Source organism: Salvia miltiorrhiza, chromosome 8, assembly GCF_028751815.1.
Source record: "Salvia miltiorrhiza cultivar Shanhuang (shh) chromosome 8, IMPLAD_Smil_shh, whole genome shotgun sequence".
Taxonomy (NCBI): Eukaryota; Viridiplantae; Streptophyta; class Magnoliopsida; order Lamiales; family Lamiaceae; genus Salvia; species Salvia miltiorrhiza.
Genome location: NC_080394.1, coordinates 11427413 through 11498866, shown reverse-complemented (window position 1 = coordinate 11498866; position 71454 = coordinate 11427413). Strand labels below are relative to the sequence as shown.

Sequence of the window (71454 nt, the reverse complement as noted above, 5' to 3'; positions counted from 1 at the left end):
TAAAATAATTCACATCAAATACATGAGAAAGAAAATCTTAATTTTGAAAACGTAAGTTTTCAACTTTGTATAAAGCGAAATGATAATTATAGTTATTAAATAAATTTAAATTATTTAATAATAAAAATTAGCATTACACATATTATTGTTGAGTATTACATGTCATAATAAATAAATAAATATTTTCATACACAAACATAGATAAAATATTACTCCATAAAGTTGTAATGAGAAAGAATAATGCCATTTCTCTAGCCGCACAACTCGATCCGACAGCTTCCAATAGAAATACTCTAAGATATTGTAAAGGATGATTTTGGTTATTAATACCTTATCTTTTTTTATATAAAAAAAAACAAACAAATAAGAATATCTAATAATTTCTAGTGCAATTTGTTGTATAACCACATCGTTATTAAAACAATATTTAATGGGTTTGAAGAAGTAAAATTTGTGTGAAGCCATTTTTTTTTTAGAGTGAAGCCATTTCGATATCATATATCTCTAGTAAAATGGAGTAATTCTTAAGAAAAAAAAAATAATCGTCTATTCAATAGGGGGACAATTTGTCTTGCATAAGTTGGAGAAGAAAATGAAGATAAATTATAAGCCACTTGAGCTGGCTAATTTCGTAAAATGATAGAATAATCAATAATGTGTTTAGAATCATTCATTTTTCTCTAGTGCAACATACGGGAAAAATTTCCTTAAAAAATATAGTACTTCCCCCGTCCCATTAAATATGGTAGATATGATAATTAAGAAAAAATAATTAAAAGATAAAAATGATAAATAATGATCGAGTCTACAACTTTTTGTGAGAGAGAGTAAATTTTTTATTTATAAAAAAAGTCAATATTAATAGAACAAACAAAAAAGAAAGAAAGTCGTTATAAATGGAAGGGGAGGGAGTAATAATTTATAAAGATATTATTGCTTTTCCGAATAATGCCATTTCTCTATTTTTCTACAAAACTCCTATCCAAGTCGGCTACAAGCATACAGCCAAACAGCGCCTTCGTAACCTAACCACGGTTCCGTAACCTAACCTAACCAAACCACGGTTCCGTGACCTACGACAATAATGAACCCAGTGCGCACTGCGCACCCGGTTTATCTTAACCTCAACCACTCCCTAACCTAGCTGTATTAACCAATATAAATACCCATACACTCCATCGCCACAATCATCAGTTCAGCATTTCAGTCCCTTCTCCTTAATTCTCTTCTCTTTCTCTAAAAATCAATGGCGTCTGCCGACGTTGAGTATAGGTGTTTCGTTGGTGGTTTGGCATGGGCCACCACCGATCAGTCGCTCGGTCAGGCCTTCTCTCAATTTGGCGAGGTCATCGAATCGAAGGTCCGTTGTCGCAGAGATCGGATCCGACCCGATTCACTCTGATCTGTTAACGTTACTGTTACTGTTACTACTGTTACTCTCTCCGTTACTACTGTTACTCTTTCTGTTACTATTTTACCCCTGAAACGGTACGTTCTATCTTCCTCTCTCTTTATAGAGTTGAAGATCGGATAAAATCGCTTTTCAGTTTCATTTTCACCTTTTTTTTAGTTATCATTTTACGGGATCTGGTGTGAATTTGATTGGATCTAATAGATTCGTTTTGTTATTGTGATTTGTTTTTGCAGATTGTCAACGATCGCGAGACCGGTAGATCGAGAGGATTCGGTTTCGTGACATTCAAGGATGAGCAGTCCATGAGGGACGCGATCGAGGGGATGAACGGACAGGAATTGGACGGCCGTAATATCACCGTCAACGAGGCTCAGTCTCGCGGAAGCGGCGGTGGAGGCGGCGGAGGTTTCCGTGGCCCACGCCGCGAGGGTGGCGGAGGCTATGGCGGAAGCGGTGGTGGTGGTGGTGGTTACGGGCGCCGGGAGGGTGGCGGTGGCTATGGAGGCGGCGGTGGCGGCGGGTATGGCCGTCGTGAGGGCGGTTACGGTGGCGGTCGTGGAGGTGGTTATGGAGGTGACCGTAGCTACGGTGGTGCTTCTGAGGGAGACTGGAGGAGTTAGTTGTTATGCGGTTACTTTTTGTTACCGGTGTTGGTTGTTGGAGTATTTCGCTTGTTGTGGTTTGTGGTTTGTCGTGGGTGCTGTATTTTTGACCTCTCGGCTGTTGCTGAAGCTTTTAATTGTACGTTAGAAACCATATGTTTGCAGAGTTCTATGGAATGAAGTAGATTGAGGTTTTAACCCATCCTGAATTTTGATTGTTAACCGGAAGATGAATTAAATATTGTGTATTAATTTCTTATATAAAAACAACAATTGGTAAAGGAATATGAAATGCCAAGAAGCTGAATATAATCGTCATTCACTAAAGGATCAAAAATATGATCCGGCAATTAAAATTTGTTGTGCAACTTATGGGGCACTGATTTCAGAGTTATCAATTACCAATTTCACAACAAAATCAAAAAATAATTTACAATTTCACAACTTCATATAATTTGTTAATAAAAATGATTTAACTTCAAAATATTTTGATTAATTTTTGGACTATCTTATGGTCAAACACCCAATCTGTTATGAGTCTCTTAAAGGGATATTGGCTGTTGTGTATAACGAATGAGATGATGGAGGCGAAGTGCTTTCTGCGGGGAGAGAGAAATGGGGCTGTGGAGATTCTGGAGAATGATTTAAAACTAATTTTGGCAGCGCCTTTCAGATTTATGGTCATCAGAAACTGTCTTTTTAAGGAGATTAAACCTTTGAGATATTGTGCATACACAACGATGATCAGACGTAGATGAACAATTATTAATGTATTGTCATACCAAATTTAAGATATATACAATTAAAAAATTAGTTCAAAGTTTGTGTATTTATAAAAAAAAAGAATCTTTCTTTTCTCTTTAATTCTTTTTTTGTTATTACTAATTTAAAGTAATTGGAATGAATGAAAGTTATCTGTTGTATATGGGCCGAGTTATTACAACTTGATTCTTTACTATATAAATGAGTTTATAAATCATGAATAAATAAACTTGCAAGTCTTAGATATATTTTATCCCCTCTGATCTATATAGTTTTGAATATGTGATACTTAAAGCTTGTACCGTCTCATTCCAAATTATTTCGGCACGATCATTAAAGTTAGTAAGATTATAGTATAAAATAAAATAAAATATGTGGATTCATATTAAAGAGTGTTTGTAAATATAAACGATAAGAAAAAATGGAGAAAAAATGGCGGGTGATGTCTTAAAATGAAAAGTGTCATATTTTTCGTGGACACTCAAAATGACAAAAGTGTCATACTTTTTGTGGACAGAGGAATATTATATAATTTATAAATGAGTTAAGTATCAAATACACCCCTAACATAGATACTCATATCACTTCCAGCCCCCTATACTAGACATTAGATCAATTAAGCCCGCGATGTCCGAAATTCAATACAATTAACCTCTCCTATCAAATGGTTGTGTAACTCCGTTAAGTAATTTTTTTTTCGTAAGTGGTGAAACCCACCACCAATTTGGATACAATTAAGCCCCTTCCATCATTTTTTCTTCGCCAAGCTATATGGAAAATGCCCTGCGGCCACGCTCTGCCATCGAGAGTTTGGAGACGCTTGCTCAACCTCTTCATGAACCAGCTGCACGGCTCCATCCGGACTTCGTGGCCGAGTCATCCCACATATTCTTAGTAGATTTCTCATGTTACAAGTCTTCAGAAAGCAAAAAATGCAGCCAACAAACTTTACTGGATCGAGCCAAGGAACAAGGAATATTCTCAGACGACTCACTTAGTTTCATGGCTAAAACAATGCTCGCCAACGGCATCGGCGATTCAACCTATGTTCCCGATAATATACTAAGTGTTCCTCCTAATGTCGGCATTGAAGCAGCGAGAAATGAATCAGAAATGGTGATTTTTGAGCTATAGATTCAATGCTAGCGAGGGCGAAGGTAGGAATGGAATGAGATAGGAATATTGATAGTGAATTGTGTTGGAAATATGGTTTTATGCCATATCTGAAAATTATTATTTAATTAAATATTTATTATTTAATTAAAATAATGATTGTATGTTAATCTACATCTCGAGTAGATCAACGTGATATACTTGAAGTCTCAAAACCGATTTCCGATGAGTGAGATATTGTATGTCAAAGTTTGGATGTTGAAGAGGGAAAATAACATTTGTTATGTTATCCCACATTGGAAAACATAGAGATGTTTTTCATGTATAAGAATAGCAAAGCACATGGAGTTGATAAATTGACTTGTGGGCTTGCTAGTGGGCTTGATCTAAGTACTAGCCTCGCGCGCACACACACGCGCGCCGCCGCCGCCGACGACGATCGATCGGACGGACGTCGCCGCCGGACGGGCGGGCCGCGGCCAAGGACTTGGATCTTGGCAATTGGTGCTTTGGGGTGGTGTTTGGGGCCCAAACTATTTTTTGGACCAACTCCACTGGGCTTTTTATTTATTGGCCCAACAGAATTTATTATTGGCCCAACTGTAAGCCCAGCCCACATCAGCAGCAGCAGAAGAAGCAGGTAGCAGAAGCACGCCAGTACGACTTCTGCATGGCAACTTCAATTTTGCAGCTTAGTTTCTTCAATGACTGCGCCCACCGGCCATCATCTTCAACATTTACGGCTTCCAGCCGTCGGAGTAGAATTCAAGTTCTTGAATTCATACTTACCACATGCCTATAAATAGGCCTCTGGTGAGCTTGCAGAAACACACTAAGAAATACTGCATTCTGCCATTTCACTCTCTGCACAACACTTGTGCTCAGTTCTTGATCCTATTTAGTTCGCCGGAGCTCGCCGGATTGTGGTGCTACATCCGACGAGACGTAGTCGTTTTACCTTTGGGGAAGATACGCCAAACCGAAGAGCACTACCGGGGCGATAATCTTCTTGCGGGAAGAGATTCATCTCAACTCGACTTTGTTTATACGTATAATTTATTTATACAGTGTATTTTGAGTTGTAATTTCTCAAATTATTTACTTTGTAATATTTTCAATTATTTTGAGTCGTAATTTCTCAAAATAAATATTTTGTAATATCTCGATCGTGTACCCGGTTATAACAATCGCAAGAAGATTATTTCTCTGCCGTTGATACACGTTCGAAAAATGGCTCACACCGACGTCAATATGGATGGCTCCACCACCTCTGCAACCATCGGTTCAACCACGTCGTCAATATTTTCCTCGTTTGCATCAACGGGGGCTTCTTCGTCAACATCTAGTACTATTGGTCTTGCCGAGAAACCATCAACGTTCTCAGGCAAAAACTTCAAATATTGGCAAGAGAAGATGCTATTCTACCTCACAACCGTGGGGTTTGCCGGATTCTTAATGGAGGATAAACCTCCAACCCCGAGTGAAGGGGAAAGGGAGACGAGCCAAGAAATTCATGCCGGATATTTGAACTGGTGCCGCGGCGACTACTTGTGCCGTAACACCGTTCTCATGTCTCTGGACGAACGGCTCTACCGTGTTTTCAAGGTTCATGAAACCGCGAAACAATTGTGGGAGGCCCTTGATCTGAAATATCAAGTGGACAAGGCAAATACTACCAAGTATATTGTCGCCAAATGGTTGGAATATAAAATGGTCGACTCCCGGCCATTGATGGACCAAGTGGAAGAGTTCCAAAATCTTTCACATGAGGTTCAAGCCGAAGGGATGCCCTTGGCGGATGCATTGCTCGTTGCAATCATCATAGAGAAATTACCTCCTAGTTGGAGGAAATTTCAAAACCTTTTGAAGCATGAGCGCTCGGAGATGTCCGTGCCGATATTAATATCCAAGCTTCAAATGGAGGATCACGTGAGAAGTCGTGATCAAAAGGGAAAAGCTCCAATGGAGGCAAAGGCCAATCTCACCGAGAAAGGCGGTCCCTCCAACAAACGTGGTCGCCCTAACCCTAATAATAAGGGTAAAGGGAAGCAAGGCGGACATCAACCATCAAAGTTTGATGGTGTATGTTATAATTGTGACAAACAAGGTCACATGGCTAAGGATTGCCGCAAGCCAAAGCGGAAGAAGGCAAAGAGCAACGTGAACAACGTCGAGAAGGACTTCGACGATTGGAACCACGATGACTTTGCTGCCATGATATCCGAGGTGAATCATGTGGACAACCCGAACGCTTGGTTCGTGGACACCGGCGCTACCGTCCATATATGCATAAATCGTGAGTTGTTCCACAACTACAAAGAAGTGAAAAACAAAACGATAATGGAGGCTAGCGAACGGACATCCCAAGTCCTTGGCATGGGAGATGTGATTCTTCAACTCACGTCGGGCGTGGAGATCACATTGAAAGACGTATTACACGTTCCAACTGTCCGAAAGAATTTAATTTCGGGCTTTAGGCTTACGAATAAGGATTTTGAATTGTTTTTCAAATCTGACTATGTTGTAATACGCAAGTGGGGAAAGTTCCTAGGGAAAGGCTATGCCTCCGAAGGACTTTTCAAACTTGGTGTAAGAGCATGTAAGCCTGCCAAGGCTAAAATCAATAAAGATGCATCAACCTCTTCTGCTTACTTGATTGAGTGTTCTGATTTATGGCATTGTAGACTTGGACATGTTAATCTAAATGCTATAAAGAGATTAGTAAAAATGAATTTACTAAAAGTTGATGAATACAACTCACAAGTAAAATGTGAAGTTTGTGTTGAAGCCAAAATGGCTAAGTTACCGTTTAAATCGGTAGAAAGGAGCACTCAACCATTGGAACTTATTCACACCGATGTTTGTGATTTAAAGTTCGTGCAAATTAGAGGTGGCAAGAAGTACTTTATCACCTTTATAGACGATTGCACAAAGTATTGTTACCTTTACTTATTGAAAAGTAAAGATGAGGCTATTGAAGCTTTTAGAAACTTCAAAAATGAAGCCGAGAATCAACTTGGATGTCGAATTAAGATGGTTCGAAGTGATAGAGGTGGAGAATATGTAGCTCCGTTTGCTGAATTATGCAACGAAAGTGGTATAATCCATCAAACGACGGCTCCTTATTCACCACAATCTAACGGCGTTGCTGAACGCAAGAATCGAACTCTTAAGGAGATGATGAATGCCTTGTTGATTAGTTCAGGATTACCCCAGAACATGTGGGGGGAAGCTGTCTTAACGGCCAACTATATCTTGAACAAGATTCCACTCAAAGGGAAAGATGTAACTCCCTATGAGCTATGGAAAGAAAGGAAACCTTCGTATAAATACCTCAAAGTGTGGGGGTGTTTAGCCAAGGTAGAAGTGCCTTTACCAAAGCAAGTTACAATAGGACCTAAAACGGTGGATTGTATCTTCATTGGTCATGCACTTAATAGCAGTGCCTATCGTTTTATAGTGCACAGATCGGAGATACCTGATATACATGTTGGGACAACGATAGAATCAAGGAATGCTATATTCTTTGAAAATATCTATCCTAACAAGGATAACGGTACATCGAACTCTAATGATGGAGTTGATGGTGATGCTACAGGTTCTAAACCTATGGAAGTAGCTAGTAATTCTACTCAAGTAGATGATGCCACGGGTTCTAATCATGTACCACCTAATAGGAAAAGACCAAGGTCTAAACCTATGGATGTAGAACCGAGACGTGGGGAACGAGTTAGAAAAGCTAATGTCTATGGACCGGATTATGTTGTCTTGATGCTAGATGGCGAACCGGTGACGATTAAAGAAGCTATGTCTGGCTCAGATGCAGCTCTCTGGAAAGAGGCCATCGATATTGAGATTGATTCCATTATGCAGAATCATACTTGGGTGTTAGTGGATCTACCACCTGGAAGTAAAGCTTTAGGATGCAAATGGATCCTAAAGAAGAAGTACAAATCTGATGGTACTATAGATAAGTACAAAGCCCGACTTGTCGTTCAAGGTTTCAGGCAGAAAGAAGGGTACGATTTCTTCGATACCTATTCACCTGTGACCAGACTAACATCTATTCGGATGCTTCTCGCTATTGCTGCCTTGCACAATCTCGAGATTCACCAAATGGATGTGAAAACTGCGTTCTTGTATGGCGAGTTGGAAGATGAAATATATATGAAGCAACCTGAAGGGTTTGTAGTACCTGGGCAAGAGCACAAAGTATGCAAACTTCAAAGGTCTTTATATGGGTTGAAGCAAGCACCGCTTCAATGGCATTTAAAATTTGACAGTGTAATGTTGTCAAATGGATTCAGAATCAATGAGTGCGATAAATGTGTCTACATTAAGAATTCTAATAACGGATATGTTATTGTTTGTCTTTATGTAGATGACATGCTCATCATGGGAAGTAATTCCCGAGTGATTCAAGAAACCAAAGGCATGCTAAGTAAAAATTTTAGCATGAAAGATATGGGCTTAGCTGATGTTATCCTTGGAATTAAAATTCTAAGAAGACCTGATGGTATTACTATAACACAATCTCACTACGTTGAGAAAGTGTTAAAGAAATTCAACGCTTTTGACAAGCCAATAGCTAAGACACCATGGGAACCTAGTGTGCATTTGAGTGTACACAAGGGAGAACCTGTTGACGCGATAGAATATGCAAAGATTATTGGGAGCTTGTTGTATCTAACAAATTGCACTCGTCCCGATATAGCATGCTCGGTCAACAAGTTGGGCAGCTTTACAGCTAACCCTAGTAATGAACATTGGAAAGCTCTTGAAAGGGTTTTGAGATATTTGAAATATACTCAAAACTATGCGATTCATTATACTAGGGAACCCTCTGTACTTGAAGGGTACTGTGATGCAAATTGGATATCTGATGCCAAAGACTCGTTTTCAACGAGCGGTTATGTATTCACTGTGGGGGGTGGTGCTGTGCCTTGGAAATCCAAGAAGCAAACATGTATTGCTAGATCGACCATGGAATCAGAATTCATAGCTTTGGATAAAGCTGGTGAAGAAGCCGAGTGGCTTAAAAATTTCCTCGAGGATATTCCATGTTGGTCGAAACCTGTGTCGTCCGTGATAATTCATTGTGATAGTCAAGCTGCTATCGGACGAGCACAAAATCATTTGTATAATGGTAAGTCGAGACATATTCGTCGACGTCATAATACCGTGAGACATCTGATCACTAGTGGAGTTATCACAATTGATTATATAAGATCAATTGATAACATAGCGGATCCTTTGACAAAAAGTATCCATCGAGATCAGATGTATAAACTGTTAGGGGGAATGGGTTTGAAGTCCACAAATTAAGGATAATCATAGTGGCAACCCAACCATGATGACTGGAGGATCCCAAGAACTTGGTTCAATGGGACAACTAAGCTATGAAAATCCGTGTGTTGAACACTCGAATTGCCTATTCCTTGTAGAACAGTGAGTGTTCGGAAACCTGCACGTGGTGAGGTTAAGTCTTTGACTTTTAATGACTCTAGAACTCCTCGAAGAGGACAAGTATAGCAGGATACTTGAGTTAAGAGTCACCTATGTAAGTGTGAAGTGGGGCCGCTTCGATTGAAACACTTATGAATCCAAAGAGGTGTTCCAAGGTCTGTAATGGACACAAACGTGAGAACGAATAAGGATTGAAGCAATATTGTGTCAATATTGTTGACTTAGTATACACCGAGGAGGACTAGTTCAAGGAACACAATCCACTAGGCCGCCGGTATACTCGATAACATTGACTATGGCAGGTTCAAAGCCACAAGCTACCTTTCCAAATGCAATGTTGTTTCTTAAGAGGACTGAGCTAAGTGTTTGCATACTTTCGCATACTGTTTTCTCACTCATGTGGGGGATTGTTGGAAATATGGTTTTATGCCATATCTGAAAATTATTATTTAATTAAATATTTATTATTTAATTAAAATAATGATTGTATGTTAATCTACATCTCGAGTAGATCAACGTGATATACTTGAAGTCTCAAAACCGATTTCCGATGAGTGAGATATTGTATGTCAAAGTTTGGATGTTGAAGAGGGAAAATAACATTTGTTATGTTATCCCACATTGGAAAACATAGAGATGTTTTTCATGTATAAGAATAGCAAAGCACATGGAGTTGATAAATTGACTTGTGGGCTTGCTAGTGGGCTTGATCTAAGTACTAGCCTCGCGCGCACACACACACGCGCGCCGCCGCCGCCGCCGACGATTGATCGGACGGACGGACGGACGACGACGTCGCCGCCGCTGCCGCCGAACGGGCGGGCCGCGGCCAAGGACTTGGATCTTGGCAATTGGTGCTTTGGGGTGGTGTTTGGGGCCCAAACTATTTTTTGGACCAACTCCACTGGGCTTTTTATTTATTGGCCCAACAGAATTTATTATTGGCCCAACTGTAAGCCCAGCCCACACCACAGCTCCAGCCCACATCAGCAGCAGCAGAAGAAGCAGGTAGCAGAAGCACGCCAGTACGACTTCTGCATGGCAACTTCAATTTTGCAGCTTAGTTTCTTCAATGACTGCGCCCACCGGCCATCATCTTCAACATTTACGGCTTCCAGCCGTCGGAGTAGAATTCAAGTTCTTGAATTCATACTTACCACATGCCTATAAATAGGCCTCTGGAGAGCTTGCAGAAACACACTAAGAAATACTGCATTCTGCCATTTCACTCTCTGCACAACACTTGTGCTCAGTTCTTGATCCTATTTAGTTCGCCGGAGCTCGCCGGATTGTGGTGCTACATCCGACGAGACGTAGTCGTTTTACCTTTGGGGAAGATACGCCAAACCGAAGAGCACTACCGGGGCGATAATCTTCTTGCGGGAAGAGATTCATCTCAACTCGACTTTGTTTATACGTATAATTTATTTATACAGTGTATTTTGAGTTGTAATTTCTCAAATTATTTACTTTGTAATATTTTCAATTATTTTGAGTCGTAATTTCTCAAAATAAATATTTTGTAATATCTCGATCGTGTACCCGGTTATAACAAATTGCACAGTGTTTAATTCAATCCCTTGTGTCTCTACCATCATAGTAAATCACTATAAACAGAGACAAGATATTTGCAGCTATAATCTCACTGGCATGGAATGCAGTTCTAGTCTCCTTGCAAGTTAATTAAAATTTTAAAATGGTTACTGTAATTATTATGATGTTTTTAATTAACTCTGGGATGGAGCCGTGCAGCAGGTTCATGAAGAGGTTGAGCAAGCGTCTCCAAACTCTCGAGGGCAGAGCATGGCCACATGGCATTTTCTGGCAAATTTGATGTAGAATAAATGGTGAAAGAGATTAATTGCATCGAAAATGGTGGTGAGTCCCACTACTTTTAAAAAAAATACTTTATGGAATTGCACAGTCGTTTGGTGGGAGAGATTGATTGCATCGAATTTCGGACATGGAAGGTTTGATCATCTAATGTCTAATATAGAGAGTTGAATGTAATAAGAGTGTGTGTATTAAGGGTGTATTTAATATTTAATTCTTTGTAAATTGAAACATGCTTTTCATCAGTAGGAAAGTAGGAAGATAATACGAGTACCATTTAAAAATAGTTTTTGGTTGGCCCCGATCTATCCAGAACGGTTTATCCAAAAATTGAAAAACTGTTTTTTACAAAAAGAAAATTACAATTTTGTGTGCGCGCGCGTGTTTTACAATATTTTCTTATTCGTAAACTAGTGGGCTCAAAAAGCATCAGTGATGGACAATTTTAATGGGCTAACAAGAACACCAGCCCATATCCACCTCTGCTATTTTCTCACACCAATTAAAAAATATTTTATACCCCAGTATTTACACTTTTTTATAATTGTGATTTAATAAAACAAAATTATATTGTACTGTATTATCAGCACCCCAAAAATTCATAAAGTGGAAAATTCTTTTTGTTTTTGGCGGTTTTCACTTGAAGATCCCAACATATGGATAATTACGACACATTAATCCGTTTCATAATAATAATGCTATTTGGACAAAATATGTTCGAATAAGATATAATTAAATATTTTAAATTTAAAAAAAAAGATTGATTCAAAATAAAAAAGAATTTAGTTAATTTTATTATTTTCTCCACAATGCAATTTTTTGTAATTTTTTAACAACTTTTTTAATTTTTATTATTTTAAAATTATGAAAACTACAAAAAATAATAAAAAAATATTTTTTTTAAACTAAAAAAAATTGCAACGTGAAGAAAACAATAAAACCAACTAGATTCTTTTTAAATTTGAACCAAATTTATTAAATAAATTAATTTTTTTAAGTGTTTAACTTTTTTGTCTGGACAAATTTTATCCAAAGAGCACTACTCGATTCATAATTAGTAAAGATTTATCCAGTTGCAGCTGATTCCCACATTTATTAATAAAGATTTGTTTAGTTACAGGTTATTCCCAAATTCCACATAAACTCATCGAGGGTATAATATGAATATAAAAAGATTGTCTGAGTGAAGAAAAATCACGAAATGGTAATTTATGTCAAGAGTAGTAGAATAATCTTAATTTGATTCGTGTGCTATATATTTTGCTAACAACAAAGATGATTTCCATTTCCGCATGCCAAATATTTGGACATATTTCTCCATGGAAGTTGGAATCATGGACAAGACTCAAAAATCTCAGTGTATTAAATTATTGGACGTGACTTTTCCAAGAAATCATTAGCTACTTCAACTTGCTCAATTTTCTCAACATCATGGAGAAAATTAAGCCTTTAATTTACAGTTTACAAACTCATGGAATCAAACTGAAGTTCATTATACTAAAACAGCTGATACATGCAATATAGTAATATATATCTACCACAAAAAAATCAATATTTTTGGTCTTCACTTTTTTGGAGCACTTGTATCCACCACTCTATATATAGACCTTATCTTCGATAATCTCCTTTTCAGTATTGTATGGCAAGAATCAATTAAAAGAAGCATAAATCAGAGCAACTAGACAATTGTACTATGTATAAGATCCAAGTATTTTTCCTTGAAAGCAATACAAAGATTTCTGGTACATAGGTCCCTAAGATTTAGCATGATATGGTTATGTCAGCAAGAATATTTTGATGATATATATCTATACTAGTACTATAAAAAGAGCCGACATGCCTATTTTACCCATGTTATATATTTTATTTTAAGATTATTTTACAGATTATATATTTATAAGAATATATTAATTCATTAGATATATTACACTAAATCTATGTGATATATATCTATAACTATTGATAAGAGCTTATAAATAAATATATATCTATCCAATAAATTATACTACTAGTATTTAGTAAAAATAATGAATTAATAGATTTTCTAAAAAAATTATTGTAAGAGATAATAGAATTACATAGGCCAAATTATTAATTAAAAAGTTAAACATAATAAATATTGTATATTTTTATTTTTTATTTTATCAAATAAAATAACATTAATTATGCGTACAACGTACGCGCTCTTTCTGCTAGTTTAGTAAATAGAGAAAAATTAAACATATGTAATATATATGGGGTTCTTTATTAGTCTTGCATAAATTAACTTGAGGCTGAGATATATTGACTTGTTAATTATCAAACTAATTGTAAATATAATTATAGTATATATATTTATACTAGTTAAATTTTACAGAGAATTTCCAACCACAAAAGAAGTAAAGATAATTGTACTAGAAAGACGAAAAACCGATGGAAGTGGTAAAAGAGAGTGAAAATCTTTTGCAGGTAATAAAATCTTGATGAAATGGGAAGGGTCTGAACACACCAAAATCTTACAAAATGGAAGCATATCGAACAAAATGTCTTGTAGTTTATATGCCAAATAATCTTTTATTACAATGAGTGGAATGTAGAAAATGTAGAGTACAACTTTTTTGTCTGCAACAAAATTATTGTACTGTTTTAAATTGGACAGCTATGAATGTTGTGGACTATACAACAATGTAAGGATCATACACCAAAAAGGTGATAACACCACTACTTATTACTACCTTCTCCTCCATGCCGAATCTTTTCTCATATATCACAATACCATTTTCTTGAACTTTTTACAAATTAATTAATGTTAAAATTAATTGATGCAGAATAATTAATCTAATTAAGCATAATATGACGTTGTATTAATTAACTATATGCACCCTATAGCTCGATCAAACTGTCGCACGTCAAGATACTCCATAGAGAAAGATACTGTATTAATTTCAATTGTTTTTTATAAGGGTGTGGGGAAGATTCTTATTATTTATTCAAGGTTTTAATTAGTGGGGCAAAATTCATGTTCTTATTAAATTTATAGTCGTAACATGTGGAGAAGTTTTGGATATGGCGTGGGAACATTTATTGTTATATATATTTCGTCTTTCATTATCATTAATGCATATCAATATGATTTTGATATTCTCCAAATTAACTAGACCTTGATAAGGAAAATTTCTTTGACTCTTTTTGCTCATTTTCTTGATCATATGCAAATCTGATGCTAGAAGACAAAACATGTATAATGCAATAGAGGATTCAATTTGCCCAACCCATATGTTAATTAGTCAAATATTTAAAGGTAATTATTAAACTAAGGTGGACGATACCTAATCTCAGATATTTTGGATTAGATGTTTAGTTTAGTTAATTTTATAGATAGATGCTTGTATTTGAAGGAATAATAAGCCAATGAAAAAGGAAAGATCGAATCCCAAAATACCAACCCATGTGAGAAACAGCTGATTTGACGACTTAAATATACACCAAAGAAGTAAGCTTCAACACCTCAAAAACTCCCCTTTCATTTTTCACTCTCTACAATTAAACTTTCTTGTTAACCCTATATACCTTAATTTAGGAAAGTAATTCTTAAATTATGAATCCAACTAAACAATTAAACAAGATGATTCCAAAGGTCGATCTGTCAAATTAGTGAATTAATAAGCCTCATTTGAAATCGTAGGAATCGAAATTAATGAGATATAAAACGTGAAATTAATGAATCAATTGTAGAGCATGCAATGCAATAAATATTACCAATCTTGCTTTATAGAGGCCAGCTGGCAACACGACACCCCTTCCCTCCCCTCTATAAAACAAGAGCATTTCCACATGATCCCTAATCTTAAAAACAAAGTGTTGAGTAGAAAAATGGCATCCAGCTCCATGAAGTGGAGTGCTAAGGAGAATAAGGATTTCGAGAAGGCGTTGGCGGAGTTTGTGGAGGACACGCCGGAGCGGTGGGCCAACGTGGCGAGGGCGGTGGGCAGCCGCACGCCGGAGGAGGTGAAGGCCCACTATGAGATCCTCCTCGAGGATCTCAAACATATTGAGAGCGGTAGAGTGCCCTTTCCCAACTACAGGAATACCCCAACCCAGGTAAACTATCCAATTCCAATGCATGCTATTTTGAGTCTACTCATACTAATTTTCTTCCAAACTTCACTAGTGCATGTGCGAGGGAGGGACCCATAATTTGAGGTTTCATTTTCTTGTTTTAGTAGCTAAAGTTAGATGCAAATACCCAAACCTTCCTAATGCATGCATCATGCATGCATCCTCCTAAGTCCTACCTTTTATTTGGTGAAATTGTGTTACATAACTACCTATCAGATGATTCACATATCTAACCAAACTTTTAATTTTAACATGCATATTCTTTTAATTTCTACTTATTAACATACTGGATATTTACGTCCATGTTGATGCTCATCACTCTCTCTCGCACGCGCGCGCATATATATATATATATATATATATATATATATATATATATATATTGTATAGTGTACAACTTACAATGAAAATGATACATTATTAATTTGGCATGCAGGACGAAAAGCTGAAACTGCGTTGAATGGTGATTCCTGGTGGCATTGGCCAACTTGCATGTATTTATATATGTTCGAAGTTGTGTATGTTTAATCTGCGTTTCCCTTTTATTAATCTTATTCTGGATCTATGTTGTAACCCACCATTTCAACTTCTTGTCGTCTCACTTAAATTGCGCACCACTATATATGTATATTCAGTAGTTGGTGCGGTAGAAAATTAAAATAAAATTTGAGGGATCTATTTAACCGGCTGCCATTTTCAGGGGTGTAATTGTAATTTTAATTTTGAGATTCGAACCTTTTGTCCCAAAATATAAATTAGGGGGTATTTCTGAAACACTATGAACATTAAAACTGTATAGGGTGTTTAATTACTTTGGGTCTTAGTTTAGCAAATTTGATCCTCTATCTCATAATTTTTTTTATATCCCATCGTATTTGATCCTCTATCTCATAATTTGATCCACTATGAACATTAAAAGATTTTATATCCTCTATCTCATATTTTTTTTTATGATAAATTTATTAATCAAAGAAAATACATCCTTAGTCTATTTTAACATTACAGAGTATACGTTTCCAAATTATGTGAAAATCTTAAAAATGATAACAAAATCCGTGAAAAGATGAATGAATCCGTCGGGCCATGATATCGCAAACTCGTAATATATATATATATATATATATATATATATATATATATATATATATATATATATATATAGTAGGGTAGAGTTAATATAGAAACCCCCCTTAAGATGAAAACTAGGAACCTAATCCTAACCTTTAAAATTGAAGATCTAGTGGTTAGGATTGTTTCATTTAATAAAACATGCCTAATTAGATATTCTAATTAATAAGTGCCGTTTTTTTAGTTTGATATAATTTAAAGGTTAATTAAGTCATTTGTATTTTATTGAATTAACTATAGAATTGATTTTTATGGGATTCTTTATCAAGTTCTCTCATCTATATTTATTTTCGTTTGTGCAATTTTAGATACCAATTATGCATATGCAATTAAAATTAACACATTATGTATTTAATTAAAATTTTCATTTGTGCAACATAGTACACTACAACAACTATGCAGCTTTAGATACCAACTATGCAATTAAAATTATATGCAACACAACATCTATGCAACGAACATAAGTAGCTGTGCATTTGAAATATACTCAAAAATAAAACTGTGCTACATCAACACACATCTATGCAATTACAATACATATCTGTGCAAGTATATGCATTACAATATTCGTCCACGAAATTAATATACCGTGCAACTAAAATCTACATATAAATAAAATGAATTATAAAACGAAGTGCAACACAAAAATTAAACGTGCAACAATGGACATATAATAAAGCAACCTAAAAATATATTATAAATACAAAAAAAATATACAAAAATTGCTCTGCAAAAACACTTCTTAACTATGTACATAATATCAAGATGCACAGTTGCATAGATATTAAGAATTGCACAAGCAGATTTTATTGTTGCATAGATATTAAAAATTATTGCACAAATTCGTGAATAACACTATTGGAATGTTTATTTGCTTTAATTATTTAATTTAAGTGCATTTTACTAGTGAGTGGGTGCATAATAAATAATCTATTGCACAAAAGAATGTTTAGGTGCATAGCTTTAAAATATATAAATTATTAATTGTTAATTTAGTTGCAATTGTATATACATATATGTGGATTTTAATTGAAACAGTTGGGATTTAATTGCATTCGTATATACGAAACCAAAACTAATCAACTAAAACCAATTAAGAAAATAGTAAAAGACAAATATAACCTTTAACTAATCAAAAACACAAAAATACGGGAATGTATAACTAATGGAACCATTTTATGCTCATGTTTTCTCAAATTAATCCTAAGCACTAGATCTTCAATTTTAAAGGCTAAGATGTGGTTCCTAGTTCTCATTTTAAAAGAGGTTTTTATTATAACCTCTTCCTATATATATATATATATATATATATATAGGGGAGGGCTACAGTAAAAACACTTCTTAAAATATAAATATAAACGTTTTTTAATGTACGAATTTTATCCAACAGGGTTACGAATTCATCCAATATGGTTACGAATTGCGAAAAATAAATTTTTGTTACCTTTGGGATTCGAACCCAGGACCACGAATTCATCCAAAAGGGTTACGAATCAACCGTAAACGAATCAACCGTAGATCTTGATGATCTAAGGGCTGAAAATCATTTATATTTTATACACTTAAGAGTGGGGTTTGAACCTAGGACCTCACTATTCACACACAGGAGGTCGTACCGCTTGGTGTCCCATTGGGGACAACTCGTAATATTTTTAATTTGTACAATATCATCAATAATTGTAACTGGAAATTTCGCGAAACCTGGATTCAGGTAAGTAGGATACATAATGGTATTTTTGCACGTGGCCTACTTGCAAATATATGCACATAATTATTAGATAATAATTAATGAATTGCTCAATTAGATTATGTGGAATTAGATGAGTGACTTGAGGCAGCAAATGTGGGTTGACGATAAAATCAAATCATAGCTATTAGGTTAATTTGTTGAACAAACCTCAGCCTAGCTATAGCCAACGGAAATTAAACTCACACATGCACTGTAACTCCATTAATTATTGCCACTTTTTTGTTTAAAATAATTAATATATGTGTCATACTTGGAATTGGAATGTTATATAATATCACACTTTGTCTAATTATAAACGAATGAATCCATGCAAAGTTGCGGATGTGATCCTTTCTCCCACTATTTAGTGTGTACCACCGTGTACCACTCTTAATTTATAATCATTTTTATAAAAATAAAAAAATATTATTATATTATTAACTCTAATTAATATTTATCACTAAAAATTAAAATTTAAAAAAAGTATATACCCTAATTTTGAATTAATGAACCCAAATAATCAATTATTAATTCAAATAAATATAAAAAAATAATTATAAACCCTAATTATAAAAAATCAATTATTAATCAAATAAATTTTGAATTAATGAACCCATATAAATTAATTGATACCAACTCAATTATCATACTTATAATTGAATATGTTTGAGTTGAATATTAAAAAAACTAAAGAAGCATGCACAAATAATAAAAATTGATATTATGATTAGGCAAAAAAAAGTTAAATAATAAAAATACAAAAATGAAAATAAAAAATAATTGAAAAATAGATTTATTCAAAAAAAAGATGTGAAAGAAAAGATATTTTTTAAAATTTTAATCTTTACATAAATATAATTTTTATATTTTAAAACAAACAGTTTCATAAAATATATCAAATTAAAGATCACGATAGTATAATATTTTATAATTAGTCGAATTCCATAATTCTAAATAAAAATAAAACAAAAAAAAATAAAAAGATAAAGAAAGAGAAAATAAAAAGTATATATGTATATATAATTTATAAATAAACTTTTTATTTTATTATAACTAAAAAATTATCACTTAATTTTTTCAATTAATTTCAAATGAAAATTTACATTTTGAATATATAGATTATAGAAAATCAGGCAACACAATCAAGATAGCACATAATATTAGATAGAGAATCGAGGAAAAATAAAGTATTTATTGAAATTAATTAGCTCGTACTGACTCAGCGGCCAATCCCTTGACCGCCACAAGTAATCCCTGCCATCATCGTTGAAGCAATATCAAAACCTTCATCGCCGTCGACTGCCAAAAACTCAATGTGGATCCCTAATCTTTTTAATCTCCGCCCTTCTTCTATCCAATCCAACGGAGATCCAAATACTCACGAGCGTATTGCAAATCTCAAGCAACCATTTTTTCAGTTGCGCCCTTTCTGTTGTTGAAGCTGAGTTATTGCCAAATTCGAATTCCTTTTCTTCTTTTTTAATGTAAAACTCATAATTAAGTACAAGGTTTGCTTTAGATGTTACGTTTTGGCACTATCTATATTTTATCCGACTTTCTGTTGTTTTATTTTTCATTTTTAATTAATTTATCTATTTCATAGTTCTGGCATTTTAATTTAATTTTATAACTATTAATAAAATTGACTATACCTAATTAGAATAAATAAATAATTTAGGGCTCGTTATTCTATTATTTGAGTATATAATGTATAAGCTCTCAATATTTAGAATTATAAATATTAATTAGAGTTTATATTATAATAATTTTATTTTGTCATGCATATTAATTATTATAATATATCCTCCGTTCGCCAGTTTCATGCCCCTTTCGTCATTTTAATCCCCTCCCCCCCCCCCCCCCCCCCCCAATTTCATGTTCCTTTCTGTTTTTAGTAAAATTACTTCACAATCCTATAAAAAGTGGAACCATTATTACACTTTAATCATTTTAACACTCTCACAAAGATGAGACATTTATTTTACTCACAACACCTTCAATCATTTTATTAAAACTTATGACATTTTTAGAGGGACATGAAATTAGGTGACGAAAGGAGTAATGAATTTAATAATGAAACACGAATGACACAACAAAAATATTGAGAAAGAAGATCTAAACTGATATTCTTGAACATTTTAGAGCACCCACATGGGCTCTAAATGAGCATCCAGCCCACTCTTTCACTATATCCTTGCGCTGCCGCATCGGCTCGTGTCCTCGTGCTAGGTGCGTTGGCCAAAAGGTAAGGCGCGTGCTATGCAAGCGTCATATTAAAAAAATGTTATGAATTCAATAGCTCTTTTTTAGCTGAATTTTATTTATTTTTATTTTAAATTTACTCATTTGTAACAACTTTTTTTCCCTTTTTAATTCTAAAATTACTCTATAAATACTTTCATTCTTTTCATTTCTCGTATCAAATTCAATTCTCTCATTTTCCTCCTCTAACAATGCCTTCTTCTTCCCACTCCTCTTCCAAGTTCCAACTCTTCCTCTGATTCTAACGCTGATGAGGTTTCAATCGTCCCAATATTCAACGTTCCTCATGCCGTTCAATTTATACAACTTGTAAATGAATTTTTAAAAATAGCGAGTCATGTAGGTCCACCGGATAGCCCTTTGAAAAAAAGAGGGAAGAAGAAAGTATACATTCGTCACGATCATGAAGCCGGTGGTGAACGACTTTATCGAGATTTCTTCGCCCCGATTTGATCTTTGGCGAAGCATTTTTCAGGCGATGTTTTTGTATGTGTCGATACTTGTTCTTGCACATCATTAATGCGGTGGAGTCTGATCCTTACTTCCAACAATGCGGAGACGCTATTAGAAGACAAGGCTTCATACCGATTCAAAAATGTACGATGATAATTCGGCAACTCGCGAATGGAGGTGCCGCAGATTCTTACGACAAGTATCTGCGTATTGCCGAGTCGACGTCACTGCTGTGCTTGAGGAAATTCTATCGAGACCGCCAACTGCCAAAAACTACTTGCTATGCACGAGGCGTAGCACGAATTTCCGAAAATGCTAGGGAGCGTCGATTGCATGCATTAGACGTGGAAGAATTATCCAACGTGGCAAAGAGCATGTACCCTAGGTGATCATGGTGAGCCGACCATCATCCTCGATGTCGTCGCATCTTAAGATCTATTGATCTAGCATGTGTTTTTTGGGATGCCCAGCTCAAACAATGGACATGGAAGAATTGTCCAACAACGTGGCAAGGAGCATACACCGAGGTGATCACGGTGAGCCGACCATCATCCTCAATGCCGTCGCATCCAAAGATCTATTGATCTAGCATGCGTTTTTCGGGATGCCAACTGAAGCAATGACATCAATGTGCTAAACCAATCACCATTGTTTAACAATGTTCTTGAAGGAACAGCTCCGCTGGTGACATTCAAAGCCAACAACTCTTACTACACGATGTGATACTACTTGACTGACAACATCTACCCCGTTTGACCCACGGTCGTGCAGATCCTCTATTCCCGTCAGACGAGAAGAAGAGAAGGTTCAAATTGATGCAAATAGTAGCTTGGAGACATAGAATGAGCTTTTAGCATCCTTTAATCTCGTTGGGCTATTATCAAAGGACCTACAGAAGAATGAGCATCTGAGCGATATCATGTTTGCGTGCATTATTATGCATAACATGATAATCGAAGACAAATGAGAAAATGCGACGAAATGGGAGACAGGGGTAACGACGAGGTGCGAGTAGCGCTGCTCCATCAACTACTCCATTCGCGACTGACAAATGTACAACCAGTTCAAATCACGTACATTTGGGGCTCAATTTGGTCCGATCCAGCCATAATTAAATTATACCTAATTATATTTTAATTATTGTAATATTTTTATTATTATTGTATTTTATTTTAATTAATAATATTGAAATTTTAAATTTACAAAAATATTCGACTTTAAAATTGAAGAGGTTATTTTGAATTAAATAAAAATGTTAATTTTAGAGCCCATGAATGCGGAGATAGAGTTTTTAAATGGAATCCACCTTCTTAGAGCGCCTCGAAAAAACTCTCTTAAGTATGGATGCTCTAATTGCAGATATGTATCAGCATGAACCTATTTCGTTAGTTTTACATATGATAGTTATTTCATTTCTGCAGAGCACTGCATATATATGATAGACAAACACTTAATTAAATAAAAAGTAAATGTAGGGACATATTACATCATTAATTGTAGATTAAAATAGTGCATAAAATATATTAATCTCTGATGAAAAACTCCAAAAATGAAATTAGACCAAAATATAATATCAACATTATATATAGCTTCTGTTTTGCATGCATTCAATCCGGAAGCTGATCGTATTGATTCCTCCAAACATGCTGATCATCACATCTTGAGATACTTTAGAAGCCTGTCACGCATCAAAGACCGATATAAATTATTGCAAAAGGATATTTTAGTAAAATACAAAAGTATTCAAATTATAACTTGTAATGAGATGAAAATTTTATATGTCGAATTAATTAAAAATAGAAAATATTTTGTACTAGTCTGAATTCCCCCTACACAATTATATAGAGTCATAGGGTTTATTAGGACAATAACTTAGGTTGATTTGGAAATTTGAACAATAATTTTTGAACTTGTAAAAATAGAACACTAATTAATAAGTGGTACCCGCATGACATTTCTCGGTCAATTATCGAATTTTTGGACTTTCCCGCATGGACCAAGCACATGACATTCTATCTGCAGCCGTAAAAATGACGTGCTTGCCACATAATCAATCCCCTCCGTACGGGTTGTCAGGCTATTTTAGACCACATTTTGGTCCCAAAATGTAGCCTATAAATTGCTGAATCGGGCGAAAATGTGGCCCAAGAATATCAAACACTAAAATAATTGACCTAGTTTTAGTGGACTTAAACAATTTTAAACTCAAGAAAAATTCTCACATCCTTTTTTTTGTCATAAAGACTTGATTCTCTTGGTCCGAATAAATAATTGACGTATTTTTGCAAGACCAAAAAATATTGGCCTATTTTAGCAAACCATTCTAATAAATAATTGTCATATTTTTTGCAAGTCCGAAAAATATTAGTCTATTTTTGCAAATCGTTCTAACATTGGACTTAAATAATTTTAAACTCAAAAAAAATTCCCACATCTTTTTTTAGTCAAAAAGACTTGATCCTCTCTGTCCGAATAAATATGTTTTTCCCATGAAAAAGTTTTTTTGAATAAAAGAGTTCGCATTTAAGAACAAAAAATAAAATTAAATACGAAGCTTATATACGTGATATGATATGTATGCTGGGAGCAAAAATGCACCATATATGAAGCTAGGTAGTATAAAAATCAATTAGCTAGTAATATAAAACCTTTTAATATTTAAAAAAAAGAAGCAGAAAAAGAAAATAATGATAAAGCAAAACCTTTTTTCTTCTTCAGCAGTAGTAGTAGTGTTGCTGTAGTTGGGAATAGGCACGTGGCCGGACTCAATTCGGCGGAGATCCTCAATGAGAATGTCGTAGTGCATCTTGACTTCCTCCGCCGACTTTCCGCCGCCGACGGCCCTCGCGACGTTCTGCCACCGGTCGGGCGTGTCCCGGTCGAACCGGGCGAGCGCTTTCTCAAACAGTTTGTTCTCTTGCACGGTCCATGAAGCGGGCCTACGCGAACTCAGTGAAGTTGACGCCATTTCTTACAAATTAAAGCTGCACCTATTAATTAGTTTGATAGGATAAAGGATTTGTGCATGGATTGGCGGCTATATATAGTTGGGGTTGGGGGACTAAGCATATATGCATAAAACAAAGACACCCACCACATTCTTTCTTTTATTTTATCTTTAGTATAGTAATGTAGTATCACATTCTCTCTCATAATTTTATCTACTATCTCACTACTAATATTGTTGTATTAATATTATTTATTTTAAAGCTTAAATTTATCACTATTTTATTACTCCCTCCGTCCGCCAAAATTATGTAAAAAATTGCTTGGGCACGGGATTTAATAAAATTAGTGATGATTTTGATGTAGTGGAGAAAGGGTCCCACCACTTTATGAGATGTGTGGTTGAGATTGAGTTTTGAGTGGATTTTTTGTAAATAAAGAGTGTTAGTAAGGATAAAATATTAAAGAAGATGGTGGGACCATTGCCATAAAAGGAAAGTGACATAATCTTGGCGGACGCCAAATATAGTAATTTTTACATAATTTTGGCGGACGGAGACAATGAACTCTAATTAACATTTGTCACTTATTTTTTAAAAAAATTATTCTGATTATTGAAAAATCAATTCTTTCTAATAATAAAAAAATTACAGATTAAATGTAAATTAGATTTTTCATTAAACTGCAATACTAGATATCGAGATTGAAAATACAAGTTTTGTTTTTTCTTTCTTTTTTTTAGGTGGGTGGGCGGGGGATTTTTTTAAGGATATCAATACAGCATAAAATTCTCTTTTTAGATATATTCTCATCGCTTTTGGATTCTCTCGTGCGGTTCCAAATGTTCAGTCTGGATACTATACATATAGAGAGAGAGGATGTGGTCTATTAAAAATGGTAAATATGTTGAAAATTGAAAATAATGAATAAATAAATAAATTTTTTGAGCAAATTAATAAAATTGATGAACATGCATATCTATTTAAATATGATAAAAATCTCGCTCCTTCCAGGATTTGAACCCATACCAAAATACTTGTTTATAAAAATTATTGACTTGTTCATTAAAATTGTTGACTTATTCGACAGAGTTAAAACGCATTCTTAATTCTCAATACATTTTCAATGGAACCTTTTCCTATATACTCCCTCCCTGCACAAAAGATAGTCCCCTTTTGTCATTTTGGGATGTTCGCAAAAATTAGTCATTTTTCATTTTAGGAAACTATATATCACATGGTGGTCCCTACTCTCCACTCAAAATATAATTAATTATCATTATAAACACTATTTTTTAAGTGAGATCCTCTCTCCACTCAGAATACAACAATCATTTTTATTAAAACGCGCGTCGTCCACCTTTAGGACTATTTTTAATAGACAGATGGAGTGTGTGTGTGTGTGTGTGTATATATATAGGGTTGAGTTCAACAGAGAATTATTTTTTTATTCATTATGAACAGATCAACATAAGTAATGAACAGTCGTATTTAGTAAAAATAAAGTAAAACTCGCCACCAGCAGGATTCGAACCCTTGGCAAATTGTTGTTCATGTGGTATATTGATCTGTTCATTAAAATTATAGATCTGTTCGTTTTTATTTTACGAATTCTCTATTCTCCACAATATTTAGCTTATCTGTTGAACCCTTCTCTATATATATATATATATATTACGTGTGTGTGAATGCTTATACTTTATGGAATATTTTGACATACCATAAAGCATGTATGTGAGCCCGGATCAAATTTTATTCAGCTTGTTTTTATTCTAGCTAGGTTGGCCTTCAATCGTATAATTAAAAATTTGTGTCAGACCATCTTTTCGTGAAAATGTTCAAGATTTTAATCCAAATTCATATATTTTAATTGTGTATATTAATTTGATATTATTATAATCATAAATATGCTATTGAATATCAATCCAAAACAAAAACAAAAGATGCTAATAGCGATTAATCTCATTGCGAGATATATAAAATACTGCTGGATCCAGGATTTGAGGTTCGGGGGGCTGAATTTATTGATCTACAACGTATGTAGACATTTACACGAGGGTTCGGGGGCGGGAGCCCCCGAAGCAAATTTTTTTGAACATTCCGTACACTTTATTTTCATGCATTTTTTTAACAATCACTTAATATAATAGATATATGTTTGCAATTCAATTAATTCAACATCAAGTAGATTGAAAGTATACAAAACAATACTTTTATGCATTCTTTTAAAAAAATATATTTCATTTTCTAAACAAATAAACTAACTTTCATTGTTAATAATTAGTAATTTTACTTTTAACTTTAGAATGGACTCAAATTCAACATTAAAAATTAATTAAGAAAAAAATAGGATAAAAATAACATAAATGTAACAAATCAATGTACAATTTCAAAGAATTAATAAGGATAGTTGGATATACTAGAAATAATTTTTTCTTTTATTTCTTATTTATATACATACATATATATTGATATATTAAGTTAAATAAATTTCTATATTTAAAAAAAAAACTCAAAAATTGGGATGGGGCTTCAGCCCCCCCTAGCACCCCCCCCCCCCCCCCGAATCCGCCACTGGGTGGAACATGGGAAAAGAAAATTATACTTACTTCGTCCCAATTCAATATATATATACCATGTTTTCTTTTTTGGACATTGATTCTAGCTATTTCAATATGTCACTTTATAGAATAAAAAATCAATATATAACAAATAAACTCATATATAACTCATTATGTACCATTTGTCAATCCTCACATAACTATCTTTCTTCTCATTTAAAAGGAAAATTTTCATTTCTCTTCTCAGATAAATATATCCTCAAAAGAATTACTTTATCTTTCCAATTTTATTATTAATTATTTGTTTTTTAGCATCTATATATATATGCCTAGGTCTTGTACGTGGTTTATTGAGTTGAAACAGATGAAGTATATGGCAGTTAAATAAATAAAGTTTTATTTAAAAATAATCATGAATCTTGGTTTTAACCGTGCATGCATGAAGAAAGTAGACAAGATCATAAAGTGGTCGAGTCTCTTCTATTCCTGAGAGATATTAATTAATTAATATATGATGTCTGTCAGGGTTGAATTAGAAAATCGAATTACGTGACACAGGTGATGTTTTGAATGTGGAAGTGTTTATGAATGCTACAGATTCTTGGGATTAGGGTTTCGGACTTTATGATCTCTATATTAACAAAATTCCAAATATCATAGAGCTGCCTCCACCCCACCACCCTCCATAAAACCGCCCAAAACCATCAATCTCAATTTCCCTACTTCTATTCTAAAATACTACTCATATTTGGTTGCATCAATAATTATCATTTATCAATATGACTTATACGAATGAATGTCACCTAGTATAACAACTACATATGAACTATAATTAAAGAATTGCACATGCATTTCTTTTTATATATTAAGGTTTCTATGAACAACTCATAGGTAGTTAAGCTCGTCATGTTAGGATTTCTAGTCTGATTTTTTTTTTTTTAAATTAATGTATGATTTGTAAGTTATTGTATGAGCGAATTTTACCTATAAGCTAGCTTATACATTTTGTATTGAACTGGTCATACGTATGGCTTGGATGCCTAAGATCCTATGTCTTTCGCGTACGGTTTGCAAACTAATGCACATAAACAGATTTGATCCCTAATACATCTTTAATTTATTGGTTACTAGCAGTCCACTCGTGCGATGCACGTGAGCTTCGTGTACGGTTTGCAAACTGATGCACATAAACAGATTTAATCCCTAATGCACCTTTATTGATTACTTGCAGTCCCACCCATGCGATGCATGGAGGCTTCGTGACGTCGTTTCTTATTAGATTTAAGATAATCATCGTATTTTATTTCTTGATCAACGATCTATATTATCTACAAACAATAAATTTCAATTTCAATTATTGTGTAATTCGTAATTATATTTTATTATTTCTAAATTTGGTTTATTAATCTATTATCTAGGATCTACATCCATGCATTGCACAAAAAAATCATAGTAATATAGTTTTATTTATATTGAAACTAAAAAATTTATAAACAAACTAACCATAACTTCTTCTTTGAACAATAAAGGATAATTTTTATATATTCAACCACCATCCAAACACACAAACAATATTTCCTAGAAGGAAGTCCAAATAAGCTCTCTGTTAAGCTCAATACAATACTATTATCCTTTTGATCAAAATTTTAGTCCATTTATATTTTTTGCCACATGAGAAAATCAATAAGAAATGACATTATCAATGTAAATGTATATCGTACGGAAGATTATATAACACAATATATATGTTGCTAAAAGAAAGCGCATCATCCATTGCATTGTACATAACATATATAATCAAGGAAAAAAGGTTATTATGCATTGCATCGTATATAATATGTATCATGATAACCTAGTATTTCACTACAATCATTTTTTTAATGGAATCATTTTCCTACAAATAACATTCTCAAGTTACGTTACTTTCTTGTTGAAGATATATCAAAATAAAATTTGAACTTAATTCTAATAAAATGATGTACAAAAGCTTTTGTACAATTAAGCTATTTAAATTTTTATTTATTGCATATTAATTTATTTTGAGTATGTGAATAAGTGAAATATCTAACATATAATTATTTTATATGATTACTACTGTTTTGCATAAGATTTAAATTAACATTCATTTTGAGCTTTAATTATTAATGAATGTTGGGTTTTAATAAAAAAAATTATTGGACTTTAATATTTTAAATGCTATTGAGCAATAAAAAAAATTCATTATATTTTAAAGAAGTTCAAACCCATCGATTTGATTAAGGATAGATAAAGTATACGTTAATGGAGTTGGTTCATATCCACGTTTGCTCCATTTTACTCCTTATAACACCACCTCGATCTCAGTGTCCAAAAATCTTTACAATTCTTCTATTCTTCATCAATTGGTAAACATATTTCATCTCAATTTATTTTCTTCTCTTTTCTCAATTTATTTTATGTTCTTGTATAATTTTAACAACTTCTTCTTGACAATTAATTTTCTGTAAAATTCATTTTGCAGAAACAACGTTTGCGCATAACGTACCCTAGAAGTTCTAACTTTCTAATCTAGCTTGTTAAATTATGTATGTAGTACGCTCTCTCGTGCGATGCATGGGCTACAAGATACTTCTTCTGTCCACAAAAAAAATAGTTAATTTTCGCCATTTTTGGACATCCACAAAAATTAGTCTTTTTTATCATTTTTCTACACTTTCTATCACATGGCGAGCCCCAATTTTCTACTCGTAATACAATTAATTATCATTATTAACACTACTTTTGAAGTGAGACTCTTTCTCCACACACAATACTCTAAATCATTTTTATTAAAACTCGTGTTGTCACCTTCAAAGACTATTATTTTTTTTATTTGATTTGGTTTTATGCTAATACAGTTTGATTTGGTTTCAAAAAATAATCAAACCGTATTTTACGGTTTGGTTTGATTTTGTTGCCAAACCGCACTAAACCGCAAACACCCCTAATTATATATGTATATTATATAGATATATAAAAATTAAAAAGTGTTTGGTTTTAGTGTAAATCCGTCACACCTCCAAATTGATAAGGTAAGTCTTTTTAGACCCTTAATTAATGGTAATCTATCTTTAGTGATATACAATTATTATCTGGTGGAAGACATAAATGATGAGATTTAATGAGAGTACTTTTGGTATTAAACTCCAAAACATTCATTTAAAATATCTATAACTAAAAGTTGCAAAAATAGTTAACATTGTGAATAGGAATGTAGTATATGATTTGTGAAGTTTGAAAATTTATGTTTTGAAGAAAATGAAGAAGAATAAATGTGAGGAATATTTGAAGGATCTTTGGAAGAAAGCAAGAGCTTAGTGGATCCTAAAATGAAAAAAATATTCCCAGATGAGAATGAAGGTCCACATATTTTTTTGAAGGATACCGATTATCATAAGCCCCTTTATGTAATGATTGGGCTGCCACTTTAAGAACATTACTGCTTTTGGGAATCCTTTTATGTCGACCGCTCATCATTTCTCCCGTATATGGGCCCACTCCCAAAACAACTCTTTGCTTTGCTACTAAAACCAAATTAAAATTCCAAACGAACATAACTAAAACAAATTAAAACGAGGACACCAAATAAATCAAAAGAAATTTACTTATCATAAATATACCATAACTAATGTATACTTCATCTGTCTTATAAACACATGCATAAGATGAGACGATATGAACTTTAAGAAAATCATAGAAAATATAGCGTGAGTGGAGCACGCACAATAAGAAGAAAAAAAAAATTAGTAACCCAATTCTTAAACTAGAACCAAGAACTTTGTATCTTGGATTTTTTTTTTTGAATTACAATGATTTGAAAAGGAGAACTCAGATTATTAACGTCATATTGGATATACATAGAGGAGAGGGCTAAAATAAAATACCTCATTTTTAAGAGAACTCGGATTATTAAGATGCCAAAAAGGAGTATGAATTTCATTATTTTGTTAGATTAATTTGTGGTCCTGAGTTTGAATTTCACATATAGCAAAAAAATTAAATTTAAAAAAAATATGAATTTCATTACTTTGTTAGATGAATTTGTGATCATGAATTCAAATTTCATAGGTAACGAAAATTTTAATTTTTGACACTCAGACATTTAATTTAACGAGTGAATGTCTAAATCAATTGGGTTTCAAACACACACCTCTAGGTATAAAGAAGTAAGGCGAAAGCTGTAGCCATTGTACCACAACGTTGCTTTTGCTTCTGTTTCTGAAAACTATATGTTTTGAGGTGATTTATCTCATATATAAGACCAGTCTCATGCAAGTATTTAAATTTTTACTCATGTATGCATTAATTTATTCATAATTTGATCGTGTCACACATGCTTCAATATATTAAAATAATTTATAAAACTTATTTGTAATCACATGGTAACCAATTTAATATGGACTCAATATGATTTAAAGAAAATATGGACTTATTATACGGGTATAAATTAGGGAACTGGTCTATTTATAATATATTAAAAAAATGATTTTTAATTTGAAATTATTTTTAAAATTGAGTGATAATTTTATAGTTATAATAAAATCGAAGGTTTATTTATAAATTATATTTTTTTCTTTTTATTTTCTTTATCTTCTTAATTCATTCATTTATTTATTTCCAAAATTATGAAATTTGATTAATTATAAAATATTTAATGTGAATATCAATTAAGGATCACGATAATAGCATTAATTTGATATCTTCTATGTAAATAGTATTTGATTTGAAATGTTAAAGTTATAGTTATTTAAAATTATTATTTTTCAAAAATATCTCTCTCCTCTCTTATCTTTTTTTGAATAAATCTATTTTTCCTTTTTTTTTCTTTTCATAATATCAATTTGTAATATTGTGAATTCTTCTTTATTTTTTATTTTGTAATATTCAACTCAAATATATTCAATCAAAAACAAATTTTTATTATATTTATAAATATGATAATTGAGTTGGTATCAATTGTATCTAAATATAAAAATATTTCTTGTGCATTGCATGGGATAAAAATGCTAGTACTATATTAAAAAGGCAACAATTAATTTGAAATCAATTTTAAATTGAACTAGTGGTAATTTTGTAAATAAAATAAAATCAAAGGATTATTTCTATGGTAGCAATTAGCCTAAAATTGTAGGATTATTTGTATGCTCCCTTTTTTTGTTTAACCCCCCCCCCCCCCCCACCCGCCCAATTTAATTATTTATATTCATGAAAGTATATTCACCAATTTTTTTTATGAAATTAAATTAAATATGTCATTGAAATAAAATTAAATATATATGCACATGATAAAAATAGATATAGGATATGCAAAATATATGTAAATATAGCATAATAATATTGTGTATATCAATATCTATATATATACATGTATATATATAGGGAATGGCTAAAATAAGAGCATTTATTAAGATATAAAATAATAATCATTTTCAGCCCTTAGATCATCAAGATCTACGGTTGATTCGTAATCTTGTTGGATGTATTTATATATGGTCCTGAGTTCGAATCTCAAAGGTAGCAAAAATTTATTTTTTCACAATTCATACCTTTATACAGCGAATTCATACGTGTTCTACATAAAATTCATACATCAAAAATTGCTCTTAATTTTTATATTAATTATAATTATTATCGTATATCGCACAAAGTATAACTCTAGTTTAAATTATTCCAGACGGCCTTCGACGCAGTTCAATTGGCATCATATCTGTCTAACCTAATTAATTGGAAATAGAATCAAGTAAAGGATTTAACAGATGAATTAGAAATCTGCAATGATAAATTTGTAAGCAAGGGAATATTCAAGCAATGCAAATTCCTATTTTTGAATAACGTTTTAGGGTTCAAATCTCATTGTTTCCATCTCCAAGTTAAAAAAAAAAAAAAAAGATTTAGGGATTTATTAGAAAATAATAATTCCCCTTCCCCTGTACCATTTGACTTGATCTGATTTTTTTTTTTTTTGAGTAATTAATTTTTTACTATAATAAATATTGGATCATACTTTTACGTTTTTTAACACTATAATCTTACTCTTTTAAATAATTGTGTTAAAAGGAACTATGACCGTCTCATTCAACTAGACCTATATATTTCTTTTATGAATAATCAATTTTCACTATAATAAATATAGGTCCACATGTTTTTACACTCTTTTACATTATAATAAAAAATTTAAATAATCGTGTCCAAAAAATTAGGTCTGATGAGGTGGGACGGAGGAATGAACATATTCGTAGTAGTCTAGGTAGATTTCAAAGCAACTTTATAATAAAATATTTGAAATCCACCATCCAAATCCTTGATCCCAATATAATATGAAATTTCTTTTTGGACAATAATTAATTTTATTCTCAAATGTTTTCTAAATAATTTAATAAATTTCAATATATAACCAGCACACAAGAACTTATATAGAAAGGTATAGGCTGTTGTCGTGAAATCGCTTTCCATACAAAGTTCGACGAAGAGAAGACAACCAATAAAATTGTGCAACAATTTTCTCGTAATATGTCATTGCTCTAATTTTATTAGTTGCATAACGCTGACAAAATTGATAATATTTATTGTAGTAAAAACGAATGATTATAATACTAAAATCTTGGAAGGTAGTTTTATTTCATTTTACGGATAACATTTATAATTTTTTATTCCATTATTATTAAATGTAGAAAATGAAGAATAAATAAAGTATTTGACTTTAAAGGCACTCCCATGGCTACCATCTAGTGAATCTTAGTTCGCAAAATGGTCTCACACAAAAATCATATAAATATATCATTCATTACTAATCTCATTAATATTGATCAAATATATTCTACTCAATACAACCTAAATTAAATTGATATATACGTCAACATATTAGTATGTATGTATAGGAGGTTCCTAACATCTAAAAACCAAGCATTATAAAAGATGAAGATTAAAACTCACATCAAAGAGAAGAGAAAGATGAAGACTAAAGCAAGAGCATGCTGCAAATTCAGAACAGCATTAAACTTAGTAAAAAACATATCTAATACCTATTTCTTCAAGTTAAAGCAGATGAAATGGTTGGTTTTATGTAGCTCTCCATCTTCATATATTATAGAATCAAAAAATATATATTGCTTAGAAGCCTCACATTTCTTCACCTAATCATCAAAAACCACCTTTCCTCCATAACAAATTGATGGCCTCTCCCCACTCACCCCTCCTATTAAAGAAACACAAACCAAAATCACAAATTTGCAAGGGACTTTAATTAAGCTAAGTGGAAATGGGGAGAACACATGCTTTTGGTGTTTTTTTCTTATGTTTTCTCCTTGGATTCGTCGAAGCTGCAGTGAAAACATACAACTTTGATGTTAGTAAAAGATCATCATCATCATCATCGTTTTTAGATTCTCATAGCTGAAAAAATGAAAATATATCAAGCTTTTTATCAACATTTTCAGGTTCAAGTGAAGAATGTGAGCAGATTGTGCCATGCAAAGCCAATGGTGACAGTGAATGGGATGTTTCCCGGGCCAACGATCTACGTTAGAGAAGGCGATCGCCTCCGTATCAACGTTACTAACCATGCACAATATAACATGTCAATTCACTGGTGAAAGATCTCAAACCTAACCAAACTCAATCAACTTGTGCAATGATATATCTTGGTCTAAATCTGCATTATCTTGAATTTGTAGGCATGGATTGAAGCAGTATGGCAACGGGTGGGCAGACGGGCCGGCCTACATAACACAGTGTCCGGTTCAGACGGGGCAGAGCTACACCTATGATATGAATGTGACAGAACAGAGAGGCACATTATGGTGGCATGCACATATATTTTGGCTCAGAGCAACTGTTTATGGTGCTATTGTTATCATGCCTAAACAAGGGACTCTATATCCTTTCCCAAAGCCCAATTTTGAGTTCAATTTACTCCTAGGTTGATTTATGTTTCTCAAACACAAGCAATAAGATCCTCTTGATTATTTGTAACAATGCTAAAAAAAGTTGAGTGTTTGTCTGTGTGTGCAGGAGAGTGGTGGAATGATGATGTTGAAGAGGTTGTTAAGCAAGGGCAGAAACTAGGGTTACCTCCTAAGATGTCTGATGCTCACACAATCAATGGGAAGCCAGGGCCACTCTTCCCTTGTTCGGAGAAACGTAGGTGCTTCGACACATTAAATTTGTGTATGTTTTGGACTCATTTTAGAGGTGAAGTTGTGTGTGATCACAATGATTCTTGAAATGCAGATACTTATGCCATAGAATTCGAGCAAGGGAAGACGTACCTGCTGCGTATCATCAATGCTGCACTTAATGACGAGCTTTTCTTTGCCATCTCCGGGCACAGCATGACAGTGGTTGAGGTGGATGCAGTGTACACAAAGCCCTTCTCAACTGAGGCAATCTTGATCGCACCTGGCCAGACCACGAACGTGCTTGTTCGAGCAAACCAAGCTGCAGGCAGATATTTCATGGCTGCAAGGGCCTTCATGGATGCAGGGCTTCCTATAGACAATAGGACTGCCATAGCCATACTGCAATACAAAGGCATTCCAAACACACTTCTTCCAACCCTGCCTCACTTACCTGCTTTAAATGACACCTCCTCTGCTCTCAACTACAATGCCAAACTAAAAAGCCTTAACTCGCCCCGTTTCCCTTGCAACGTGCCACTCAAGGTCGACCGCCATCTCTTCTACACGATAGGGTTGGGAGTCAATCCGTGCCCAACGTGTCAGAATGGGACACAACTCGCAGCATCCTTGAACAACATCACTTTTGTGATGCCTCAAGTTGGGTTGTTGCAAGCTCATTACTTCTCCCTCAAGGGAGTTTTCACTGCAGACTTCCCTGACCGCCCCCAAACGCCCTTCAACTACACCGGTGCAACATTCACGAACCTCCAAACGACACGGAGCAGACTACCGAGACTCAGCAAGATAGCATTCAACTCAACAGTGGAGCTAGTGTTGCAGGACACTAACCTCCTCTCTGTGGAGTCCCATCCATTCCATCTCCACGGTTACAATTTCTTCGTTGTTGGAAGCGGGATTGGGAACTTCGACCCCAAGAAAGACCCTGCGAAGTACAACCTGGTTGACCCTCCTGAGAGAAACACGGTTGGTGTCCCAACTGGTGGTTGGACTGCCATAAGGTTTAGAGCTGACAATCCAGGTAGGCTATTTGACTTACTACCTTTTCTAACCATATTTCACTTGTGTTTCTCAAATTCTAAGAAAAAATTTGCTGTCATTTCAAAAGGTGTGTGGTTCATGCACTGTCACTTGGAGCTTCATACTGGATGGGGCTTGAAGATGGCGTTTGTAGTCGAGGATGGACCGGATCAAGATCATGCAGTTCGGCCTCCACCTAAAGATCTTCCACATTGTTAATGTTTATTTTGGGGAGAAATTGTTTATTCTGAATCTTTTTCCTTGATGCCAAATGCATGAGGAAAGACAATAAAATACAAAATATCTTTTCTTTCAACATTTCACAGCACAAGAATTTGCCAGCATTTTTAGTACTAACACTCAAGATTTCATATGAAAAAGTATTGAAAATGCACTCAAAATTCTCGAAGTTGTATTCAATAGAAAAGATGAGTGATTACATAGTTGAAGAAAAAGAATAAAAATCCAACATAAACACAACACTATGGAATGATGAAAAGAAATCATCAAACAAATTGCAGTGATTCTTTAAAATCAGAAGAAAATGGCAATGAGGCACACCAACATCAAGACCAGCAGCACCACTCCAATCCAGCAGGCACAAGTCCTCCTCTTCTTCATCTGGCTAGCACGATCGAGCTCCTTGGCCCCGCCCCGTACATCCGAGGCAGCGCTCACCACATTCTGCTCAATATTATTCAAATTATCAGCCTGAGCATCAACCATCACAGCCATATCAAGAAAAACTTGATGCAGCTCAACCAAGCTCCTCTGCAAGTCCTTGACCGCTTCGTCCCTCTGCCGATTCTCCTCAAACAACTCCCCCTTCCCATCAAACACCACAACCCGGCCATCCGAGGTCGCCCTCTCAACCATCCCATCACTCGATTCAACCCCCTGTTTATGCTCTTGCACGATTTTCTCCCTCAAACACTGAAAATCGTTCATCATCTCCTTGAGCTTGATCCTCAACCCATGAGTCACACCGGTTCTTGTACGATCCACGTGGCCGCCCTCTCTGTAGTCTGCAGAGAGGCTGCGATTAGCCACGTTGGACTTGTCGAGGGATTCAAGGCGTGATTTGATGGTTTTGGCTTTTCTAAGGACTGTGACCATGTCGGAGTTGATCTGATCCGTCAGGCCTCGGAGGATTTTGGAGCTTTGCGCGGATTTGGTCTCGTCGTGGAGGTGTTGAAGATGGAGGAGGAGGTTGGTGATTTCTTCCATCTCGGCCTTCACTGCGCCTGCTTCTTCCAAGAATTTAGAAAGGTTCATTTCGTGTGAAGGCTCGAGTTGCCCCATCTCCACATCTCTTTCTACATCCTTCATCGCTTGTTTCTTCAGATCCACATAACTTAGAAACGACTTCGTCATTAGGTCATTCATCTTCCCGCTTCTGCAAAACCCCTCACTAAATAAATTCTTCAGAAACGGAAATTAAGAAAATATGTGGGAATTCTACTTACCACAGAGATGAAACTGGACAAGAAAATATTATTTGTTGGACGCAATTTCTTCAAGATCAGCCTGTAACGATTATATCCAAATCAAGGAAGAGAGTAGACGATGATGATACCAACCAAAAACAGAGTGCGAGAAAAAGAAGAATACTTTGCAGTTTGTATCAAGAATGAGGAATTAGATGAACAACCTTTTCGAAGAGAAGAGAACTGGAATCGCAATCTGAGAGAAGAGAGTTCAAAGGCAAGGGCGGTGCGTTCCGTTGGAATTTTCTAAATTTAAATGTGGGAACGAAATGAATTATTTAGTAGCCGTTACCATTTTCGGAAATGCCTGTTTTGCCCCTTAGGAAGTGGCCATAGTAGAGTAGTACTGTAGTAGTAATTTTTAACGTTACACATATTGAAAAAAAATATAGATATTTCGGTGTTCAAAAGTATTTGTGAAATATCTTAATTTCCTAAAGCATTAATAGATTTTTTTCATATCGCAGCATAAAGCCTTCTTCAATTTTTCGGGTGAAATTGTCAGCTATCCAAATACACTCGTGAAATTAATAATGAGTATAACTTGGCAGATTCAATACAATGTTCTTTAGGGAATTTTCATGTTGATACATGGATGTTCGTTTCATTTCTGCCATTCAACTAAATCAGTTGATCAAGTCTTCAACGTAGCCAAAAAAGTTAAACGTTTTTATAACAGCAGTAATTAAATTAAATAATTATCAAAAGTCGGTACAGACAAATAAGTAACGCAAAAATTTCAACAAAAATGGAACCCCACTTTAAACATAGGAATTCTTGATCCCCGGCATCTAATATGGGTGAGAGCTTTCCCTTTCTCTAAATACTTGAGATTAAAACTCCTTTCTCTACCTGGATTTGGTAAACTTTCCCTTTCCTTTTCCCGAACCCTTGGTAGACGACCCTTTACCTTTCTGCTTCCCCCCCTTCTTGTCTTTGCCATTTTTGCCCATTCCCTTCTTCCTCGCATCCTTTTTCATTCGTCGATCAACGACGACCTTCCCCTTGCCACCCTTAACTTGGACACCCTTCTTCGCTACCACATACTCCTTCTGTGGTTTCCTTGTTGCGGTTGCCTTCTTGTAGAGGGATTCTATCATTCTTCCCTTGGAACGATCGGATATGTCGGCCTGATCTGATATAGTATTAGCCTTTTTCCGGACCTTCTCTAGTTTCTTATAGGCAGCTCGTTTCTTACGGGCTTTGGCTTCTGCTACCTTCTTAGCAGGCCGAGCATTGATTTCTTTAAATTGTGCTTTCATTGCAGCTATCTCTTCCTTTGTCACGGGTTTGACTGGCACACGATGCTTCTTTTCCTCATCCAGGAACCACTTGGGCAGCCCATCATCGTGAAACATGTACTTGTTGTAAGCATCATCTATCATATGTTCCCTCTGCTTCTTCGATAGCATCTTTTTAGCACAAGCCAGTATTTCTGCCTTTGTTTCAATGCTATCATCATCGTCTGACTCATCAGATGAAGAATCATCTGAATCTGTAGCTGGGGCAGGCACTACTTCAAAACCATCATCTACCTTGTCTGCCTTCTTCTGACGAACACGCTGCTCAGGAGAAACTTCTATTTTCTTCGCTGAAACTCTGGGGCGTTCAACTGGCAAATCAACCTGCATTTCATCTTCACTGTCATCATTATCTAATTTCTTGTGTTCATCTCCATCCATGAACACATCCTGACTAAACCATTTAGCTGCAATTTCCTCTTGAGTTGGTGCATCTTCTGCTAGTGGTACCATGAGAGGATTTGCTTCACGATCGCCCTTTTCATTGTCCGAGTCTTGATCCGAATGCAACACTGTATCATCGTCACCCTGCATAACCAATAGCAAATGACTATGTGCAACTGTAAAATACAAATCTATGGTGGCTTGTATGCCATCTTTATATTGTAAGCATAGCATGTGAATCATCGTCGTGAAACTTAAATCATATCATGGACCAAAAACAAGTTTTACATTGAGAAGAGCAGAAACAAGCATATCAAAAACAGAAATGATGTGAATTCCACATCTTACAAAGCACTCAAATAGCAAATTCACAAAAATCACTGGTCAGTAGGTAGAGGGGCAGGGACATATTGACAAAGAGGAATAGAGGGAAGATCTAATCCAAATACCTCCAAGAGTTGATCATCCTTGTAATCTTGCTTTGACCGCTTCCTCTGTTTTGAACTTCCATCTTTTTTAGTCAAAAATCTTTCATATGCTTCATCAAGTAAGTTTTCCACTTGTTCATCGTACCTGAAAGTAGAATCAATCATTCCGTCACAGGGGTACGAGTTAACTGGGACATTCAGTTCAATCGTAAAATGGAGCCACCAAAAGAACAATTACCGCTTTCTTTCCTCCTCAGAATCCAAATCACTATGTGAGCTTTCTTCAGTATCATCTTGGCTTTCACTTTCACTGTTCCCAACTTCACCGGCATCATCATCAAATTCATTATTATCAACAGCCACAAGATCTTTCTTCTCCTAAGTTGCATAATCAGGAAAAAATCAGAATGGTTCTAAACTGAAAAAAGTTAAGCTTTTGCAAAACACCCAAATGAAAATCACTTGTGTAACAGACTACCATTCTTTTTGCACCTGAGTGTGTATTTTTCCCATTTTGTTTAAGAGTCGAGGGAGATTTCATGATTTCTTATAATAGTTTAAGATAAAATGATGGTCCAAGGAATGGCGCTAACCATAAGATACGATTGCGAACTTAAGATAAAGATGGCAATGGATGCGTGTGAATGAAGTACCTTAATGGAGGATAGAGAAAACAGCTCCATATCAATGTAACCATCTTCAATTGCATCCATCTGTTTCCCTAATGCTTTCCGAGCTTTGTCCTGAAAATAGGACAAAAGAAAATTAAGTCACAGCTAAAAGACCTCCGGGTGCAATATAAGGGTAAATAAGGATTAGAAGATGTCCAAACTAGGTAAAGAAAATGCAATATCACATCAGCAATGGAGATCTTTACAAGTGTATAACCATAGGAAATGTAATATTACATCAGTTGTACACCATTGAGTGATATTTATTCTATAACCTAATTATAAGCCACATATGATCGCATAGACAACATAAACTATGCATAACCATTTTTGTATCAAGTTAAAACCTTATTTAGGGTAAAATTACTACTCTGATTTTACCTGGCAACAGATTAAAAATAGGGCTCAATATATCATACTTCTTCGTCCTGTTTACAAGTAAATGATGGCAGTGCATACTTATATTTTTTATGCCAATAAGTGAATAAATAAAGGGAAGAAGTTCAAGAACCTTGGCTAGTCTTCTAGCTATAAGTTTCTTTCCCCTTTTCTTCTTCCGGTCCATGGCATTAGTTAGCTCTTCCATTTCATTAAGTAGTTTCTCATCTTCATCAATCTTGCTCTCTTCTTCAACAGTGGAGGGAGCAGAAGTAGTCTTCTCGGATGGAGAAAGAGCTTTCCGCATAAGTATGCGCCATCTGTATGAGCAAGGCAAACCATTCATATAACAGAAGCTCAGGAGAGACACAAGTAGTCCACCTATTAACAAATATTTTGCCATACACAGACTTACTTTAGAAGATGCTTAAAGTCTTGCTTCCCTAAAACACGTAGATCATCACATAGAGCTTTAACCTGTCCATTGTTTTACAATACAAAGCAATACAACTGTCATATGATCATTTAATGATATTATAAGGGGTAAAAGGGTTTTCAAAAACTAACAGTTACACATACCTCTTCACTTGTTTGTGTATGATCTTTTAAAGGCAAAGAATCAGGATCGTCGAAGGTTATAGAAGTGACTGAACCGAGGATTTCAAGAGGGTTGTCAGACCAAATAAACTGAGATGCTGTGCTCAACTTTCTCAAAGTTGTGTCACCATCCTCATACCTGCAGATCAGAAAACATATTATAAAAATTGACAACTAACCATGGGCATCAATGCACATCTATACAAAGGTCATAATCTCCACACAAAGGCCATGCAATGGAACAACAATGCATGTAGAAACCTTATCTGGTGAGTTACAAAACAAAGGTCCAAATGGGATTAATTAGGATAATAGCGAGTCCACATATTTATAGAGAACACTAATGTCCGCAAAAAAATAATGATTTAATAACGGTAGCATATTCTATTATAAGGCAATTGCTCAGCTTTGGCAGCATAAGATGAGATCAAAATTACCCATCACGGTGGCGTTTCTGTTTTGTCCCTCTCAGCACATCCACAACCTGGTAATGTCAATTGCATAGGTATGAGTACCCTCAAAAGAAGTCAATGCAGAAGAGGATACAGCAAAACCAATCAAAGAAATGTCCAATTACCTTTGGAGGCTCCTTTCCTCCCTGAAACAAATGCTTAAAGTCCAGAAGTCGAGGATCAATCTTAGAAGGTGCCTTATATTTAAGGCCTAGAACATAAATTTCAGCCGATGCTGATCTACTAGCTGCAGGTTTGTCTACTTCAACCTTTTCAAATAGCTGCAAAGTACATCCCAGCTCACAGAATGTCGTGCATGAAAAGTACAATTGTGCTCGTATGAAAAATTAGTACCTGTCTAAGGCAATACAACACGGCAGTATAGTCTTGGGACCTGAATACCTGCCAAAAAAGATAACAGAGAGAGAAGTAAGAATAAGTTGTTTTGATCTTATTACGAACAAGAGCAATCCCAACGTCCAGAAAGACACAAGTTTAATAGCTATGTACAGAATATGCAATCCCAAAGAACAAGAGCAACACTAATATACGCACATTTCCTTGCAACTCGATTCACAAACACCAAGTAATGGTAGCAGAATTTTGAATATAATTAACCAATAAATAATACAGCAAATACAAAACAAAAGCCCAAATTAATGATCAAAACACAGTTCCTTGCAACTCAACTCACAAACACCAATTAATGGTAGCATAATTTTGAATATAATTAACCAATAATAATTCAGCAAATACAAAACAAAAGCTCAAATTATAGGTACCTTGGTGACAAAATTTCCTTTAGGGGCCAACAACTCCGTGGCAAGCTTCACGGAGTCGATAACCAAGGCGTTCTGGCTGGTGGCCTCCTTGGCCCAGGCGCCGCCGACGTTGGGCGAGCCATCGTGCAAGACGAGGTCGAAGGCCGAGCAAGCGTTCTCCGCCATGACCCGCTTGACGGCGGCTCTGCACTTGGGGTCGGTGATATCCTCCTGCAGCGAGACAGCGCCACGTACAGGGCGAATGGGATCGAGATCGACGCCGACAACGAGGCTGCCGACGGGGACGCGCTCGACGCAGACCTGCATCCATCCTCCCGGGGCGGCGCAGAGATCGAGGACGGAGCGGGAGGAGTTGAGGAAGCGGAATTTGGAGTCGAGCTGAACGAGTTTCCAAGCCGCACGCGATCTGTAGCCGTGTTCCTTGGCGAAGTGGTAGTATTTGTCCAACCTATGCTTTCCCTTCACTTTCCCCATCTCTCCCAAAATCAATCAATCTGCTCCTCTCCTCTCTTCTCTTCTCTTTGGGTTTTTTATTTTTAGGGTTTAAGCGGGGATTACCAAATTACCCTTTTTCTCTTTTCTTTTTCTTTATTTTGTTGGGCTTGGTCACATTTTCACTGGTCTTTTTTCGCTACAGGGACTATTACTTATAATTATAAGCCCCAAAATAAATAACCCTGCGTAGCCCCCAACCAAAAAAATCAAATAAATAAATCACTTCCTCGTCACCATTAACATTAACATTAACATGCTATAAGAAGCACTATTGCATAACCCGCCGAAATTCGACCGGAAATTATTTTAAATTATATAATTATATAAATATTTATTTATATAAATTATTTTTAAATTTATTTAATTTGAGTTAATAGAGTTGAAATTATATTAATTTGAATCATATTCCTCAATTAAATGTTAACATTTTGTTAGAATAATAAATATTTTTTTATATAAATTTTTATTTAATAATCATTTGAAAAAAGTTGATATTGAAGATTTTATTTTATTTGGGTATCATTGATGAGACCATGTTTGTGCTCGTTTTTTGTGTCTGTTTTAGGTCTAGCTAGAGTCTTTTTCCTTTGTTTTGCTAGAGTCAGTCGCCTGGGAGGGCGTAGTTCCAGGGCAGGCTCATTCTTTGGGCACAACATGCTTTTAAGGCATAATGCTGCTGCATTCTGCGAAAGAGGCATGAGTTTGAAGCAGAGGAGTTTGGGGCACTCAAAAGCTTGTTTTGAAGACCAAAAGTCCGAGAAGCAGGATGTTGGGCAAATCGACCCTTTTGCCCATAAGTACCGCGCGGGATTCAGTTGCATCAGAAGAAGATTCTGGGCATAATGCGACTTCGGTTCGGGGAAGACGTGTGAGCACAAATACAAAATCGATTGGAGTTTGCAGCAGGTTACAAAAGCTTAGATAAAGTTTGGAGTTGCTCAAGGCAAAACCGACCCATTGCCCATAAGTACCGTTCGGGACCCAGTTACACCAGAAGATGATCGTGGGCAGAAGGTACAGACGGGGCAAAGAAGAAGAGTGCAGAGGATGTAGATAAGGAAAGAAATCCAAAAACCTTATCCCTTGAGGTTTGGATAAGAACAAATCAGCCTCCAGATCTGGATGCAATCTCGGGCAGAAGGAGCCCTAATTCCAGCCCACGCCTTTTGGGCCCAGCTTGCGCAGCCTTAACTCATGTCTATAAATACCACATAGCTGTGAACCATTCAGGAGAGTAGAGATAGTGGAGGACGAATTTTGAGAGACCATTGCTGTAGTTTTACTTTCCATAGTTAGGTAGGAGTAGTCGCCCCTTATGGGCATAGCAGTTTAATTTTCTGTTCATGTTTTCTGCGGCACTTTTGGCCGTAAGTACCCTTTTGTCTTAAGTAAGTTTCTATTTCAGTTTTTACTTTATGTTTTCTTTTATGTCTTTTGCCTTTGTTATTTACTTTATGTTTGGCTAAGTTTTATATTCTGATTTGGGCAAGATGATCTAAGCATGAACACTTAACTCGAGAGGTCTAATTTGGGCATAACAACTGTATGAGCATATTCCCGATACACTAGGTTTGATTCCAAAAAGGTTGTAACAACTTGGTTAATTAATTGGTCACTAGTTAACTAGGGAGTTCTGGCCACAAGTAATACTTTGGGCAAAATGCGAGTTGCCATCGACCTCCAAAATAGTATAACGAGTGTTGGAGCCGTGACTGCTGTGAAATATCGGCGTAAGAGTCAAGTGGGTCTATCTAGTTCTTAAAGCATTCTGGGCAAAGCACAACTAGCGATAGACCATCGCAGAGAGCGTGGATGTTGCCCGGGGTAGTTGATTTCCATTAGCTGACCCTTCTAAGGGATCATAAACTGAAATGATAGATTGGGCGAGGGGTTTTTGCGTGCGTGACGAGTGACAATAGGGGCACAACAATTCTTATGCCTATAACCACTAGTATGCGAGTATAGTGATTTATCTTTGCACCAATGATCGAGTGTCCAGTTCATGTTTAGTGATTCAAACCCAAATCAGAATTGTTTTGTTATTTGATTTATCTACCTTGTTATTTCAGTTTTAGTTGGAAACCCTGTTCTGCCCATAAGCACGTTGTGGTCAGAACACTGCAGGATACAAAACCTTTTTAGTGACACCCTTGCAGGAGAAGTTACTGCTCAGTTCCCTGTGGATTCGACTCTGGACTTACCACTAGCTAGTCTAGTTGTGGGCACAAGATATTTTATTTGCGCGAAGCTCAAACGACAGCTTCGTCAATCATCTCGTCTGAACCCGGTAGGATCATATCATCATCTAAAGTTCGAAAGAAAGATGATATCTAATGTTTGAACACCAAACTTTTGAGCATCATCTCGTCTAGATCTTAAAATACAAAAAAATAAACTTTTGTGCGTCAATTTTTTTAACATCACTATCTGAAGCTTTTAAAATCAAAGCTGACTTGTGAGATTGTATGATTTGGAGCTTCTAACATCATAACTAACTTGTAAACATCATTTTGTATGGAACTTGAAAAAATTTGACAAACTTTTATATGCATTATTAGCTTCAAATATTATAATTGGGTTCCAAGAATCATCTTGGTTGGAGTTTGAAAGAACAAATTTAACGTGTGAGTATCATCTCATTTGATTTGCACTTTGAATGGCCACAACTAAGTCGAATTATCTTGACAAATTTTTGTGCATTATTTCATGTGGAGCGTGAACATTATCTCATATGAAGTTTGAAATATCATAACTAAGTTCTGAAAATCATCTTGTGTGTAGCTTAAGAAAGTTTATGCGAGATTCAAATTGTATTAATTTATTTAGTAATTAATTGATAAATTTTCAAAAAAAATCTATGTTGAATCCAATTTTTTTTTAAAAAAATTTATACAAAATATATTATTTTATAACCAAATTAAATTGAAGAAATAATTTACTTAATTACACCAATTTATTTTTTAAATTAAATTAATTAGATTGTGTATTTATATAAATAAATTTGGTCAAATTGAATTGACAAAGCAATTCAAATTGTATTAGTCTCAATCATTCGGCCAATTAAATGTAGATTTTTAATTTGGAGAGCAAGAGCTTCTTCTTGTATAAGTTTTATTTTATTTCTAGTGCGTAACCCGTTGAAATTCGACAGGAAATTATTTTTAATTATAGTATGATACTCCCTTCATCCTCCAAAATTATACATACCTTTCCTTTTTGGTACGATCCCCAAAATTATGCATACCATATTTTAGACACTACCCCACATATAATTCTTATAATTTTACCCTTTTAACTCACACTATTTATTCATAATCTAGTTAACAATACCCTCACTGTGGAACTATTTTTCCACTATCATTACTACAAACTTCCATGCATAATTTTGGGGGACGGGGGAGTATTATTTTTGTATAAATAATTATTTATATATAAATTATTTTTAAATTTATTAATTTAAGATAATATAGTTGAAATTATATTAATTTGAATCATATTGCTCAATTAAATGTTAACCTTTTGTTAGAATAATAAATATTCTTTTTATATAAATTTTTATTTAATAATATTTTGGAAAAATGTCAATATTGAAGATTTTATTTCATTTGAGCATCATCTCATTTGAACCACCTTGTAGGATCATATCATCGTCTAAAGCCCGGAAGACGACATCTAATGTTTGAACACCAGACTTTTGAGCATCATCTCGTCTAGACCTTAAAATACAAAAAATGAACTTTTATGCGTCAATTTTTTTAACATCAGTAAACATCATTTTGTATGGAACTTGAAAAACTCTTGATAAACTTTTATGCATTATTAGCTTCAAATATTATAATTGGGTTTCAAGAATCATCTCGTTTGGAGTTTGAAAGAACAAATTTAACTTGTGAGTATCATCATTTAATTGGGTTCCGATAATCATCTCGTTTGGAGCAATTCAAATTGTATTAGTCTCAATCATTCAGCCAATTAAATATAGATTTATAATTTGGAGAGCAAGAGCTTCTTCTTGTATAAGTTTTATTTTAGTGAAACCTTATAGAAAAAATCAATGTGAAATGAGGTGATTTATATGAATTCTTCACTCGATTGAGATTATTATAAATTTAATACATAATTAAAGATTTCTAATGTATTTTAACATCATATTCTCTATTGTTCTTTATCTAAATTCTTCATTTATGCATTACTAATTTCATAATTTATCTATTATTATTTATTATTATTATTGACGAAACTGAAACAAATAAAATTTTTAGATATGAAAATATATTTTTATTTCCTATACAAATAAAATGTACGGATATATTTTATAAAAAATAAAAATAAAATTTTAATTATTTTGATAGACATAAAATAAGATTTTATTTTAAAGTAATCAATTTATAGAATTTGTGCCTTATTATTCAAACATGTAAATCAATGACCGAACCCGTTTGTAATTTACATACACATGCATGTCTCAATTCAGACTCAATTTAAAATTGATTTTATTGAAAATTAAGAAGATAAATATTATATATATATATATATATATATATATATATAAATTCACACAGTATAATATATTGCAACATATACATATAATATATACGCTTTTGAAAAATATAAAATTAATAACAAATATACATCTAATCACTAACATTCAATTAAAATCATTTATTGTATATTAGACATGTAAATCTAATTTTTATCGAGATAAAATAAATAATAAAATTTATTAATTTAGATTATATGTAAGTTAATAATAATAATAATATTATATATATATATATACATTTATTATTAATTATATTTATTAAGATTAATTTTTATCGAGATAAAATAAATAATAAAATTTATTAATTTAGATTATATGTAAGTTAATATTATTATTATTATTATTATATATATATATATAGCACATTTATTATTAATTATATTTATTAAGATTAATGAATCTTTATATGGAATGTAATAGTTAAATAATTAATAAATGACGAAGACTATATATGGTAAATTATCGAAATGGGACAATTCTAAGCATGCCACATAGGTTAAGGCTTAATCCTGTTATAAAGAAAATTTGAATCTCTTCTAGTAGTTGCTCTCCGCCGTCTTGTAGATTGAGGGTAATTATTGTTCATAAATATAATACTCTCTTCGTTCATAATATTATTGTCACTTTATGAACGACACAATTTTTTTTAGGGTAAAGAGATAATTTTATTAAGCACACGAACATGGAATATGGAGATGACTCACCACATGAACGGGGGTTCATTCCAAACATGAGGTGCATTGATATCTCTCGCAACTTTTGCTAGGTAATGAGCAATAGCATTCCTATTTCACTTGATATGATAAACACCAACTCCCGGTAAAAACGATAGCTCATTTATGCAGTGGGAGGCTATGATACCCACCTTCGTGATGTTCTTTTCCCGTGAGCTAATCGCGTCATGAACCCGCTTACAGTCGGTTTCTACTCGCCCCTGAGTAAAACCCTCATCTTTCATCAATGAGAGTGCCTCTTTGATCCCCATAAGCTCTCTTTCCTCCACTGCTCGCATGCCCGGAATGTTGATGGACTTTCCCGCTATAAAGTTCCCGTCGTGGTCGCGGATGACCATCCCTAAACCCATGGTGTTGCTTTCTGTAAAAACTGCGGCATCCACATTACTGCAGACCCACCCCGAAGGGAGAGAGTGCCACCCTTCACAAATAGCTCCTGAAAAGGCATTACGGAGCCTGGGGGATTTCCTCAACTGTACCAAATGCCATTCATCGTAGCTATTCTTCGCAGCAAGAACCGATCCAGCGGGGATGGGGTGAGCATGTTTCCACACAGCATAATTTCTATCCCTCTATATTTGTCATAAGATCATGCACACTTGGACTTTTCGAGCATCACCATCTTCTGCAATAATATCGAAGAGGGCCTGCCCAAAAGACTCACATCGATGCTTAACCTCTTCAATATAAGGCGCTATGTTGCTCAGCCACCAACACTTTTCAGCAAAAGAGCAGCTAAAGAATATATGCCATAAGTTCTCAAAACCGGACTTGCAAATCCCACATTCACCACCAACAACCACCCCTCTCGATAAGAGCTTCTCCTTCGTACAGAGATTATTGCGGGCTGCCCACCAGAGAAAGTTACGCACCTTTTGTAGTGTTTTGATGCGCCAAAGGTGACCCCATTGGCCTTGTACAGAAAACGTGGGGTCGAGAGTGAGAGAGCTAGCGAGCTGGTAGGCTGATTTTACCGTGTATTGCCCAATATGGGAGAAATGCCATAGCTGCATATCCGGCCCAGGTATGCCGAGTGGCTCTTCCTTCCTCCGGCATAGGAGCCGACGCCTTCTCTTTGAAGGCCATAGTCTTCCGCCGCCCTCATTTCTAGGGCTTCGACGCGGAATGGGTGGCCGACATCTCCTCCTCGCCGCTTGGACGAGGTTCCTCCTCCAAGTTGATACCGGCCAAATCGAGATGATAATCGTCTCCGCCGGAGAGGTCGGGAACCCAATTTGGGTCGTACCAATTAGGGTTGTGTGGGTCTATTTTTTTTTTCTTGAGAGAATTTGATAGAGTAGATAGAAGAAAATTGAAAAAGATAGGAATATTTAAAGAAGAGAGAAAGAACAAAAAAATTAATCGGCAACAATCGTTTTTTTTCAAAATTTCAATTTTTTTTAAATAGACGCGTGCTCAGCACGCACGCTCTCCAACGACAATCAGGCCAAGCCTGATAGATTAGGTCAGCCTTGAGACGGACGAGGCTGCAGTGAGTGACCCGGTCTCGGGGTGACTCGAGTCTCCCTCTATCGAGTTCCACTGTGGGCGCTCTGATTTAATTAAGGGAATATTTTTAAAATATAGTAGTTGTATAAAGTTACAAAAAGTGTACAACAGGTGGGGACTGTCGGCTTGGTAATAATAAGCATAAAGCAAAAATACAAAAGCCAATAAGCTTGGCTCCAATTTTGTTCTCCTTTTTCAACCTTCCCTCTCTCTCTCTAAAGAGAAGAATTTTCTGTGTCTCCTGCACCTACACTACTACTACTTCACCACATATTCACCGACCCTCAGAGCCACACAATTTGCTTTATTGGTTGTTGCTGTTTGTACTTTTTTTTTTTAATCACCAGGTCCAACACTGTTTCTCAGTTCGATTTCTGTCTATTACTCTACTCTTTCTTCAACTACAATGGTTCAATTCTTGTTTTTCGGGGGCAGATCTTGAGAATCGTGTGAGACGAGAGGTAAATTCAGCAGACGTCTATGATTTTGTTTTAAGATATTTGTTAATTCTTATATTTTTGCAAGTATAACCTTGTTTTTTGCAAGCTGTTTATGTTTACTGCTTGTTGTGGAGGAAATTTTCGTGGTGTATTCTCTCTCACACGCGCGCGCGCTTTGAATTTTGAACTTTGTATTCGGAGATTTGATTAGGAGAATTGAAGATTGCTTCGGTATTTCATATTTCGGGGACTGGTCTGCGATTTAGTGTTTCTTTTACCTTAAACTGAAGCAGGGCTTTTCTGTTTATTGTGAAATGGAAATTCTGATAATGTTATAAGTTTGTTTTGTTTCTAACTAGATCGCGTTTTATGATGAATAAAGATGATATGCTTTCTTCTGTTCTTACTTCTTACATATTTTTAGTTTTGGTAAATTTATGTGTATTATTACGTGTTTTGAGTTTCTTGTTCACTCATTTTCTTTTCCGATGGTTGTCTTCTTTAGTTATATTTTCTGGGCTAAGATTGCTTTAATATCTGAAGGTAGAAGTGCAGTCCAGTCCTTGTGAGCATGTCTAAACAAGCGATGCAGTCGACAAATGATAGCACGAGGAAGAGTAGGGAAAGTGTGCAATCTTATCAGCCTCTTTGGATGGCTCATTGGATGAGGATAACCAGTAGTGCAACAGCAAATCAAAGACAAGATGAGGGTGCTTGTGGGGATAAGGATATTGACCTTGTGCTTAGGGATGATCATATGAAAATGGAGGCTTCTAGGTCTGCCAAAGATCCTCGAAAAATAGAGGGTGATACTGAAAGTTGTAGAATGAGTTCAAAAGGCTTGGGCGCTGATGAATTGTGCAGGGCTAAAATGAAAAATGGCCAATGCCCTGATGAAATTCATGCAAGAAGGTCAATCATTGATCACAACCTTGGTAGTGGCGAAGGCATTAACTGTAAGGGTGGAATTCAGTTATCCTCTGGGGTTCTAGCTGCAGAGGAAAGTTCCTCAAGAGGATATCATTTCTTCAGTGAAGGCACTTCAAAGAAACCTGCCAATGAAAGAAGTTATTTGGCTTCAATTCCTTCTCAGGAAAGATTTGTTACACATATAGTGCCATATCATGACCTTGAAAGATACAAGTTTGACAAAGGGAAAGGGAAAGCTGTGATGTGCCCGTCGATAAGTAGACCTTCTATTGTTCCCAATACTCAAGTTCCAGAGATAGGACAAGAACACTGCCAGAAGCACTCCCCGCCAGCAGATATAATTTGGGATAACTATCATCAGTTGAAATCTGGCCAAGGTTGGCTCCAAAGGATGCAGAAGTGTTCACATAGTACCTCATTGCCTCCGAGTCAATGCATAGCTCCGGAGAAGAATGAACAAAAGGCGTCATGCTATGACTGCTACCCTTTCCAGAATCTCCCAAGCAGTGTTCACAAGACAATGAGAATTTGCACTACTGTGGACTCTATAGACGCCACACCTGGAGGTTTTCCTAAGTTTTCTCAGACAACTCACAGCCTGTTAATCACAAAAAAGACTGATGTCAATGTATCTGGAGAAACTGATGCTTTTAGAAGGTTAATTGCTCAAATGAATGGAATCTCATCCAGTGATCCCTTCCCTGTTCAAGCTAATAAAGGAGTGAAGCTTCAACCAATTAGTTCCTCCAACAGTGAAGGACATGGAAATGTTGGGGATATTGGTATTGGAACTTCTAAGGTTGCTTCAAAGAATGAATCATCAGCTCAAACAGACACTACGGTCATGGACATTTTTAAGGAGAGACCAAATTCCGGTATGTATTCACACTTTTTGTTTCATGATTTACCCTTATTATTATTATAGCTTTTCAAAATCATATTTAAAAGTTGATGTGTTTATCTTGATGTGGTGTTTAGATATAAGTAACATCTATTGTTATAAAATCTTTTACATTGTGAGAATACAATCTTTTTATTAATTGTCTTTTCCTTCCTGTAGGTGTAAATTCTATGCAGTCAACCAAGGTAATATTGCCAATAAAGTAATTTTTTTCTTGTGGTACATTTTAACTCTCCAACATATTGTTACATAATTTAGTTTAATCTTTCATCCAGTGAACTATTTTATGCCTACTTTTGCAGCATGTCTATTGTTCTGCAGTTCTGTGATATTTGCATTTAATAGCATAGGAAGATTTCAGTGTTCAATCCCTCGAGAGCTCTACTTCTTAGAACCTAGATCATTAACCAGCAGTCAATCAATGGGATTTTGCAATGCATATATTCGTATTTGCAGTGTGTCAACTTAATACTGCTATGGTATAGATTCCCACCCAGGGCACCCACTTTAAGTTCTGCATAGCACGGACAACTTAAATATTTCATAGTGTTCCTGTCAAAACAACTGATGAGGGGGAATTTGTGTCTTCCTGTAAATCTCACGTTTTCTTTTGGTGAACATATGATTTTTTCGTTGGCTGTTGAATATTTGATAATTTTGACAGTCCTAACTCCAGTTGTTGCTAGAATTTCCTGGTAAAATATAAATTGCCGCTGATTATAAATCTGTAAGGGGGTGATTATCTTGCACAAACATGATAAAGGTGGAATAGATACCTATAGCACCCTGATATGTTATTTGCTTCAAAAATCAAAGCCCTTTAAAAATAAATGGTCTGCTATCACACCTGTGATACGTAACACAAAACATTTAGATTTTATAATATATCTTACCAAATATGATATTGATATCTAATAAATTAATAGACATCTCAGTCAAAGATATCACACATTATCCCATACCACGTAGCTAACGAGCCTTTAATATGTTAGTGTTAGTGGAAATCCTATACAAATGAATGCCTTGGTTTGAAACTGAGGATTATTGATATGATGATAATATGTTTTTTGTTAAATATGGGAAAACAAACACACTTTTAGTGTTTTAAGTTGTAGAAAAAGAGTCCCTTTGGGACATCCAACTATCCAAGCGATGGACCTCTTCTGTGAAGAGAGAGAAGTCTAGGGTTCCAAGACCAAAGTCTGGACCCATACGTATGCAGATGAATGCATCCTGCATGAAGCAGAAATAGATGATATGCTTTGCCTGGCTTTCTCCAAGATTTCTACTTGTTTTTGCTCAGACATATGTTTCAGAAGCTGGTTTTTACTGTTACTCTCCAAGTATTCTTTCTATCTCGTTTTTGTAAATCTTGTATCTAGAATTACATGTGGTGCAACATAACATTATGGATGAATTCCAGATTCTCAATATTGACAATAATCTATCACCTTGGATCGATGTTGCTTCTTCCTCAAGAGAGGTTGGGCGCCGTTGGACAAGCTCTGGGCTACCAGCAGTTGCAAGTTCATCAGGGGACATGCCTACTTCCTCGAGAACTCAGAGTTTGGAGATGGACATGCACCTGTCCCAAGCTGAGCCGCCTGAACAAAAATCTACTCCAAGTGCCAGATGGATCAAACGTCTCAAGAACTCATCTGATTGCTCTAGTCAAGGCACAAAGACCTTTAACTTGGCTGAAAGTTTATCTCATGAAAAAAAGAGAGTGCTTTTCAGAAGTATACTCAACAAAAGCATCGTTTGCTCGGAACCAACTCCAAAAGAGCACCATGGGAAAAAAACATTTTTGTCAGATGGAAGTGGAAACTTGACCAAGGATGATGAGCACTTCTCACCGGACCTACCGAAGAAGACCAAGGAGTTGTTGCTTTCACATGTTTGGATAAAAAGGTGGCTCTGTAATGGGTCGCAAATGTCCCAAAAGAAAGCTGAAACACGAGTAGTTTGTGAACCACAAGATCTGAAATCTTCAATGGATGACCTCCAAAAGAAGCAGTTCCCCAGCACTGCGGCTATAGCACTGATGGGGAAGTCTATGACTGGTGGTTCTCAGTCGTGCGAGCTCCAGAAGAAGGGCTCTTTGACAGTTTGGAAGACAAACGCTTTATAGAAGAATGCCAACCATATTTGCTTCATGGAGATCCATTCACTTGGTTTTCTATATGCAGAAGATCCTTTGATGAAGCAGTGGTGACAACAGCTACATGCATGCATAATACTCAACTAGACTGCCTCACGGCCACTGCTCATTGAATGCATTTCTGGTGCCTCTTTCCCCAAGTTGTAAGTATGCATCTCAACTAGTGTGGAGACTGTCTTCTTTGGCGTGTGAATTCCAGTTATGTATAGGTAGGTGTAAGGAGTGGGACTAGCAGTCAGCAGCCCATTTTTGTCTAAACTTAAAATGTATGGTTTCTACTAATAAGAGTGCTTTATAAGCTTTTGGTCTCTTTCTCCACCCTATTGTATCTTGTCTTACCCAGAGTCGGCATTAAACAGAGATGAACATGAAGTTTGAGACAATGGTAGAATCATCATATTATTATAAGACAATAAGACATACGATGAGAGAGATATTCAGTCGAATCATTTTGAAATAGGGCTCAACTTTCTCAACTATTGTTAAAGTTACTTGGTCAATGATATGTTGCTGTAAAATGACTTGGTTAATGATATGTTGTCATGGCGCAACAAAACTCCGACAATTATTAGAGCCTTAAAACAAAATAACCGAAATTGCATGTTACCCTTGCATCTAAATTTTTTCTCATTCTACATCTTCAAAATAATTGGACCAGCAAAAGTTAATAAAATCAATCTATGGCTGGTACAATTTCCAAGAGAATGCTGGTTCCCATAAACATGAGATAAGTCATCCCACCCCTCCCCATGGTATTTTAACTTATTCCCTAGAACATGAAATTAACCAAAAACAAAATTTTATTCTTTCTAATAAAACTAACTTTATTTATTTAATTAATAATAATAATAATAATAATAATAATAATAATAATAATAATAATAATAATAATGCTTATTCCATTAACCCCATTATTGCCATAAGAACGAATGTCTAAACCATTCCCATTTAAACTCATGACAACCATCATACCTTATTGGAAAATTCAGAAAAGGAGCTAGCAAGAAATTACATTAGGACATGGGCAGTACCCAAAACAACCAAAAGGCTTTCCAACAAGTGCGCATTTCATTAATATGACCAACCGCAAAACTACAAAAAAAAACTGCAATAACAACAAAAGAGAAACATCACTTTGAACGAATTCAACAATTGTATGCTCAGGTAATAACATATAGTAAAAAGTAGACATCCCAAGCTTAATATCTTCCCGAGTTCAAACACAGCATAAATGCTAAAAGAAAGAGAGAACTAATTTGACAAAACCCATCCAGAGCTACTCGATCCCACGAAACTACACCTAGGTGTTGGTTGCCCTGGTGTAAATTTGCTGGCTTGCATGAGCTGAGACCATTCTGATCAAACCTCTTGCCATCAATTCTCTGATGGCCTTCCTTGCAAGGGATCCACTTATCTGTTACATGAACAATAACAACTAATCAACAAGCATGATCAAAGCAACTTCAGAATCAAAAGAAAAGATAGCAATTACTTTGGTGAATGAGCTAAGATCAACATTGAAAACTTAAAACATATGAAAGAGAAACCCAAAGCACCCACTCAGCAATGTAGAAACGCAATCAGAAAATATCTCCTTGAGGTCCATGGTCAAATCATATAATCAGAAACAAATAACTTTTTAGTCTATAAACAAATACACTTAAAAATAATGTGACAGTGTACTCAAACATGAGACCCTCAAACACTAGACCAACACACTATTGAATTGGGGTAACATATGATCTATTCGAGTAGTTCAATCTATAAGTGCAGCAATAAACAAGATAAGTAAGAACACGAGATATGGCATACCAATACATGCACCTAGAAAAATCTCCAAGATGTTAGAGATGGCAGCCTAACAAACAGGCATGAATTTAACAAACAATGAATAACTATAATCTCCAAATAAACATATATCATCAGACCACAAACAATACAAACAACAAAATTGACAGTATATCGTTACAAGCCCAATACGACTTACAAGCGATGTAAACATTCTACAGAGAACAAAAATAATTGATCTCATATATCATGCAAAAGAACCAACAAGACTATAGTGATCTAATCTACCAGGCATATCAATGATATGATGAAATTACCCTGAGACGATCAGAGAGAACGGATGGAGTGATGAGCTTGTACTTGGGCGCCTCTGTCAGCAGCTTATCGTACGTACCCTTATCGAACAAAACCATGTTGTTCACCTTTTCCTTTTGCTTTCCCTTGCTCCACTTCTGCAATAATTACAATTCAAGCAACAATTCCAACAAAATCAGATATCCATTCAATACGCTGAGTACCAAATCAAAAAGGCACTCAAACGAAAAAGTCGAATAGATTGGCTATAACCTTCTTCTTCTGCTTGCCTCCGCCGGACTTCGCCGGCTTCGATGACGGCGGGGGAGCCTTGTCTTTTTTCGGCGCCTGCAAATCTCAAAAATAAAAAACCGAATTAGCGATCGGAGAAGGGAATTTAGTGCCGGTAAGAGAAGACCGAGGCTGAGAGGGGCGGCGACGTACCATGGCTGAGGTGGTTGCGCAGCGTGTGTGAGGCGGCGGCGGAAATCTGCAGAGAAGGCGAGTACGAAGAGACGGATTTGGCTTTGCGGGAAGTAGTTAGGGTTTTATTTGTAAACACCCCCTAACAGAGTTAGGGTTAGAGGTGGGCCGCCAAAAATTCTTAATGGGCTTTAACCAGCCCACTATTTCCAGTATGATCATGCACATATCAGTTTCAATTTTGGAACCCACCTCTTAATTTAATTTCAAATAGGTTTTATATCATAAAAATATACATTCTCAAATAGATTTAACCAGCCCAAGACTCGTATGTAATAATGCTATAGATGTTTTGGGTAGTTGGACTTTATCATTTTTTAGGCCCATTCTCAAAATTTGACTTGTGTGGAGGGAAAACGTCATATTTTTAGCAGTTGAGATTGTAAAATTTATCATCGTGCTATTTAATTTCATAATTTTATGATTTGATATATAATCAAATATATTTATCATTATTTTTCGAATTTTTCTAATCCTATTTTTTTAACAAGACATAAATCAAACAAAATTAGCTCAAATAATTGAAATTATTAAAGATATTGGGATATTCTAAAATTTTAATTATTTTAAGAAATAATAGGTTAATATATAGTATTATATATATTTAAAGTAAATCTCAGAAATAGTCACAGCTTACCTTGTGAGACAAAAAAAAATAACATTTGATTATTTGGTTTTTTTTTTTTTTTAGATAATTATTTAAGTTTTCTTATTCTCCACGCGTAGTTGTGGGAAAATTAAGGTCTTATACGCAAAAAGAAAACCGGCACGGAGATCTTAAATGGATTTATCATTGATGAATGATGATATTGACGCACGTTTTAAATAATTCTCGATTCATATGATTCGAGTCAATTACTTAATTTGCAAAACTATGTCAAAAAACATGTTTAAAATGAATGGAAAAAATACGACCATTCTGTGTTGGTGAACTTTAAAATTCATGACTTTCAATTATAAATTCATCCATTTTATCGACTAGCAGTTTGTCCAAATAAGTTTATGAAATAAATTTTATGATTTTTTTAGGCCTTGTAAGTGCATCATGGACACTACACACCCCACATGAATATGCCTAATCATATTTTATTGTTGAAAAGATGCTTAACGATTATAATAAAAAAAGACTCAAAAGGAAAAATTGGAGAGCATATTTTTGCAATGGAATCCAACAGAAAAATGTATTCATCCACCGTGTACATATTTTTTTTTTTCAAAAATAAAAAAATTATTTATAACAAAGTAAAACAAGCAGCCACTATTTATTGGTGCAGTTTAAGGGATAAATCTTGGTTAGGGATGGCAACGGGCCGGATCTGGACCGGGTCTGACCAATACCAGATCCAGATCCGTTTTCATATACTAGATCCAGATCCAGATCCGTGGATCTGAAATTTTTGGATCCAGATCCAGATCCGTCAGATCCGCAGGTCCACGGGTCCAGATCCATGGATCTACTATTTTTAAATTAAATTAAAAAATTTCACAAAATCAACAACATCTAATTTCCATCATGAAAAATATGACACAAAATACTTTTATCTAATTACTTTTAGTTTTTATTCTTTTGAATATAATTTATTTATTATTTTTAATTTAGTTAATATTATTAATAAACTAAATATATATATATATATATATATATATATAAAATAAAACGGATCCACGGGTCGGATCTGGGCCGGATCCGGATCTAAAATTTCAAGATCCAGATCCAGATCCGTTTTCAAAACTGAGATCCAGATCCAGATCCAGATCCATCGGGTCCAAAAAATTGAGATCCACATCCGTAAAAACGGATCTGGATCCACGGATCTGGACCGGGTCCAAGATCCACTGCCATCTCTAATCTTGGTCTTGTACAATAATAATTCATAAATTGCCCTAGACTGGCACTCAACTATTTGGATCATCTGCATTGCGCATGTATCTTTTTTGTGCAAGCATATTACCTTATGTCACATAAGAATCTAACGATTTTCAAACAAAAATACAACGAATCAAACAATTTTAAGCAAACAATTAATTAATATACTACATTATCAATATAATAGAGAGTTGATAGTCAATTAATAATAGCAAGTAGGTTATCTTTTACCTGTCTGTATCCTTATCTCTTCCATATATAATGCCTTTTCAGAAGCATATATATACATTTCTCAAAAATATAATGTGTCACGCACATATGTTTCATATTATATTAGAAGCTTATTATCCTGTAGGATCTTAAGATTAAGATTTACCCTAACGTGCATAATTTGAAGATGTCACTTTCTTAATTAAGAGTGAAGTCGCATCCACTTGTGGAGTAATTTTTTATTCGTTTCATCTTCTATTAGGCGATGATCCGTACATATATAAAGCATATTTTAATATTATTGTCAAGTTTGTTATGGCCCGGGGCCGTAACTTGACACACACACACACACATATATATATATATGTATTCAATATTTCCTCATATTTATGAAATCAAGTTACCCAACAGACGTTAATTTTAGTTATATTTGTTTTTCATTTATATTTACGTCTTTGTTTTTTGGTTTAGCAACTTAGCATCCAGAATATTGTTGTGTTTTGTGTAACATTATATTTTTTTACTATAATAATTTATTTGATGGATGATTAAAATATTAGTCTGTGAATATCTATTCAATCTTATTTATTTTTGTATCGATTTAATTATTTTGATTTGTTTTTTATTCATTTAATTGTTTCAATCAGTTGAATTACACAGACTTGATAGATACTTTTGTTCCTAAAATTGTATTGTATTTGCATAAAAGTTTTTTTAAAAAAAATTGTCTATTATTTATCTTGCAATTTTTGTAAGTTGTGTTTTAAAATGTTTTGCTAGATATCAAATATTATGTAAAAAAAAGTTACATCATAAAGACCTACTTTTAAATTCTTGTTTAGGGCCCCACGAAGCACAGATACGGCCCTTCATGGCAATCTATTACTGGGTCAATATGATATACTAATATGTTAACAACTGACTGAAACGATCTACAAACACATTTGCCTATTAGATTTCTCAATAAAAAAAAAGAAAAAAAAGAAAAAAAAAAAAGAGAAGCTTACAGTTTCTATGTCTCACCCACACAATTTAAACTTTGCTGTAGTAATAGACGTGTGGTTCGAGATCTTTGTTTCTTTTTCTTTTTTTGAGATAAAAGATAATCATTGTTGCTTTGGCGCACGCTCTCAAAAAAACAAAAAGCAAAAAAAATTATCTTTTAGTAGTTCCTAAATATTATTATTTCCGTCCTCCGTTCTTATAAAATATATTCAATTTATCATTTTCATCCGTCCTTATAAAATATATTTAATCTATTTTTGATAAGTTTTTCACTTACAATAAAGTGAGCCTCTTATTCCACTCACAATACATTCAATTATTTTATAAAAATTTATAATATTTAAAAGTAGATTTTACGATAATTGATTTAAAATTTATAAAATCTGCAAGGTCTTGATTTGACATTCCAATAGTGGGTGGAGGATTGACCTCCACATGTAGCTTCTCCATTCGATTCTTTCAACCTTTATTTGTATACACTTTTCTCTCTCTCAAATGTTGATGCTTTCTTTCATCTTAGAAGAGATTATGATGATGGTTACTCTTATTTGTTTGAGCCACGAAGATTATAATTAAATTTCAACAAAGGCTATGGATAATAAGTTGTCAAATCAATACCTTGAGTAAATATTTGTTAATAAGTTCAAATTGTTAGGTAAATTTTTTTAAACCTCAGATAATTAATTAACCATATTAAGTATCTACTTACTCATCATTCATAGACTTGAATTGCGCGCATTAATATATGCTCCATAGCTTATTAAGTATTCACATTTGACAAATGTTTCTTTTTAATATTTTCATTGCACGCAGGAAATAGCTTAATCCTATAGACTAGGTTTATTATTTTAAAAGTATCATGGGATTCACGATTCACGGGTCAATTTGACCTATTTTTATATATAATAGAAAAATGAGTTAATCTACGTGCATGACATTCTTAAATATCATTATTTTAAAATAATCTTTTAACTTTCATTCATTGCACAATCATTCTCTTTATATATACGTATATTTTTATTTTTATTAAATTAAATAATGTATGCAAAACATGTTGGGAAAAGTGGTGAATAAATATTCACGAGTGTCAAAATAAATGACACTTGCACAGCGGAACCAGGATAATTCTTTTCCCTCTTGCTGGATTACAAAATGGGATCCAAACCAAGAAAAATATTTGGTGCAAAATATAAGAAAATATGAGACAAGAATTTTTACGTGGAAAACCCAAATTGGGAAAAACCACGAGACCGTAGTCTAGAAATCTTCCACTATGTATATAGTAGGCTTACAAAATTCTCCCTACACAAAATAGGGGAAACACAAATCTCAAGTTTAATAACTTGGAAAACACAAGAGGACTGAGCTACTATTTTAAGAGAGATGAAAAATCCTATGATTTTTCCTCACAATTTTCTTCTCTCAAATGCACTCACCAAACTCTCTCTTGTTTTGCCTCACACCTCTCGCACTTCTGCACATCTCACCTTCTGCAGAGCTCCGCAATTTATAGGAGATTTGGGCTGTCGTATGTTGAAAATAAGCTGCAAATTCTTCTTCCAATTTGGTGGGCTGCAGCTAATTGTTGAACCATCCACTGCAAATGTCAAAAGTTGATCCTCAATGTCAAAAGTGGGGTCCACATGATGTGGAAAGCTCAACAATTCTCCCCCTCCACGTCATGTGGAGATTCAACTAGACCTGCTTCACGTTTGCAGATCTCAAACTTATCTCGGGGTAAGGACTTGGTAAACATATCTGCACCATTCTCATCGGTGTGGATCTTCTCGAGCTGCATTAGTTTTCTTTCAAGTACATCTCGAATCCAGTGATATCTCACATCAATATGTTTCGTTCTCGAGTGAAAACTCGAATTCTTACTCAAGTGAATTGCGCTTTGACTATCGCAGTAAAGCACATACTTCTCTTGCTTCAAGCCCAACTCTTGTAGAAACTTCTTCAACCACAACACCTCTTTGCAAGCTTCCGTCACAGCAATGTACTCAGCTTCCGTTGTGGATAATGCCACGCATTTTTGAAGTTTCGATTGCCACGAGATAGCTCCCCCTGCAAGTCTCATCAGGTATCCAGATGTGGATTTCCTGGAATCTATGTCACCAGCCATGTCTGCATCCACATATCCTTCAAGTAGAATATGGTTATCACCAAACTTCAGACAAAGTTTAGAAGTACCTCTCAAGTACCGAAATATCCATTTCACTGCTGTCCAATGCTCTTTTCCTGGGTTTGAGAGAAATCGACTTACCACACCAACTGCGTGAGCGACGTCAGGTCTAGTGCATATCATAGCATACATTAGACTCCCCACCGCAGAAGCATATGGAATCTTTTGCAGTTCTTTCTTTTCTGTCTCACTTGTCGGGCATTGTGCTGAGCTTAGCTTCATATGACCCGCAAGTGGAGTGGCGACTGGCTTCGACTTGCTCATTCTAAATCTTTCAAGAACTTTCTCAATATATTGTTCTTGAGATAACCAGAGCTTCTTGCTCTTCCTATCCCTGAAGATCTTCATTCCAAGGATCTGCTTAGCCGCGCCTAAGTCTTTCATCGCAAAAGACTTGCTCAGCTCTTTCTTCAGCTTATCAATCTTGCTGGCATCATGGCCTACAATTAACATATCGTCAACGTAGACTGACAATATGATAAAATCACCTCCTGTGAACTTCTTGAAGAAAACACAGTGATCTGAGGTGGTCTTGTTGTAGCCATGGGTTGACATGAAGGACTCAAACTTCATGTACCATAGTCTGGGAGCTTGTTTCAGGCCGTACAAGCTCTTCTTCAACCTGCATACAAGGTTCTCTTTTCCTTTGACTTTGAAACCTTCAGGCTGGTCCATGTAGATTTCTTTGTCTAAATCTCCATGCAGAAATGCAGTCTTCACATCAAGTTGCTCGATCTCCAGGTCCAAACTGGCAGCAATCGCGAGCACCACTCTGATTGAAGACATCTTCACCACTGGTGAGAAAATCTCTTCAAAATCAACACCCTTTTTCTGACTGAAACCCTTCACAACCAGTCTCGCCTTGTACCTTGGTTGTGAGCTATTCTCCTCAGCCTTTAATCGGTAGACCCACTTATTTTTCAGCGATCTCTTGCCGGCTGGCAACTTCACTAAGTCATAGGTGTGATTTTCAACTAAGGAGTTCATCTCCTCCTTCATGGCTTCTAACCACTTCTCCTTTTGGTCATGCGCCATGGCTTCTACAAAACTTTGTGGCTCTCCTCCATCAGTGAGCATTACATACTCATGTGGGCTATATCTGGTAGAAGGTTGTCTTTCTCTGGTAGACCTTCTGACTGGAGGAACATCATTTTGTACAGGTGGAGTCTGATCGTCACCTGCTTCATCATCAACCGGATCACCATGCTCCGATTGGGTATCTCCCCCGTAATTCTGGAGTGTCGGTGAAGGAACTGGATCTAAGTTGACAGGAACTTCTGAATTAGATTCAGGCTTTTCCTTCGCATCATCAGGAACTTGATCTTCAAGGAATACAACATCCCTGCTTCTGATGACTTTCCTGTTAACTGGGTCCCATAATCTATAACCAAACTCTTCATGAGCGTATCCCAAGAAGATACATGGTTTGGTTTTATCATCAAGCTTGGATCTCTCATCTTTTGGAATGTGAACAAAAGCCCTGCAGCCAAACACTCTCAAGTGTTTGTAAGACACGTCTTTCCCGGACCAAACTCTATCTGGAATGTCACCACCCAGAGGAGTTGATGGAGAAAGGTTGATCAAGTCAACTGCGGTCCTCATAGCTTCACCCCAAAAGGATTTTGGCAGTTTGGAGTGCGACAGCATGCATTTGATTCTCTCACAAATTGTTCTGTTCATCCTTTCTGCCACGCCATTGTGTTGAGGGGTCTTTGGGACGCTTTTCTCAAGCTTGATACCATGGTTCCTGCAGTGTTGCTCAAACGGGCCTTGGTACTCACCGCCGTTGTCTGCACGAACACACTTCAGTTTCCTTCCCGTTTGTCTCTCGACTTTTGCTTGAAAATTCTTAAAGACCTCCAACGTTTGGTCTTTGGTTTTCAATGCAAAACACCAGACTTTCCTCGAAAAATCGTCAATGAAAGTGACGAAATATAGTGCGCCACCAAGAGTTCTGTCTTTCATGTAGCACAAATCTGTGTGCACCAAATCAAGAGGTTGAGCTCTTCTTGAGGGAGAGAAGCTCTTGAATGCAACTCTGTGTTGTTTTCCGGCCAAACAATCAACACAGGTTTCCAAGTGCATTCCTTTAACCTCAGGGATGAGGCTTCTTCTAGCCAAGATCTCCAGACCTTTCTGGCTCAGATGCCCAAGCCTCTTATGCCATATCTCAATGGAGGAATTTTTGACGACTGCATTCACCTCTCCATTGGACAACGTTGCATGCATCATGTAGAGAGAATTTTGCTTTCTACCCTTTGCTGCAATTAGAGAGCCTTTGATTAGCTTCCATTTTCCTCCGCCGAAATGGTTGATGTAGCCATCATCGTCGAGCTTGCCAGTGGAAATAATATTGAGTCTGATATCAGGAACATGTCGGACATCTTTTAAGATAAGCTTACATCCAGTGTTAGTAAGCAGGACAATGTCTCCTATACCAGCAACTTCTGTCACACCATGATTGGCCATTCTGACTTTGCCAAAGCTGCCACCGGTGTAGGATGCAAACATATCACGATGTGGTGAAATGTGATATGATGCACCCGAATCAACGATCCAGTCTGTTTGTTGGCATGACGAACTCACAAGAGCATCATCGCAAACTACGACAACATCGCCATCAGTTGCAACTGCTGTTGTGTCATTCTCAGCTTTTTCATTATTTCCACGCGCTTGATCTCTTTTCTTCTTTCTGCAGTCTCTCTCATAGTGGTTTGGACCACCGCAATAATGGCATTTGAAGTCTTTTCTGGGTTTAGACTTCCCCCTGGATTTATCTCTCGAGTATTGAGAGCCTTTACTTTTACTTCTCCCTCGATCTCCGTTTTCAGCAATCATCGCCTTTGTCTCAGAAGAACGTTCTTGATCTTTTCTTCTGGATTCTTCATTAAGAAGACAATCTTTGACCATCTGCAAGGTCAGTGCTCCACCTGGAGCCGAGTTGCTGATTGACACTACAAGAGTGTCCCAACTGTCCGGCAACGAACTGAGTAGCAATAAAGCTACGACTTCATCATCAAGAGAAATCTTCATGTTGGTGGATTGGTTGATAAGACCCTGGTATGCATTGAGGTGCTCCGTCATGTTGGCACCCTCCGCATATCGCAAGCGAACGATTTTTCTGATGATGGAAGCTTTGTTTAAAGCATTTTTCCTTTCAAACATAGCTTCCATTTTCTTCCAAAGAACGTCAGCTTTTTCCTCATTAGCAAAATGATGAAAAATACTGTGTTCAATGAAGCGCCGGACGTAACCAACTGTTTTTCTGTGCATGATGACCCATTCATCATCACTCATATCCTTTGGTTTGGCATCATCTCCATGTAAGGGCAAATAGAGATCCTTACAATAGAGAAGATCCAACATGCTTGGCTTCCAAATTGAGTAATTTGATCCGTTCAATTTGAACATACCACCAAGCGACGACGATTCCTCCATTTTTAATCCGCCTCAGAACCAAGGTGGCTCTGATACCACTTGTTGGGAAAAGTGGTGAATAAATATTCACGAGTGTCAAAATAAATGACACTTGCACAGCGGAACCAGGATAATTCTTTTCCCTCTTGCTGGATTACAAAATGGGATCCAAACCAAGAAAAATATTTGGTGCAAAATATAAGAAAATATGAGACAAGAATTTTTACGTGGAAAACCCAAATTGGGAAAAACCACGAGACCGTAGTCTAGAAATCTTCCACTATGTATATAGTAGGCTTACAAAATTCTCCCTACACAAAATAGGGGAAACACAAATCTCAAGTTTAATAACTTGGAAAACACAAGAGGACTGAGCTACTATTTTAAGAGAGATGAAAAATCCTATGATTTTTCCTCACAATTTTCTTCTCTCAAATGCACTCACCAAACTCTCTCTTGTTTTGCCTCACACCTCTCGCACTTCTGCACATCTCACCTTCTGCAGAGCTCCGCAATTTATAGGAGATTTGGGCTGTCGTATGTTGAAAATAAGCTGCAAATTCTTCTTCCAATTTGGTGGGCTGCAGCTAATTGTTGAACCATCCACTGCAAATGTCAAAAGTTGATCCTCAATGTCAAAAGTGGGGTCCACATGATGTGGAAAGCTCAACAAAACATATTCCGCTTTGGGTTGCACTCCTTATGAGTATTTTTATTGGATTTTACTTAAACAAAAAATGTATTCAAAACATCAACTTAATTCATATACATATATGGTATTATCACCATTCCACATTTATATTAAGATCTCTATATATAAGATTCTTAATTTATATATTTAATCTTTTTAATTTAATGAAATAATAATTTATTTAATACTAATAATATATCTACATACGCTGAATCCTAAGTCGGAAGTTCATTCTAGATGCATACGGATACGGGTATTTCATTATAAATGAATAAGGTATTTCACGGTTGACCTATAAATAAAAATGTAAATATCATTTTAAACATCAAAATACTTAACTTTGCACTATCAATTATATCCTAAATTATTGAAAATAATTTTATAAACTATGAATGATCATATTTGTATCAATTGTACTATTCATTCATTTTTTTTGGCTCCAAAAATTTGACGTAGCTCGCTAGATACCATGATGTATTTAGAATTATATTCTTTTGAAACCCTAGATCCCCAAATGCACAACCCCCTACTCTTTCAATTTTAGGCGACTGTGGAGAAACCACAGCCACCGTCGTACGCCCAAGTCTGTTTGAGGATTCGTGCCCCATTTCGGCGGCGCTTTTGGGGGCCAAACGGCAGAGGAGGGGTTGGGCGGAGGGTGTGGTAGAGGAGGACGGGGACCGAGGGGCGCGGCGGTGGTTGTTGAGGATCTTGGTGGAGGCGAAGGAGGACGGGATTGAGGCGCTCGATCTGGTGTAGGTTTCTATCCACTAGGTTTCTGGCGGTGAGCTTGCCCTTCGCGAATGCTTGTTGGATTGATTTGATGGTGGTGGTGGCAGGGGGGAGGCGGTGGTGGGGGTGGCATTGACTAAATAACATCATCGACGGTGGTGGTTGCAGGGGGTAGGCGGCGGCGGGTTGGGGGAGGGGAATTAGGGTTTGAGGTTGGGGGTTTGGGGAAGATGATGATTTGGAAAAAAAAAATTGTTTTTTTTTTATTTATTTTTTGCCACATGTAAAAAATATGTGTAGGTGTCAATTTCGGCTGCCACCTCATCAATTCCGGCTGCCACAGTGGCATTTCCGGCGCTGGGGTAAGAAAAAATTGGTCATCGGATAAAAACGAGATAAAAATGAAAGGTTATGTATTTAAAAGCAGATTTTTTAAATTGGGAGCAAAAATTAATTCCGTATAAACGTTACGGATTTACAGACGATTAACCCAAGAATAGGAATTTTGATATTTTGTTTCAGCTAATGAATTCTTCCTTACTAAGTAAGAAATTGCCACGTGGCTCCACTTCTTTTGGTGAAAAACTCCGAAACAGCAATTATACTTTTTTTAAGAACCATAAATTGCTGCATTTACAAAAAGGGCCCTCCAAAAAGCTTTCAGTTTGAGGCTACACAGATGTGATAGTATTTCATAAGAAAAACAAGCTAAATTCGAACACTACACTAAACGACCTGCAGATTCATCACGCATCACCATTCTATACTCATCGTGCTCGTGCATGCTAACATTCGATTTTATTTATTTATAAACAGATTCATTGGTGTTAACATAAATCTTAATCCTAAACTTAAATATCACATATATGATTTAATCGCAAGATAATTTACATTAACAACGTATATAGAATTCAAGCTTCAAATAACATTGCATATTATACTACGTAGTGAGAATTGTTTCCAAGTTGTGAATCCTTACTTGCAATAAAACGTTTTTTGAAATAGTAAATCTTTCAATTTGCAGCTTGGAGTGTGTCACGATGTATTTATATTTGTTTATTTTGATAGAGTATTTATTTTTTAAAAAAACATTACATTTTGTTAAAAAGAATTAATTATAATTTATAGTTTGAACTTTTAGAGAAATTAGTATTAAAAGTGAACATTTTCATAGATTAACACTTTACTGAATCGTCGCTTCCAAAAGACTCAAAATAAAGTAGTATATATTTACACGATATAATCGGATAGCCAAATTGATTTGACCAAAGATCTATCATTTAATTAATCGGATGAAATAGGCAAAAAAAAATGTTACGATCTATGTATTAAAAATCCTGATTTGAACCAAAATTCAGTTGCAATGGCAAAATAATTTGAGGTCCGTTGTAACATCTGAACTCAACATCACTGATCGTTTTTTTATGGTTGACTTTACTTTAACTAAAGTAAAAGTCTACTTTCGGAATGCAAATCTTAATTTAAAAATATTGATTTAGGACTTCTACCCTGAACGTGGCAATTTATCCCATCTCCTCATCACTCACTTATACTATTACATTATAATTACAACTTAATTAAAAGCTAACATTTGATCTGTCGCGATCAATTAATTATTCTATCATATATATATTGTTTGAGAACTGTACGATCACATTATTGGAAGCTTCTATAATCTACATTAATTTCTTTTTTTATGAGTATATAAGCTGAACCACATAAAGTATGCAATATATTTTTTAAATAATCATATACAAAATTTAATATACAAAAAAAAAAGTTGAAATCATGTATTATTGCCATGGGCATTGCGAAGCAGGGTTTCAGCTTTTAACTTTTAAGGGTGCGTTTACTTTTGTTGTAAAATTTTCATTGAAAATGAATGAATAAAAAAGATGAAAAAATATTACTTCCTCCGTCCGCCAAAAGTAGACCACTTTTACTATATTGGGCGTCCGCAAAGAGTAGACCACTTTCCTCTTATGGAAATGGTCCCACCACCCACTTTAATCTTTTATCCTTACAAACACTCTTTATTTACAAAAAAACCCACCTCAAATTCAATCTCAACCACACATCTCATAAAGTAGTGGGACCCTTTCTCCACTACATCAAAATCATCACCAATTTTATTAAATCTCGTGCCCAACCAAAGTGGTCTACTTTTAGCGGACGGAGGGAGTATCACTTTTTCCGTTTTTTTTTTTTATTATAACTTTTAACTGAAAAAAATGGGACTCATCATTGTACGCTTCTCAATTGTCCAAAACAAACCAATAATACTACAATTAGGGATGTCAATCTAGCCCGAAACTCATGGGCTGACCCGATTAACCCGTCATCCGAGAGGGTTAGGGTTGAATATTTTCAACCCGATAAAAGCTACAACCCGATTAGCCCGTAACCGAATAGTCCGACATCCGATAGCGTCGACCCGACTAATCGATGGGCTAGCCCGAAACTCGAGTACTTAACTTAGAATATTTAGATATAAAAATAAAAAAAATGATAAAATATTATAAAACCTCATCATTTCACTTTTCTTTATTTTTGAGATGCTTTGGTTCTATGAGTTCAAACAATTATTGGATATTTTATTATTTTTTCTTTAACAAAATTGAACATTTTATTGTTACCAACTTATTTTATATGTTATGTAATCATGGTGTTTTTACAATATCTCATATTTTTGCATTTAATGCTTGCTATATGATTTATATCTTTGATTTCTATGTATATTTTATATATTATACATTATATCATTAAAAATAACAAAATACAAATGATTATTTTATTTTTACGCCTCTAAGTCGATTAGCCCGATGGGCTAGCCCGAAACCTGAACGTTTAGGGTTAGGGTTGGAGATTTATAACCCGAAAAAATCCCTAGCCTGATTAGCCTGCACCCGATTAACTCGAAACCAATAGGACTGGCCCGAAACCCGGTGGATTGACCCGATTGACATCCCTAACTACAATATAATCAAGAAATAATACATACACTAATTTGGACAATTTTATAGATTCGAGTCTATCACTACAAGAATATGGCCGATTACCGACGAAATTTTCCGTCGGTAAAGTGCGAAATTCCGTCGGTAAATCGATATACCGACGGATCAACGACGGCCGCCGCGTGTCGCTGTAAAAGTGGTCGGTAAAAAAATTACCGATGAAATTTTGATCCGTCGCTAATTACCGACGAAAATACCGACGGACCGTCCGTAGGTAAGCACACGACGACACCGGTGTCGTCTGAAATAGCGACGAAAATTACCGTCGCTAATACCGACGGAAATGAATTCCGTTGCTATTTTTTTTACGAAAAAAATAATAAAAATAATAATTGCATACGTTAAGACGAACTTCCCAGTGGGTCACCCATCTTAGTCGTGCTCTAAGTCAAACACGCTTAATCTTGAAGTTCTTTTCAAGTGGTCACCAGTACAGAACACGCGTATTATTGATATAACTATCACCTATTAATTCATTTAAACTCTATTTTAATATATACAATATCATTTATTCATAGCCTTAGAATATGCTGAAGTCATATCTAAGACTTGTGGTGCCAACGAAAGAATGACGGTTAATATACGATCGAATTTAAAATAAAAAAAATTAATATTATAATTAATTAAAAATATATATATTACTGTTGAAAATAACAATAAATTTAAAATATTCACAATAATTTAAAAATAAGAATAAATTAGAATATTAATTAAAAATAATAAAAATAATTTTTTAAAAAATATATAAATAAGAAAAAATAACAATATTTATCGACGGAATTACCGACGGATCATTAATTAAAAATTTTAAAAAAAATAGCAACGGAATATATTCCGTCGCTATTCCGTCGGTAAATTTTAAAAAATAATTTAAAAATAAACTAAAAATACTAAATAATATTTAACTACGGATTATTTTTCGTCGCTAATAATTTCGTCGCTATTCCGTCGGTAAATTGCGAAAAAATAATTTAAAAATAAATTTAATAACATAAATAATACTCATTTAACGACGGATTATTTTCCGTCGCTATCCGTCGGTAAAATTTTGAAAACATTTACGTTGGAATTCCGCCGTTGTTCCGTCGGTGATTAATAACGGATTATTTTTCGTCGGTGTCCGATACATTTTTTTGTAGTGTATCCAATCCACCCATCACATAAAATATACTTGCATGTCCTCATGGATGATAGAGTCTATAATATACTTATAACATCTTGATATTTTATTTGATATAAAATATAATTATTTATATAAATTAAAAGTTTAAAAATATTATATCAGTTTACGTGATTATGATGGATGTCGGCCGGGCGCAAGCTCATCTGGGTGGGAGATGAAGGGAGGATATGGGAGAAGAGTTTTGATTTTTGTTGGAGATTTCCAAAATTGATGATGCAAATGGTTGTTTGGGGAGTAGAGCTGCAGAGGGAGGATGGGGAAAAAAGATCATCTTTTGAGTTAAAATAAGAAGAAAATAATATGTGCACTATTGTATTGAGGATCCTAACCCCAGCAGGGGAGCACTTCCAAAAAATAATTATTTGAATTTTTTTATAGATTTCAATTTTATAAAATAAAATTCATATTTTAAATTATTGCGCTCAATTAAAATAATAAAATGGCATTTTAGTAATAATGTGTATAATTAACATTTTTTTTATTTTTATAAAATAACAGATCTGTTGAATGCAATCCTACCAGATATAGATTATATATTATAAATTTTTTATGTATCATATATATTAATATATTGTATAATAAAAATATATTTTAATCAAACATATCACCTCTTAACTAACGCAACAAACCCTTAAATGTACACACATATATATACGTACATAATTATTTCTGAGTCGGAATATGATAGAAACTATCCATAGTATAAAAACACAGAACTATATATATTTCTATATAAATACATTAATTTCTTTTTTATGATAATGTTTCTTAATTTCTATATACAATGGTGCTTCATTCTTTCATAATAATTATATGTATATATATATATATATATATATATATATATAAATTA

The 71454-nt window shown here is 35.0% G+C and overlaps 8 protein-coding genes across 10 annotated transcripts; 4 read left to right on the top strand and 4 right to left on the bottom strand.

Moving 5' to 3' along the window:
* Positions 1 to 1120: 1120 nt before the first annotated feature.
* On the top strand, positions 1121 to 2225 carry LOC131000985 (glycine-rich RNA-binding protein-like). The gene is made up of 2 exons (XM_057927139.1): positions 1121 to 1360; positions 1648 to 2225. The coding sequence occupies exons 1-2, from the start codon at positions 1247 to 1249 to the stop codon at positions 2032 to 2034; spliced, it is 501 nt and encodes a 166-aa protein (XP_057783122.1). The 5' UTR covers positions 1121 to 1246; the 3' UTR covers positions 2035 to 2225.
* Positions 2226 to 14993: 12768 nt separating this feature from the next.
* LOC131000984 (transcription factor RADIALIS-like) lies at positions 14994 to 15971 on the top strand. Its single transcript, XM_057927137.1, has 2 exons — positions 14994 to 15270; positions 15725 to 15971. The coding sequence occupies exons 1-2, from the start codon at positions 15004 to 15006 to the stop codon at positions 15746 to 15748; spliced, it is 291 nt and encodes a 96-aa protein (XP_057783120.1). The 5' UTR covers positions 14994 to 15003; the 3' UTR covers positions 15749 to 15971.
* A 6323-nt stretch (positions 15972 to 22294) lies between these two features.
* LOC131000983 (protein RADIALIS-like 4) lies at positions 22295 to 23958 on the bottom strand. Its single transcript, XM_057927136.1, has 2 exons — positions 23563 to 23958; positions 22295 to 22538 (listed from the first exon to the last, which is right to left on the bottom strand). Exons 1-2 carry the CDS (start codon positions 23826 to 23828, stop codon positions 22514 to 22516), a joined length of 291 nt encoding a protein of 96 aa, XP_057783119.1. The 5' UTR covers positions 23829 to 23958; the 3' UTR covers positions 22295 to 22513.
* A 9534-nt stretch (positions 23959 to 33492) lies between these two features.
* LOC131000980 (laccase-11-like) lies at positions 33493 to 35855 on the top strand. Its single transcript, XM_057927133.1, has 6 exons — positions 33493 to 33729; positions 33821 to 33972; positions 34058 to 34302; positions 34395 to 34523; positions 34614 to 35540; positions 35628 to 35855. Exons 1-6 carry the CDS (start codon positions 33643 to 33645, stop codon positions 35756 to 35758), a joined length of 1671 nt encoding a protein of 556 aa, XP_057783116.1. The 5' UTR covers positions 33493 to 33642; the 3' UTR covers positions 35759 to 35855.
* Positions 35856 to 35929: 74 nt separating this feature from the next.
* On the bottom strand, positions 35930 to 37323 carry LOC131000981 (syntaxin-112-like). 2 transcript variants are annotated; one of them, XM_057927135.1, is made up of 3 exons: positions 37191 to 37323; positions 37006 to 37066; positions 35930 to 36935 (listed from the first exon to the last, which is right to left on the bottom strand). In XM_057927135.1, exon 3 carries the CDS (start codon positions 36923 to 36925, stop codon positions 36074 to 36076), a length of 852 nt encoding a protein of 283 aa, XP_057783118.1. In that variant the 5' UTR covers positions 36926 to 36935; positions 37006 to 37066; positions 37191 to 37323; the 3' UTR covers positions 35930 to 36073. The 2 variants fall into 2 exon arrangements, with proteins under 2 accessions (XP_057783118.1, XP_057783117.1); XM_057927134.1 differs by having other exon boundaries at positions 37006 to 37270.
* Positions 37324 to 37674: 351 nt separating this feature from the next.
* Positions 37675 to 42552, bottom strand: LOC131000979 (adoMet-dependent rRNA methyltransferase spb1). Its single transcript, XM_057927132.1, has 11 exons — positions 42020 to 42552; positions 41592 to 41639; positions 41363 to 41518; positions 41223 to 41269; positions 40768 to 40924; positions 40604 to 40665; positions 40322 to 40508; positions 39793 to 39882; positions 39378 to 39517; positions 39161 to 39284; positions 37675 to 38855 (listed from the first exon to the last, which is right to left on the bottom strand). Exons 1-11 carry the CDS (start codon positions 42491 to 42493, stop codon positions 37875 to 37877), a joined length of 2466 nt encoding a protein of 821 aa, XP_057783115.1. The 5' UTR covers positions 42494 to 42552; the 3' UTR covers positions 37675 to 37874.
* A 6860-nt stretch (positions 42553 to 49412) lies between these two features.
* LOC131000978 (uncharacterized) lies at positions 49413 to 54050 on the top strand. 2 transcript variants are annotated; one of them, XM_057927131.1, is made up of 4 exons: positions 49413 to 49761; positions 50284 to 51545; positions 51731 to 51756; positions 52995 to 54050. In XM_057927131.1, exons 2-4 carry the CDS (start codon positions 50312 to 50314, stop codon positions 53700 to 53702), a joined length of 1968 nt encoding a protein of 655 aa, XP_057783114.1. In that variant the 5' UTR covers positions 49413 to 49761; positions 50284 to 50311; the 3' UTR covers positions 53703 to 54050. The 2 variants fall into 2 exon arrangements, with proteins under 2 accessions (XP_057783114.1, XP_057783113.1); XM_057927130.1 differs by having other exon boundaries at positions 49447 to 49761; positions 50288 to 51545.
* Positions 54051 to 54781: 731 nt separating this feature from the next.
* Positions 54782 to 56452, bottom strand: LOC131000977 (40S ribosomal protein S25-2). The gene is made up of 4 exons (XM_057927129.1): positions 56259 to 56452; positions 56088 to 56162; positions 55838 to 55972; positions 54782 to 55146 (listed from the first exon to the last, which is right to left on the bottom strand). The coding sequence occupies exons 1-4, from the start codon at positions 56259 to 56261 to the stop codon at positions 55033 to 55035; spliced, it is 327 nt and encodes a 108-aa protein (XP_057783112.1). The 5' UTR covers positions 56262 to 56452; the 3' UTR covers positions 54782 to 55032.
* Positions 56453 to 71454: the final 15002 nt, after the last annotated feature.

Excerpts from the sequence above, each read along its gene's own strand:
- LOC131000985 (XM_057927139.1), top strand. The coding sequence starts at position 1,247 with ATGGCGTCTGCCGACGTTGAGTATAGGTGTTTCGTTGGTGGTTTGGCA. Across the intron at positions 1,361-1,647 it reads GCGAGGTCATCGAATCGAAG|ATTGTCAACGATCGCGAGAC; the intron begins GTCCGTTGTCGC and ends TTGTTTTTGCAG.
- LOC131000984 (XM_057927137.1), top strand. The coding sequence starts at position 15,004 with ATGATCCCTAATCTTAAAAACAAAGTGTTGAGTAGAAAAATGGCATCC. Across the intron at positions 15,271-15,724 it reads ACAGGAATACCCCAACCCAG|GACGAAAAGCTGAAACTGCG; the intron begins GTAAACTATCCA and ends TTTGGCATGCAG.
- LOC131000983 (XM_057927136.1), bottom strand. The coding sequence starts at position 23,828 with ATGGCGTCAACTTCACTGAGTTCGCGTAGGCCCGCTTCATGGACCGTG. Across the intron at positions 22,539-23,562 it reads ACTGCTGAAGAAGAAAAAAG|GCTTCTAAAGTATCTCAAGA; the intron begins GTTTTGCTTTAT and ends GATGCGTGACAG.
- LOC131000980 (XM_057927133.1), top strand. The coding sequence starts at position 33,643 with ATGGGGAGAACACATGCTTTTGGTGTTTTTTTCTTATGTTTTCTCCTT. Across the intron at positions 33,730-33,820 it reads TGAAAACATACAACTTTGAT|GTTCAAGTGAAGAATGTGAG; the intron begins GTTAGTAAAAGA and ends CAACATTTTCAG. Across the intron at positions 33,973-34,057 it reads TATAACATGTCAATTCACTG|GCATGGATTGAAGCAGTATG; the intron begins GTGAAAGATCTC and ends TTGAATTTGTAG.
- LOC131000981 (XM_057927135.1), bottom strand. The coding sequence starts at position 36,925 with ATGAATGACCTAATGACGAAGTCGTTTCTAAGTTATGTGGATCTGAAG.
- LOC131000979 (XM_057927132.1), bottom strand. The coding sequence starts at position 42,493 with ATGGGGAAAGTGAAGGGAAAGCATAGGTTGGACAAATACTACCACTTC. Across the intron at positions 41,270-41,362 it reads GAGGAAAGGAGCCTCCAAAG|GTTGTGGATGTGCTGAGAGG; the intron begins GTAATTGGACAT and ends TGACATTACCAG. Across the intron at positions 40,666-40,767 it reads ATACACAAACAAGTGAAGAG|GTTAAAGCTCTATGTGATGA; the intron begins GTATGTGTAACT and ends AACAATGGACAG.
- LOC131000978 (XM_057927131.1), top strand. The coding sequence starts at position 50,312 with ATGTCTAAACAAGCGATGCAGTCGACAAATGATAGCACGAGGAAGAGT. Across the intron at positions 51,546-51,730 it reads TAAGGAGAGACCAAATTCCG|GTGTAAATTCTATGCAGTCA; the intron begins GTATGTATTCAC and ends TCCTTCCTGTAG. Across the intron at positions 51,757-52,994 it reads ATTCTATGCAGTCAACCAAG|ATTCTCAATATTGACAATAA; the intron begins GTAATATTGCCA and ends GATGAATTCCAG.
- LOC131000977 (XM_057927129.1), bottom strand. Across the intron at positions 55,973-56,087 it reads GAGGCAAGCAGAAGAAGAAG|AAGTGGAGCAAGGGAAAGCA; the intron begins GTTATAGCCAAT and ends TAATTATTGCAG. Across the intron at positions 55,147-55,837 it reads TTCTCTCTGATCGTCTCAGG|ATAAGTGGATCCCTTGCAAG; the intron begins GTAATTTCATCA and ends TTCATGTAACAG.